This window comes from Thalassophryne amazonica, chromosome 2, assembly GCF_902500255.1.
Source record: "Thalassophryne amazonica chromosome 2, fThaAma1.1, whole genome shotgun sequence".
NCBI lineage: Eukaryota > Metazoa > Chordata > Actinopteri > Batrachoidiformes > Batrachoididae > Thalassophryne > Thalassophryne amazonica.
In genome coordinates, this window is record NC_047104.1 from 11822376 (window position 1) to 11894464 (window position 72089).

The 72089-nt window shown below is 42.5% G+C and overlaps 1 long non-coding RNA gene across 1 annotated transcript; it reads left to right on the forward strand.

Moving 5' to 3' along the window:
* Positions 1-15600: 15600 nt before the first annotated feature.
* LOC117501774 lies at positions 15601-33214 on the forward strand. Its single transcript, XR_004558083.1, has 3 exons — positions 15601-15611; positions 28246-28248; positions 33108-33214. It is a non-coding gene; the product is annotated as an uncharacterized LOC117501774 (long non-coding RNA).
* Positions 33215-72089: the final 38875 nt, after the last annotated feature.

A 72089-nucleotide genomic window follows, 5' to 3' on the forward strand; every position in this document is an offset into this window, starting at 1 on the left:
TTCCCAAACACTTATTGAGTGTTGTCAGAAAGAAAGGTGATGTAACATAGTGACAAACATACCACTGTCCCAGCTTTTTTGAAATGTGTTGCAGGCATCCATTTCAAAATGAGCAAACTGATAAACAATAAACTTTATCAGTTTGATCATTAAATATCTTGTCTTTGTGGGGTATTCAATTGACTATAGGTTGAAAAGGATTTGCAGATCATTGTATCTGTTTTTATTTACATTTTACACAACGTCCCAACTTCATTGGAATTGGGTTGTAAACAAATATAAAAAATCTAATCAAAATGTAATTTATTAATTTAAATAGTGCCAATTCACGACGGGGTGGCCCCAAGGTGCTTCACACAATACAACTTGAAAAACAGAACAAATTGAATTAAAAGATTAAAAAGCACAATAAAGAATAAAAACATTAAAATAAAAAGAATAAAAACCGCACAATAACATAAAATACTAATGATAAAACAGGGAAAAATAGATGGGTCTTTAATCTAGAATTAAAAATATCCACAGAGTCCGACTGTCGTATCTGCGATGGGAGGTCATTCCACAGAGCCGGGGCATGATAAGAAAAGGCTCTGTGACCCGTGGACTTTTAATTCACCGTAGGAGCACAGAGCAGTCCTACACCCTGTGAACACAAAGCCCGTGCCGGTACATAAGGCTCAACCAGTTCAGCCAGGTACGGCGTTGCCAGTCCATGAACAATTTTATAGGCCAGTAACAGCACCTTAAAATCTGATCTCAGAGAGACAGGAAGCCAATGAAGCGATCCCAGAACAGATGTAATGTGGTCATACCTTCTGTTTCATGTCAAAAAGTCTGGCAGCAGCATTTTGAACCAATTGAAGACCCTAATGCTGGGCTGCGGTAAACCAGAAAATACAGCATTGTAATAGTCCAATCTAGAAGAGATAAATGCATGTCTCAGCATCAGCCATAGGGCCCAGTCCCACTGGTGTTTTGGAGGATTTGCGTATGGATTGCACACAAAATTGGCTGATATTCGCTTAACATCCGCAATATGTGTGAAACATGCTTGTATGAGTCGGCCAACACCCGCACACTTCAGCAATATCTGCAGAGGCACGTTTTTTCCGTTACCAGGATTTTTGAGCAGCACAAAATTTTGGCTTGGCTACAGATGACATCAGCCTTACATACTCAATACATACTCAATACCTACACAATACATATTCAATTCTATGTGCTGTATATTCGCCGTCATCTGCTGATATCCGCAAGTGACAGGGATTTGTGGCTTGGCAGCAGACTGGGACAGTGTGTAAAATGAATATTTTGCGTGTCCATCATGTCCACATCACGGACTAAAATAAGTTATAGCGACTGCATACAGATTGGCCACGAATAAAGCGTTTTTATTTCATCTGCTTTGCATCTGATTTGCGGAGGATGCAAATCAGATGCGCTGTGTTCACAGCTGGACGCCGTTCTTTGTTCTACCGGCTGCCACGCACTCTGCGTTGGATGCTGCCTATATAAAATTATTATTTTGTGGTGGATTAATAATTTTATTCTGCAAATTGGCTGTTGAAAACGGCTCTAATCACCTCCTGAATCACAGAGAAAGCTGCAGCTGGGCCGTTTGTTAACAAGCTGCAGAAAGCATTTTGAGCCATCTAAAAAGGTAATTATTGACTTGTTTACATTGTCAAGGCTTGATAAAACATCCAATCCATCCATTTTTCTTCGCTTTATGCGGAGTCGAGTCGCGGGGGCAGCAGCTCAAGCAAAGCCGCCCAGACCTCCTGATCCACGCACACCTCCCCCAGCTCCTCTGGGGGAACCCCAAGGCATTCCCAAGCCAGCTGAGAGATGTAGTCCCTCCAGCGTGTCTTGGGTCTTCCCCGGGGCCTCCTCCCAATGGGACATACCCGGAACACCTCTCCAGCGAGGCGTCCAAAGGACATCTGGAAAAGATGCCAGAGCCACCTCAACTGACTCCTTTCAACGTGGAGGAGCAGCGGCTCAACTCCGAGCTCCTCCCGAGTGAACGAGCACCTCACCCTATCTCTAAGGGAGCGCCCAGCCACCCTGCGGAGGAAACTCATCTCGGCCCGCTTGTACTCGCGATCTCATTCTTTCGGTCATGAGCCAAATCTCATGACCATAGGTGAGGATCGGAACGTAGATCGATCGGTAAATCGAGAGCTTTGCCCCCCTACTCAGCTCTCTCTTCACCACGACGGTCCGATACAGCGACCGCATCACTGCAGATGCTGCACCGATCCGTCTATTGATATCACGCTCCATCCGTCCCTCACTCGTGAACAGACCCCGAGATACTTAAACTCCTCCACTTGAGGCAAGGACACTTCACCGACCTGAAAAGGGCAAAGCACCTTTTTCTGGTCGAGACCATGGCCTCGGATTTGGAGGTGCTGATTTTCATCCCGGACGCTTCACACCCGGCTGCAAACTGCCCCAGTGCACGCTGAAGGTCCTGATTTGACGAAGCCAACAGAACCACATCGTCCATAAAACAGCAGAGACGAGATTCTGTGGTTCCCAAACCAGACCCCCTCTACACCCTGGCTGCGCCTAGAAATTCTGTCCATAAAAATAATGAACAGAACCGGTGACAAAGGGCAGCCCTGGCGGAGGCCAACGTGCACTGGGAAACAGGTTTGACTTTCTACCGGCAATGTGAACCAAGCTCCTGCTGTGGTCGTACAGGGACTGGATAGCCCTTAGTAAAGGACCCCGGACCCCGGACTCCCGGAGCACCCCCACAGTGTGCCCTGAGGGACACGGTCGAACGCCTTCTCCAGATCCACAAAACGCATGTGGACTGGTTGGGCGAACTCCCATAAACCCTCGAGCACCCAATGGAGCTTGTAGAGCTGGTCCAGTGTGCCACGACCAGGACGAAAACCACACTGCTCCTCCTGAATCCAAGGTTCGACCATCGGTCGAATTCTCCTCTCCAGTACTCTGGAATAGACTTTACCGGGGAGGCTGAGGAGTGTGATCCCCCTATAGTGGAACCACACCCTCTGGTCCCCTTCTTAAACAGAGGGACCACCACCCCAGAGGCACTGTCCCCGATCGCCACGCGATGTAGCAGAGGCGTGTCAGCCAAGACAGTCCCACAACATCCAGAAACTTAAGGTACTCAGGACAGATTTCATGCACCCCAGGAGCCCTGCCACCGAGGATCTTTCTAACCACCTCGGTGATTTCGGCCTGGGTAATGGATGAGTCCGCCTCTGAGTCCCCAGTCTCTGCTTCCTCTTCGGAAGACGTGACGATGGGATTGAAGAGATCCTCAAAGTATTCCTTCCACCACCCGACAACATCCCAGTCAGGGTCAACTCCTCCCACCCGCAGGGTAAACAGTGCTGGTGGAGAGCTGCTTCCGCCTCCTGAGTCGTCAGATGGTTTGCCAGAATCTCTTCGAGGCTGACCGATAGTCCTCCTCCATGGCCTCCCCGAACTCCTCCCAGACCTGAGTTTTTGCCTCTATGACCGCACGGGCTGCGGCACGCTTGGCTTGCCAGAACCTGTCAGCTGCCTCTGGGGTCCCACCTACCAACAAGGATAAGTAGGACTCCTTCTTCAGCTTGACGGCATCCCTTACTTCCGGCGTCCACCACCGGGTTTGGCGATTGCCGCCGTGACAGGCAACCAGAGACCCTTGCGACCACATCTACAAGCAGCCGCATCGACAATGGAGGTGGAGAACATGGTCCACTCGGGACTCCATGTCTCCAACCTCCCCCGGGATCTGGGATAAGCTCTCCCGGAGGTGGGAGTTGAAGACCTCGCTGACAGAGGGTTCCGCCAGTCCGTTCAAAGCAGACCCTCATGATACGTTTGGGCCTGCCAGGTCTGACCGGCTTCCTCCCCTCCCAGCGGATCCAACTCACCACAGGTGGTGATCGGTCGACAGCTCTGCCCCTCTCTTCACTTGAGTGTCCAAGACACATGGCCGAACATCAGATGATTCGACTACAAAGTCAATCATCGACCTCCGGCTCAGAGTGTCCTGGTGCCATGTGCACTTATGGACACCCTTGTGCTTGAATATGGTGTTCGTGATGGACAAACTGTGACTAGCACAGAAGTCCAACAGCTGAACACCACTCGGTTTCAGATCGGGGAGGCCGTGCTTCCCGATCACCCCCTCCAGGTCTCACTGTCGCCGCCCACGTGGGCATTGAAATCCCCCAGGAGAAACAATAGAGTCCCAGTCTGAGCGCTATCTAGTACCCCTCCCAGGGACTCCAAGAAGGTTGGGTACCTCTACACTGCCGCTCAGCCCATAGGCCGAGACAACGGTGAGAGACACCTGTCCCGACCTGAAGGCATTAGGGACGCGACCCCTCTCATTCATGGAGTGAACTCCAACCACATGGCGACTGAGCTGGGGAGCAATAAGCAATGTGACCCCAGCTCTCCGCCTCTCCCTGTGGCAACGCCAGAAAAATGAAGCGTCCAGCCCTCTCCAGGAGTTGGGTACCAGAGCCCAAGCTGTGCGTGGAGGTGAGCTGACTATCTCTAGTCGGTATCTCTCAACCTCCCGCACAAGTTCAGGCTCCTTCCCCCCCAGTGAGGTGACATTCCGCATCCCAACAGCCAGGGGCTGTAAGCATTGGACCAGGCCGCCGGGCCACCCGCCCTTGACCGCCATCCAATCCTCTCTGCACCCGACCCCCATGTCCCCTCTGCAGGTGGTGAACCCCACAGGAAGAGGCGGGCCCACGTCGCTCCTTTCGGGCTGAGCCCGGACGGGCCACCATGGGCTAAGGCCCGACCACCAGGCGCTCGTGCGCGATTCCAATCCAGGCCTGGCTCCAGGGTGGGGCCCGGCTCCGTCATACCGGGCAACGTCTCGGTCCTTGATTTTTTTTACTGGTCTTGGAGGTTCTGAATGCCCTTAGTCTGACCCGTCACCTAGGACCTGTTTGCCTTGGGAAATCCTACAAGAGGCACAAAGCCCCCGACAACATAGCTCATAGGATCATCCGGGTACGCAAACTCCCCCACCACGATAACGGTGGCAGCTTGAGGGGGAGCTTGATAAAAACAGTTGCGGTGTTTTTCCTTCTTGTCCACAGCTGTTACAGTATTTATTCCTATGTTTAGTAACTGTTCATCATATATTCGCTATATATTATTAATATATCAGTAATTCATAGTGGGACATTTTGCTATTTTTAGCAATTTTTGTTGCGGACGACAACAAATGCCCATAATTTGTATACTCAATTCACGCGCAATTAATACTCTCCCCAGTGGGACAGGGCCCATAGACAGGAATTGGGACGAATCTTTGCTATATTTCACAGATGGAAGAAAGCAGTCCTCGTAATGTCTCTAATGTGGAGGTTCAAAGGACAACGTAGGATCAAAAATTACCCCCAAGGTTCCTCCTGTGTCCGTATGTGGTATAACACACAAAACTACACTAAGTGCTAACTGGTCAAATTCATGTCAGTGTCTCACTGGACCAAGAACCATCATTTCAGTCTTATCAGAGTTTAAAAGTAGGAAGTTACTAGACATCCACCTTCTCACTGCTGCAAGGCAATTTTCTAAAGATTTTTTTTGTGAGTGAGATTACCAGCAATTATCGCATGTACAACTGAGTATCATCAGCGTAACAATGAAAGTCAATTCCAACACGCACAGTATATATATGCCCAAGGGGTGCTACTAAAGGGAGGCCTAAAACAGATCCCTGTGGAACCCTGAAGTTCATGTCACCAACCCACCTCATTCACACCCACAATCACACCTTCAGACAATTTAAAGTTACTTAACCTACCCTTACCTAACCTGCATGTCTTTGAATGTGGGAGGAAGCCGGGAGCACCCAGAGGGAACCCCCACAAATGCAGGGAGAACATGCAAACTCCCCACAGAAAGGCCACAGGTGGGAATCAAACCTATGACATTCTTGTTGTGAGGCAACAGTGCTAAACACTAAGCCATCATGTTGCCCTTCACTGTTCCATAAATGTGTGTGTGTGTGTGTGTGTGTGTATATATATATATATATATATATAATATATCTATATAATATATATATATAATATATATATATATATATATATATATATATATATATATATATTTACACACATTTAATCATTTAATGCATCATCAATGTATTAAAAATTCTGACAACATGATAAATACTCATAACTAAATTAGATGTGATGAATTTCAGCTTTGATGAGAAATGATTTACATCTGATTTTTTTTTTTTTTTTTTTTTTTTTTTTTTTTTGGTATTTAAGTTGCACCCATAGTAAAAAGCCACCAGGATCTCAAAATTATTGTAAGGATAATGCAACTTAAATTTGCACTGTGTTGCTGTGTAATATTCTTATTTAATTTAATTTAATTTAATTATCTATAATGCGCCAAATCACAGCAAAAGCTGTCTCAAGGCGCCTTAAATAAAACAAGCCAACATAAAATTGAATAAATAATTAAAATGAATAAAAAAAATCCAAATACATAAATAAAAACAGAAGTAAAAGAATATAAACAAATAAAAATAAAAACTATCCATAAGAAGAGAATAAAATAGGTTTTGAGTCTTGACTTAAAATGTCCACCGACTCAGACTGCCTCCGGTCGCAGGAAGACTGTTCCACAGGGTGGGTGCACGATGACCCTAGCAGCATTCTACTGGTCAGTACACTTTTAAAAAAAAACAATATTATATCATTATTATTGTTGTTGTTTTTATTATTATTGTTATTATGGAATAAAAATATAGCTCACATATTCATATTCACATATCTGTATACAAACCTAACAAGTTACAAATACAGGTTTTTAGCTCCACTTAATTACTTATGTAGGGCCATAAAGTAATGTTTCATGCACTTTACCCAGCCCCCAGGCTGCCAGTTGACAACCATACATTCAGCCTTTTTCCAGCATGAAGTACATGCAAGAATTCACACTGCAAGAAACACAGATAACCACACAGAAAACAGAAGAAAAAAAAAAAACTTGGCATACTGACGGCATCCATGTATGAACAATTCAAAGTCACTGCTTTTAAGTGTCAAGCTGCTGCAAAAGTTATTTCCATATGACGTGAATGTAACAATGCAGTCATTCTTCTTATGAAATAAAAAGCAAAGACAGGACAATGACATTTCCAGAAGAGGACGTGGGAATGGTGTATGTGGCTCGTTGTTCTCACAGAGTGGAGAAAAGGTCATGGCGGGGACTGTCACAGCCCAAGGTCAAAATCTGTGCTTATCAATTTACTCACATCGCATTTCACATCCAAGGTCAAGTGCATAATTAATGATGTCGCTCTGAGGCACCAAACTCATTTTCAGCTGTGAAAACATAAAGGAAGTGTTTTATACCCAAATGAGATATCCGCGTTTTGAAAAATGTGACACCTTCAAAAATGATGGCATTAATGGAGAACTCCAAATAGTGTGTGAACGCTGCTTAAAGCATCTGCTCACAAATGCAAGAGAGAAATAAACCATTTTTCCCCATAAACCCTGTTCTTTTTTAACTTCCACAAATATTAACTTCATTATATTTTTTCATGATGATTTCAGTTGTTCACACGCTTGCCTGCCAAAGCAGATTTTGCCTGGAAAGAGACCAAAGTTGAAATGCACGGCTTTGGTGGATTTCTATCGAACACGGTCCCATCTGATGGAGACCCAGGTGGAGGAGCAGGTGTCCTCACTCTGTGACAATCCCAGCTATTAACGGACCAATTACGCTTCAGGTAGATGAGAAAGCAGCTGCACCAGAGCCCATCTTCAGCATACTTATGAAATGTAGCGACTTTGATTTTAAAATGATGGCATATTAGCAGATATTACCGAAGCCCGGATTTGGGAATCCAATCCAAAATCGAATCATTTCCAAACTATTTGTTTGTTGTACTTAACATTGCAAAGAAAAGGAAAGCCTCATTGGATGAATTCATTCAATTTGGGGTAGAATTTCCATCCAGTGAATATATATAGCTCCAACTAATTAAATCTGATTTTATTGTGTGGCTGTACTTTGAGTTTGGGCTACATATATTTATTGGATGCAAAATCCTGCCAGAAATTGAATTGAGTTCATCCACTGAGTCATTTTTGTGATTGAGTGCAGCATTTTTTTTTAACAGTTGTAAGCTGACAGAGTGTTAATGACAGACTTCTTCATAATATTTAACATTTATTCATATGAAAACGTTGCACTGACTGTGTAAACATAACAGTAAAAATATTCCAAAATCACCATTACAAAATAAATAAATAAATACAATTTTAAATAAGTTCAGTGTTGTTAGATTACATCAAAATCAATGACATAATTCTAAAGTATGAAGAAATTAATGATTCTTATTCAATGTCTTGACAGTATAAGTGTTATAATCGCAAAGGTCCGAGTTCTTATTATTATTATTATTATTATTATTCTTAAACTTATTCTTATTATTAATAGCTTATCTTTAGCCATTCTTCTGTTTTGTTGCTTTTTTAAGTCAGATTTTTGGATCTTTTTGTATTTTCGGATCTTTTCCCGTTCACTATTATCTGTTGCGTTATTCTCAGGATATCCTTTCAAAAAAGGGGCTTTAAAGCACAAGTTAATTTTCTTATATCCACAGTTGTATTCAAACTTTGGTCCACATGCAGCGACCACTCACACTAACAGCTTTGATCATAAAGGGCCTGAATGAGTGACTTAAAGCCCTGGTCACACGGCACTAACGACGGACAACGAAGCCCAAATGAAACAACAAATCTATCTTTTGTTGACTTTCAGAGGCTCGTTTGGGCCCTTTAACACATAGTACGAATGTGGTCGAATTGCGCATGAATTGCACATAAAGCAGCAATCGTATGCAATACATGTAAAATCAGAGCTGCCTCCAATGCCTCGTACACCTGTTGCTACAGGTGAAAGACAGAGTGTGCCCTGTGAAAGCCCACTGAACCTTCTCGCGGTAGGTGTCGGCCAAATTCCAAGGTGACGCACATGAATATCCAACACCGCTCGCTCAGCACTTAGAAATGTGTGGCATTTGCACTATTACACAAAACAGTCAGCAGACAATCACTTTCGAGCTGGATGTGAAATTTTGTCTAAGTGCCCCCATGACTTTGAAGTTGCTGAGTACAGATGTGGCGTGCCAGAGTGTTGGCTCCCCCTGCAAGACGTGTGCGTGTGTTTCGCGAGCTCACCACCAACACTGGTGTGCGTGTGGTTCGTGACACCCCCCCCACAGATGAGCGCCTCTTATCTGATCTGGTCTGAGTGATGAATGGACAGGGGGCGTGGCTGAATTTTTAAATTGTTGAAACATTTGAACAAATGTCACTGGAAACCTAAATTTGTCCATATTTTGTTTTGCTTTTGTTCTTGATGGTATCTTATTGTTTGCTTAGTTTTTGTAAAGTTAGCACTTCATTTGACTTTTGTTTGACTTCGTTCAACCTCCTGAGTCTGACGTATTGAACGAAGGTTAACAAACGCAACGATATCTGAATGAATCTATATAAAGCTTTGACGAGCTGAATGAAACATCCTTGTATCAGCAATGATCATTCATTTTTGAGACAAAAGCAAACGTTTTCATACAGAAGCTATAGGGTTAAGAATGTTTTATCAACTACTTTAACTATTTACACATGCGTGTCTTCAGGAGTAACCTTCGTCTGACAGGGATGGTTCCCTATGGCTGATGCCATGGGCTCATCAAAGGTACGCATCAGGTCAAGTACTATCACAGATGAAAGTGTACAACAAGGTACAGACATACCGCGAGAACTCAAGGTGAAGCAAACAAAACTTGTGACAGACAAACAAAATCTCTCACCTGCAAGTGCTGTGGAAATGAGGACAAGGCTGGCTGCGCTCGGTTTTATACCTGCTTTCGTTCACGTCATCGTGAATGTTTCTTTATGATGTTGTTTAAAGCATCAAGGCCAACGTCGCTTCATTTTTCTTTTGTTAGTTTCATTTTTTTTTATTCCTTTTGATCAATCCTTCATTGAAATCTTGCAGATGCTGTCAAGAAGTTCATTTTGCTTGATTCGTAGGCTTTCAGTGATGGAAAAGTGCAAGATCTTCGTCCACCTTCTCTGATTTCATCTTCTATGATTATTGACTTTTTGACTTTTCATCTTTCATTCAGCTATCACCATTGCCGTATAACCTAGGCATAATATGGCCATCGGATATTGCAAGAAGTTTGCATCCAACTGTCCAACCGTCTGTCCGTCCATCTGTCTATGCTCAGCATACATCCAGTCCTATTACTGCCAGAATCTTCACATTCACAGGGAACATTCTTGGGACACAAAACTTGGACAAGTTCAAAGATGGCAAACTTTGACCTATTTTAAGAGGTTAAAAAGTCACATTCTGTTTCATTCTGTTCATTATAACCTCTTTTTCATATATTATGTCAAAGCTAGCGAGAAATAAACACTTCTAAAACTGAAAGGTCTGTTTTTGTAACCTGATAACACCTCTGGAATGATTTTAAAGATATTTTGCGGACATCAGTTTGCACGCTAACTTCTGATAACTCAAAGCTATCTTAAAGCTAACTTCCGCTCTTGTCAAAAGCTCATGTATGCGCACGTCTACCTGCAGACTGCCGTTAAAATGCAAATATTGTTTATGATTGATTGATTGATTGATAGAGGGGCTTAACTGAACTTGTACAAACTGAATGTAAGACAATAATAATTTATGTAAATAACAATAAATACTGTGTGTATATATAGATATATATATATATATATATATATATACGAGGTCTGTCCCATAAAGTATCGTACCTTTTTATTTTTTTTCAAAAACTATATGGATTTCATTCATATGTTTTTACGTCAGACATGCTTCAAACCCTCGTGCGCATGCGTGAGTTTTTCCACGCCTGTCAGTGACGTCATTCGCCTGTGAGCACGCCTTGTGGAAGGAGTGGTCCCGCCCCCTCGTCGGATTTTCATTGTCTGGAAATGGCGGAATGAAAAGGACTTTTTTTTCCATCAGAATTTTTTCAGAAGCTGTTAGAGACTGGCACCTGGAAACCATTCTAACAGGTGAATGACATCACTGACAGGCGTGGAAAAACTCACGCATGCGCACGAGGGTTCAAGCATGTCTGACGTAAAAACATATGAATGAAATCCATATAGTTTTTTGAAAAAATAAAAAGGTACGATACTTTATGGACAGACCTCGTATATATATATATATATATATATATATATATATATAATATGATATATATTATATATATATATATATATATATATATATATATATATATATATATATATAATATATTATATATATATATATATGGCTACTTTTGTCTTTCTGTCTGTCCGGAATATTCTGAACCACCATGACATGGGCTACAACCTGGTACTATTTTCAAACAAAAAAAATTTAATATTAAGACAACAATATTAACAATAATCTGATACATACAGTTGAACCATATGTACCTCAGTGGCAGCTGTACTCCAGCACAAATCTCTCAGCTTTAATAGCTGGATGCTGGCCCTATGCATATATGCAGGAGCTCAGTATCCTGCCTACTGCTATAAACAGAGCCCAGACTCCTGGGCTATCTGCTGCTGGCTGCTGGCTAGCACACATAGTGTGGGTTTGCATGCCAGCTTGGTTGTACAACCAAGCAGATTCAAATATCCCCTTGACATGAAATGCATCCTTTCTCTGCACATGCTGCACATGGGTGCTACAAACCTGTTTGACTCCCTTGAAAAGATTTGAACAACTCTAAACACTTTAGTGTTTTCAAACCTGTTTATAGCAAAAACAAATGTGAGTATTCTGTCATTTACTGACTAATCATATACTGAACATTTGGTTGTAAGAATATAAATACACAATTCAATACAAAGTAACTTTCTTCCATGTTCTTTGTTATCCCATACTCCCCTCTACCAATATTACACCCATGATATTGACACCATGTGTCAATGAGTAGATATGCCATCCTAATTAAAAAATAGTCCTTAATCTGGTTTAATCATTATGGCAATATGCAACCCTCAAACTGAGATTTTTTGTACCTAATGGCCAATACTGCGTTATGTTTATCAACTTCAAAATAAATACAGGGTAACTCTTCATATGCTGTCCCCAGAACAAGGATTTAGACGTACAGATAAGGTGCCAGCTCAGAGATGTAGATGGGTTCTCACCATGCCAGGCATTGGTGGCTGAGAAGGTGTGTGTGTGTGTGTGTGGGGGGGGGGGGGGGGGGGGGTGTCAGTCCACATGAATTTTGATAAAACTTACACACAATCACTATGATATAATACTTATCAGAATACAGCCTATTCCTTCTTGGAATGAAGGTTTTCACTCTTAGCAAAGAGCTTTCAACCACAGGCTGTAAATTAAACTTTAAAAGTTTACTGGATAAAATATCAAGCTTTGTCTTTTCTTGCAATGTGTACATGTATTTCTAAACATTTGCACATTTTCTAAAAATAAAGGTGTAGAGTGGTACATGATGTGTATCACTTGCCTAGCGTTGATCATAATGTATCAGGCAAACACATGTTTTCTGTATCACAATGGCACTCTGCAGATCATTTGAAAAAGTGAATGTTCTAACTGCTGATGGGGCAGCACCCTTTCAATCAGCCAGTAAGCGGGCATAGAGCCTGTGTTCTCCAATGGCGCGTTGTATATAGGCTGCTCATTATGATGTAAATATCATAAATTAAATTTTGTTATTTATCACTCTTCACAACCTGCTGTCCTATTATAATAGTGCACTAGCTTTGGGGTTGATCTAATAGTTTGGTATGTTGATGTTTCATGGGCTCAAACTGTTTTTAGTGGTCAACCTCTTTTTTTACAATTGAAAGATTGTTTTTTCTCTAAATATACCAATGAATGCATAACTTTAAGAAATATGCAAGGCAACATTTACACCATTTAAAGATGGAATGCCTCAAAGTGTGCAAAAAGAAACCACTACTTTTGCTGATAATGTGGCTGGCCTGAATATGGCAGAACCTGCGATCTTCCACAGTTAGTTACTCAGATGCTCCAGAGTTGGTAACCCCAGTCAGCTGTATATCCACTTTCCTGACAGAAGGACGAGGAACATTGTCTACCAAGAGGCTCTTCACAACTATTGGTCAGTAAAAGCTACATTTAAATATATATTCAACATCTCAATCCAAAATTAAAATTTTATTTTGTACATTCTTATAAATAAGATTTGCATGTATCAACAATTATAAATGTCATTCATGCTTTCAATCAGCTCCAGACTTGATTATTGTAATGCACTTTATTCGGGCATTAATCAGTCGTCTCTTGCACATCTCCAATTGGTGCAGAATGCTGCTGCTCTTCTTTTAAACAAACACTTTTAGACGTCAGCAATGGATCCACCCTCTGTGGGTTGAAACGGTGTCAAACACACTCATTTTGTCCCTATTCCCAGGATTTAGCATTTCCCTTAATGCCAACTTTTTTGATAGAGTTTGCTTTGTTTATATTTCACTCATCGTGAACACATGCTGAGTTTTCATAGTGAAGCAGAATGCAGAATTTACACATGGAAATTTGAACAATTATCTGGATTTTTTGAACAACTGAACAATTATCAGGCATCAGAAATTTAAGTGAAAACAATGTTACATGAGGTCCACTGGTAGCAGTCATGCGTCTATATGGTTTACTTTTCTTTTTCTTTCTTTTCTTTTTTACTGTTAATATTTGTGTCAGATATCCTTTTCCACAAATTGCTGAAAATAAATAAAATAGCCTTTACTGTCATTGTATAACATTACACAAGGGAACTGGTGAACATCTGCCATATTACACAAAAATGAAATATAAGAGGATGTAGGCAGTTGTAGTCGAGTTCCAAAAATGTCAAATCAGGTTTATTCAAGCTTTAAATTTGCATCGTGTAATGATTGACACATTCTTACATTTTATAACTAAAGATGCCTTGACACTTGCACGCATTTTGGCTCCGCACTCCCGCGCACTTCATCGTGACAATGCCACCCGCTGTGTTCCAGCTCGATGCCATGCTTTGTTCCGCTGGAGCAGCGCTTTGTGCCACTGGACGCTGCATAAAATAAAATAATTATTTTGTAGTGGATTAATCATTTCTCTCAGAGTTTGGCTGTTGAAACACCTCGAATGGTTCAGGAATCACAGAGGACTCTCTCGTACACTTCAGGAGGTGGAGAACATATTAGGAAGTTTACAAATTTAAGTTTATAACTGAGTCATATTTTGTCAGTATTATAAATGTATTAGGGGTCTCTCTGGGCCCTTGGCAATCATGGGCCCCTAGAAATCTTCTCCTTAAAGTGCCCTGACACTCATTTTGGCTCCATACTCTCGCGCACTTCCTCATGACGATCCCACCCGTTGTGTTCCCAGCTGGATGCCGTGCTTTGTTCCGCTGGATGCAGCCCTTTGTGCGCTGGACGCTGCATATATAAAATAATTACTATGTAGTGGATTAATCATTTTAATCAGTTTGGCTGTTGAAAACACCTCATAATCGCTTCTGGAATCACAGAGGACCATTCCAGCTGCCGCTTTTTTTGTCTCTCTCTCATGTGCTTCATGAGGTGGACAACGTATGTGGAACAATCTAAAAGGTCATTATTTGTAATGTTTATATTGTAATAGCTTGGAAAAACAATTGCATGTTCATTCCTTCTTATGAGCAGCTGTAAAAGTATGTTTGTGAGGGATTTAACATCTCGTTATAATCAATCAGATGAGCTGGCACTCAGTGGCACTCAGTGTTTTTGTTGCACATTGTTCATGTGTTCACATAATTTATGCATGACAGAGATTTTTAACATTTCAAAATTTTCTTTATGCACTTGCATGAAGCTGCAGACAGTTTACAGTGGTTTACAAGTTTACGCTCCTGCATGGCAGATTGCATGCAAGTGCAGGAGAGTACATTAGAAATATTGCGAGGGACTGCTTTCTTCACCTGCGAAATATAGAGAAGATTTGTCCCATCCTGTCTATGGATGATGCTGAGGACCATGATTTATGCGTTTGTCTCTTCTAGATTGGACTACCGCTATTTTCTGGTTTACCGCAGTCCTGCATTAGAGGTCTCCAATTGTTACAAAACGCTGCAGCCAGACTTTTGACACGAAGCAGAAAGTTTGATCACATTACACCCATTTTGGTGTCTCTTCACTGGCTTCCTGTCCCTGTGAGATCAGATTTTAAGGTTCTGCTACTAGTCTGAATGGGACTGGCACCATCCCTACATAGCTGACCTAATTAAACCTTACATACCGTCCCGGGCTTTGCATTCTCAGGGTGCAGAACTACTTGAATAAGAAGGGTGAATAAGAAGTCTGTGGGTCATAGAGCTTTTACCGTATCATGCCCCTGTTCTGTGGAATGATCTCCCTGCATCAATAAACAGTCGGATTCTGTGGAGATTTTCAAGTCCAGACTTAAGACACACTTATTTTCCCTGGCATACTGGCATAGTATAGTTCTATGCTTTTTACTCTTTTAATTCATGTTATTAGTAATTGGAGCGAGACACGGCCTCAACTTTAACCTAAATTGTGGGTCTTTTAGTGAAGCTTAGGCTAGTGGCCAGCAATCACCTTAGTATTTCTTGTTTTTCTTGTTGTTTAATGCTGGCAAATTATACTGTATTTCTTGTCATTCTGATGCCTGATTCTGTTTTTTTCTCCCTGTTTAAGGTGCAGCTCCATCCAGAGATGGGAGTGGTATTTGTGTTGGAGACCCTCCTGTCCTGTGCACCAACAGTATTTCCTGTATATTCGTTTTGTGAATTCTTCTGTAATTTATGTCTGTAGCATGGCCCAACAGAGGGTCACCCCTTTGAGTCTGGTCTGCTTGAGATTTCTTCCTTAGAGGGAGTTTTTCTTTACCACTGTTGCACTGGGGGTTAGTAGGTTAGACCTTACTTGTGTGAAGCGCCTTGAGGCAACTCTGTTATGATTTGGTGCTATATAAAGGAAAATAAATTGAAATTGAAAAAAAAAAGTGCACAGATCAAATTCGTGCAAGTGTCAAGGCACATTAGATTTCAAACTACTTTGGGACCATTTGCCTACTGGTGGCAATTGCAATGCAAATGTCCACTGACAATTCAATCTTAATTGTCGTATGTTCACTAAAATTTTAAAACAAATGCTGTATGTAGTTTGATCAGATAACTGGGCTTGGTATCTGTGTTACTTTAAAGTAGACCTGCATTGAAATAAATGCAGTCAGATCTTTGGACCAAAAAATGACTTATATTTACACATAAGATCTTTCTGAATCAATCAATCAATCAATTTTTTTATATAGCGCCAAATCACAACAAACAGTTGCCCCAAGGCGCTTTATATTGTAAGGCAAGGCCATACAATAATTATGTAAAACCCCAACGGTCAAAACGACCCCTGTGAGCAAGCACTTGGCTACAGTGGGAAGGAACGTCCGGGACGTTGCCAAGACGTTAGAGAGAAGACCCTATCCCAGCATGCATTGCGTGCGCCAACTGTAATTTTGTGGATTATGTCAGTTTGCATCTCTTACAAAAGCAAACTTCATATTGTCTTGCGGAACATTTGGTGAGTACACATTTCTTTTATTTTCCCTGAAAATTATTTTGGGGACTTTTTCATACGCCCATTTGATTGAGTGGTGTCGCATTGAAAATTTACTGTCTTTAGGCCTCCGGTGTACCATTGCGGGGTACTGATGCGGGACCCGCAAGAATCCAAGTCATTAAAAAGATACAAACCTCTCTCAGTGGCACAGAGCTCTGCGGCTGCCGTTACCGAGACCGTGCGGCGCTGCGGATTTTTCCACAAGAAGTCTGTCCTTGCAGGCTGCCAGAGTGCTCCGCATCAAAACAGCGAGCGTAGTCTCTGGACTTGTTTCCAAGTTGGCCGCACCTCCATTCAGTAGACAGGGATGTGGTGCCGGAGTTGCTGCAGCTCTGCACAGCAGACACGGGGGTGGTGTGTGGCCCACTGCGGCATTTACCGAGCCCGCAGACTCGGTAAGCACATCGGAGGCAGTGAGAGCAAGGCTTCGGGGAAGAACATCGCCCGCTGTCGATGTCACCACTGATCTGAGCATGCAGAGCTGTATCTCGCATTCATTGCAGCTTACTTTTGGATGTTGAAACCAGGATGTGTATACAGTAACATTACTAACAGATACATCAATTTCAATTGCGAAATAGCTAGTATTGCATTCACTCAACGCGCGGGAACGGACTGAAGGCGCTAGCGCTCTGTCTTCCTCCCTCATGTCACGGCATGTCCCGGATGTACAAACAGTTTTCGTGAGGGCCCAATTTTAGCTGCAAATTTGTCATTTTTAAACAAAGATTTCTCCGCTGAATTACAAATTTGGGCTTGCAGATTTACTTTAACTGCATTCATAAGGGTCTTATAAATACATATCAGCTATTTCTTCTGAGATCTGACCACATTTATTTCAGTGCAGGTCTACTTTAATACATTAATTTGGGTTTATACTTTGTTTGCTGCAAAATCCCATCTTATCTTAGGGACCTCGTAGTACCATATCACCCCAATAGAGCGCTTCGCTCTCAGACTGCAGCTTACTTGTAGTTCCTAGGGTTTGTAAGAGTAGAATGGGAGGCAGAGCCTTCAGCTTTCAGGCTCCTCTCCTGTGGAACCAGCTCCCAATTCAGATCAGGGAGACAGACACCACAGGGGGTCGTTTTGACCGTTGGGGTTTTACGTAATTATTGTATGGCCTTGCCTTACAATATAAAGCGCCTTGGGGCAACTGTTTGTTGTGATTTGGCACTATATAAAAAAATTGATTGATTGATTGATTGAAAAAACCCGCAGGAAAAATACCGACCCGAGCTGATTCCTGTGGTTGCCTCCTTGTTGCCTTGCATTTCCTAAACTGAATTTGCAAGAAAGGACTTTGCAAAAAAAAACAGTCATCACTCAGAGGCTCACGCAGTCCTATCCTTTAAGATAATAAAAGTTCCATTTAGCCCTGTCCCCACTTTCCCTGTGCATGTGAACAACGCACGCATGGTTCACCTGCACAAAACCCCCATTCACATTTAGACTCTTACTGCAAATAAACATGCAATCAGAGCTGGTTACCTGAGCTTCACTGTGAATGACAAGATTGATTCTTGGGCACTAAGTTCATTTGCATATTTTTCCCTTTCTTTCCAGCATCAGCACATGTCTGATTTTGTTTTTCCTTACAAATGTTCCATCGATGTGTGTGCATCTGGTGTTGTGTGTGGTGTGTCATAGTGTGGTATTATAGGGAGGGGGGGGCGGGGAGTGGGAGCTTGTCTTTTTCAAGGAAACACCCCCAGAACTAATGTTCCACACCTGTGCAGCAAGCGCGGCCCTCTTTATCGAGCATCACAGGTGCACTGCATTAATTGTTGGAGAACCATTTCATTGGCGGGGGTGGGACGCTGAGGTAGCGGCGGCGGCGGCAGTAGTGGCAGTTTGGGGGGTCCTCCACCTCCTCTTCCTCCTCCTCTTCCCTGGCATGCATTCAATCACTCAATATTCACATCTGAATTGCTTTAGCTTGAGGGCCTGAAGGTTTCCAAGCATCCTGCACAGATGATATCAGAAAAAGAGCACCACCTTATTTTTAAGTAGTGATTTTTTTTTTTTATTGGCACGAATCCCCAGAGTGCGTTTGTATGATTGTGCACATGTTTTTTCTTCATATGTGCATGCAACGTGCCAACGCTGGCCTTGATGCTGTGCTTCATAAAAGATGTGAGAATCGTGCCAAATGCAATGCAATGTTTCATTGAGGTGAGTGGAGCAGACAGTAATAAATAAGACGGTACATGCAAAACACCTGCAGGACCCACAGGTCAAACGGTAAGACTGCCCCTTCTGGTGATGCAATCATCTGTGGTGTGAATACTTTCCCACGTTCCGTCTCTGCACTCTTGTCCTGCTTCCTCTGCTGTTTTCTTCACACTTGGTCAGGCTGTTGTTCTGAATGCTCCCCGATCTCAGTGTGCCAAAAACCGCGGGGCGGGGAAAAGCAAAATGTGACATCTATTATAATATTATATGATTAACAGGTGCATTAAAACTGAAAGCAGGTTATGGAAAGTGTGTGGGGGGTTCTGAATCATTTCCTGCTTCCAAAGGTGGATGCAATGAAATAAAATTTGGAATTATTGTTCGACTCCATTCCTTCTGTCTTACTTGTCAAACATTTAATTTCATCCATCCTTTATGCATTCACCGGTGGCACTGGTCACCACCACTGACAGCCGTGGTGACCAGTGCCACCGATCTCGAGTTCTGTAGTACAGTAATGTTCAGAATAATAGTAGTGCTATGTGACTAAAACGATTAATCCAGGTTTTGAGTATATTTCTTATTGTTACATGGGAAACAAGGTACCAGTAGATTCAGTAGATTCTCACAAATCTAACAAGACCAAGCATTCATGATATGCACACTCTTAAGGCTATGAAACTGGGCTATTAGTAAAAAAAAAAAGTAGAAAAGGGGGTGTTCACAATAATAGTAGCATCTGCTGTTGACGCTACAAACTCAAAACTATTATATTCAAACTGCTTTTTAGCAATCCTGTGAATCACTAAACTAGTATTTAGTTGTATAACCAGAGTTTTTCATGATTTCTTCACATCTGGCGAGGCATTAATTTTGTTTGTTTGGAACCAGATTTTGCTCGGTTATTAGTGTGCTTGGGGTCATTGTCTTGTTGAAACACCCATTTCAAGGGCATGTCCTCTTCAGCATAAGGCAACATGACCTCTTCAAGTATTCATATCCAAACTGATCCATGATACCTGCTATGCAATATATAGCCCAACACAAGTAGGAGAAACATGCCCATATCATGATGCTTGCACCACCATGCTTCACTGTCTTCACTGTGAACTGGTGGCTTGAATTCAGAGTTTGGGGGTCGTCCTCACAAACTGTCTGTGGCCCTTGGACCCAAAAATAACAATTTTACTCTCATCGTCCACACAATATTCCTCCATTCTCTTTAGGCCAGTTGATGTGTTCTTGGCAAAATTGTAACCTCTTCTGCACATGTCTTTTATTTAACAGAGGGACTTTGCGGGGGATTCTTGCAAATAAATTAGCTTCACATAGGCGTCTTCTAACTGTCACAGCACTTACAGGTAACACCAGACTGGTGATCATCCTGTAGCTGATCAATGGGTGAGCCTTTGCCATTCTTGTATTCTTCTATCCATTTTTGATGGTTGTTTTCCGTTTTCTCCAACACATCTCTGTTTGTTTTTGGTTTTTTTTTGTCATTTTAAAGCATTAGAGATCATTGTAGATGAACAGCCTATAATGTTTTGCACCGCGTATAAGTTTTCCCCTCTCCAATCAACTTTTAATCAAACTACGCTGTTCTTCTGAACAATGTCTTGAACGTCCCATTTCCCTCAGGCTTTCAAAGAGAAAAGCATGTTCACAGGTGCTGGCTTCATCCTTAAATAGGGGACACCTGAATCACACCTGTTTGTTCCACAAAATTGACAAACTCACTGACTAAATGCCACACTACTATTATTGTGAACACCACCTTTTCTACTTTTTTTGTTTTACTATAGCCCAATTTCATAGCCTTAAGAGTGTGCATATCATGAATGCTTGGTCTTGTTGGATTTGTGAGAATCTACTGAATCTACTGGTACCTTGTTTCCCATGTAACAGTAAGAATATACTCAAAACCTGGATTAATCTTTTAGTCACATAGCACTACTACAACCCCTGGCAAAAAATTATGGAATTACCGGCCTCGGAGGAATGTTCATTCAGTTGTTTAATTTTGTAAGAAAAAGCAGGATCACAGACATGACACAAAACTAAAGTCATTTCAAATGGCAAGTTTCTGGCTTTAAGAAACACTATAAGAAATCAGGAAAAAAAATTGTGGCAGTCAGTAGCGGTTACTTTTTTAGACCAAGCAGAGGGAAAAAAATATGGAATCACTCAATTCTGAGGAATAAATTATGGAATCACCCTGTGAATTTTCCCCCCCAAATTAACACCTGCATCAAATCAGATCTGGTCGTTAGTCTGCATCTAAAAAGGAGGTGATCACACCTTGGACAGCTGTTGCAAACCAAGTGGACTGACATGAATCATGGCTCCAACACGAGAGATGTCAATTGAAACAAAGGAGAGGATTATCAAACTCTTAAAAGAGGGTAAAATCAGCACGCAATGTTGCAAAGATGTTGATTGTTCACAGTCAGCTGTGTCTAAACTCTGGACCAAATACAACAACATTGGAAGGTTGTTAAAGGCAAACATACTGGTAGACCAAGGAAGACATCAAAGCGTCAAGACAGAAAACTTAAAGCAATATGTCTCAAAAATCAAAAATCACAACAAAACAAATGAGGAACGAATGGAGGAAATGAGAATCTACTGAATCTACTGGTACCTTGTTTCCCATGTAACAATAAGAAATATACTCAAAACCTGGATTAATCTTTTAGTCACATAGCCACTACTATTATTCTGAACACGACTGTACGAACTGAAAATGTTCATTAATTTAATCCAGGTTTTCAATCAGTAACCACGTTAGTCAACCAACAGATGTGGGAGACACCATAACCTCCTTGCTGAAGGTAATATTTCACCCTGCATTCTAAGTTGGATAGCCCATCGATAAAATCCTGGAACCGCCCCTGTCTGCACCGCCTCCTCCAGCACCATCCTTTCTTGTTTCTCCTGTTCATGCTTTCATGTGGAGAAGATTATGACTGTCAGTCAGGCAGTCATGCCATTTAACATCTGCTCTGGGTAAGGCGAGGCAGACAATAACACATTACGGTCACTGAGCTGCATATCCCTAAAGATTTCTGCTTGTTTTTCCCCCTTTACATTTTTCCTCTCTCTTCTTTCCATCTTTATTTCCTTTTTTTTCCTTCTTCTTAAGGTCCAGTAATGAGTGAACAAAAGGTCATTGGAGCATTGCAGCTGCTCATACCACTCGTGCTGTAATCCACGGCACTCATGCCTGATTACCCTCCAATGGTCAAGGTAGGGGAGGAGTAAAAACAATGGGTGCGAGGCATCACGCTTCCTCCAAGAAATATGGGCCAGGGGTGTTATTTTGGGACGGCGCCAGTCAGAGAGAAATAACTCAGAGCAGATCCATTTATTCTTTTAAATCAAAACGCTTCAGTAGCAGCATGCACCGAGAGGGGGGAAAACATGACACATTCTCTCCCTTCCCCTCCATCAACGGCCATTTTTGATCTCTGCAGTTGACCTTCCATGGCATCATTTACAATGAGTCACATGGCAACCGCAGAGTGCTAAAGCAGCTCCTCGGACGTGCACACCTAACATTATCACATGCACACTTGTGGACATAATAGCTTTAACGAGACCAAATTGTCCGCCCTTCATTTGTATGTCTACGGCGACTTGCTTCCCTCCGTGTCTCGCCCTTTGACAAAGCGGGTCATTCCCCCAGCGGAGAAAATGAAGCCCAGTAGATATTGTTTGATTGGATTTTGCCTTTTCAAGGTTTCAGGATCATTACAGGAATTCATTTCAAGTGTTGCTGAAAATGAAAGTGCGACCCTCTTTCTCGCCTTTAATTATTCTATATCACTTTCTCTTTTTTGCACTCTTCTCCCCATCCTTTTTTTTCTGTCCATTTGCGAGTTTGCCATTGAAGAAATTAAAATCATCATGCTAGCCTTAACATGAGAGCAGGGTGGAGCAATTTTCACCCAAGAATGCATTTTGTTTCTCATTTTGCTGCTTATTTTTCAACCCCCCGGCACCTCATATCCACTCCACGTCCTCTTCCTCACTTTCAGTGTTTCCATCATTTTCGTGTCTCATCCCAACATTTTTAAACACAAGCCAGCGTGTATTTAGTTCCAAACGAAATGTGTTCATTCCAACATTTCGATAAATTGAGTAGGGGAGGCATTAATGTTAATCACAGCGACCACATTGTGCTTGAGACACGTCGGTGGGATTATGGATTACTATTAGCTGGATGGAAACCGATTCTTTCATTTGAATTCTAACTTCCTCGTCTTGCTAAAATTAAAAAGAGAACTAATACTTCACAGACAATAATACTTCTTCTTGGACAGGACTTTGCTTTGCTCACCCTCCCCGTCTTGCTTTTCTCTCTCCCTGATCTGCAGGAACACCCAAAGAGCAGAAGACCGACAGTTTACGTCCGCCACAAGAGCCTTTTGGTTTCACTTAGTCACTGATATGATGCTTCTGGAGCTGATAATAATGATGGTTTCTCTTCCTGCAGATGATTACCAGTCTGCATTACGAAATAGTCCCAGAAGTACCAGATTACAAAGGGGGGCCACATAGTTACCCTCAATTTATACTTTAAGAATTAATCAAATGAGATAAGTAACAGTTCAGAATTGTTTCCTGATGCTTCTTATTGCAGGTAATGATGTTAAATACTCTCCATGACATAACAGGAACCAGAAGAGAACATGCACCTCCACCAAGGCCAATAGTCCAGTCTTTTAATGTGTGCATTTCTAGCCCTATTTATTACCGTACAGTGATTGAAATTCAAACCAGTAAATGCTAGAAATCCTCTTCATAGTTATGAGCACTAATATCCGACCATTTCTATACCCGCTTACTCCAATTAAGGGTCATGGGGAGCGGGAACCTTTCCCAGCAGTTATCGGACACCAGGTGGGGTACAACCCTATATCAGGGGTTGGCAACTTGTTCCAGAAAGGGCCAAGAGGGTGCAGGTTTTCTTTGCAGCCACTGATTCCACCAGGTGATTTCACTGGTTAATTCACTTTGAGCAAATGGTATCAGTTAATCAATGAAATCACCTGGTGGAATCAGTGGCTGCAATGAAAACCTGCACCCTCTTGGCCCTTTCTGGAACACGTTGCCTAGCACCCCCCTGTAGTAATATGTCTGAAATTTTTCATAATGCCAGATTCAGAGCTCATAAAATCTTTATCAACAGCTGTAATTTTCTAAGAGTCATTTTACATTGATGTTATTGTGTAAATGCACTTTTGAATGAAACCTGATGTACCAGGTGAAATGTTAACAGCAGTGTGTGAATTGTTTTGGGGAGATAGTAATTTACACACTGCTGGAAATGTTTGTTGAGGTTCTCTTCCAAAATGTTTACTACAATGGTGTCTTACTTAAGTGATTTTTTTTTTCCTCACCAACCATGCAATTTGGAAACATGCTCTAATTTTGGGTGAGCTTCAGTGTTTTGAACCACCAAAAGTCCATAGTTTGTATTCAGTTTTAAAATTTGAAACATTCTGTAAAGAAGAATTGATTCAGATTCCGTAGAGACATTCAATTCCAGACTAAACACGAATCTCTTCTCCCTCTTGTATGGTTAGCATACTGACATAGTATGCTACTATATTTCCTGTGCCTTTAATTCATCTTACTAGCAACAGAACAGGTCTCGACCTCACGTCATCTAAATTCTGGGTCTGTTACTGAAGCTCAGGGCTAGCGGCCGGAGATCACTTTAGTATTTTCTCTGCTTCCCTGTTGATTTACTGCTGGTGAACTCATACCTGAGGTGCAATTATTTCCAGCTGACTGATTCTGCTCTTTTTCTCTCTCTCCGAGGCACTGAGGGGAGGTGATGGTCTAGTACTTAGGTGTTGGGCTTGAGACCAGAGGATTCTCGGTTCAAATCCCAGCCTGACCGGAAAATCACTAAGGGCCCTTGGGCAAGGTCCTTAATCCCTAGTTACTCCTTGTGTGTAGTGGGTATCTTGCATGGCAGCAGCCTGACACTGGAGTAAATGTGAGGCATTGATGTGTAAAGCGCTTTGAGCATCTGATCCAGTTGGAAAAGCACTATATAAATGCAGTCCATTTACTGAAGAGACCACTTGAGGCTGATGGCTGCACACCACAGGGTGCTGGATTGACCATGAGATGCCCTGGCTGAAGCTGAAGCGTAGCGGCTCATGGACCGCCTTGCTGAGGGTGACCTTTCCGAGCCACTGGAGTCTGCTTTTCGAATACAGTCTTCCATGAAAACAGCTTTTATGAAATTAACGAAGTGATGAAGGACACTGGCTCTGCACAACTGGGTGCCAGACCTATCTAACGATGCCTGCCCGTGGTTCCAATGACTGCATGTTCACCTCAATAATGTATTTTGGGGTTTTTATGCTATTGTGGTTTTTCTGTTTGCTGTTTCTTCAGCTTGGTAAAACTTTGTAAAAACCTTGTAAATGTAAGAATGGCCTAAGCAGTGGGTCACCCTCTCTGAGTCTGATCTGCTTGAGGTTTCTTCCTCAAATCATCAGAGAGTGGTTTTCCTTACCACTGTCACCTGTGTACTTACTCAAGGGGGTTTGGTAAGGTTAGACCATACTCGTATGAAGCGCCTTGAGGCAGCTTTGTTGTGATTTGTTTTCAATGCCGAGGGACTGGATCCCTGGTAAATATACAATCCAACAAATGGTAATGAAAACATAGCCTCCTTGGTGGATGCAATTAAGAGATAATAAAGGGATTACCTTATACATCTTGAGTTGCTTAATCCTAAATACTCCATCATGAAATGAAAAGACACTGCTCTTTGTCCCCCACACACACATGCTACTTCTATGGTAGAAAGAAGTGGTGTGTGAGGGCTCCATATCTGGACTTTTGAAATCTACAGACACAGAACTAAGGGTAAAGTTATTGATCATATTTATGATTGTATGCTGACAACGTTTCCTTTCACACTATCATTAAACCAAAAACAGGTTAATTTCAAGATGTTACTCAAACATAGTCAGTTGTTGCAGGCGTGTGTTATCTGAAATATTTGATTGTAATTCTAGTGATATTTGCCATCAATATTTTAGTTGTTTTAACTTTGATTAATCATTCAATTTGTATTTTGACTTCATTACGTCCATCACTTTGGTTATGTTTTCATTATTGCTTGTTTGCTAGTTTGACGGTAAGATATCACAAAACAGCATGAATAAATGTCAGTGAAATTCTGTGGAGAGACAGGACTTGGGAGAAGGAAGAGATGTTTACACTATGTGAACCCATAATTATCTTTCATTAAGAATGTTAATGAATAGATCAAAGGGTATAATGCCTTGCAAAAGAAAAATAAATTTATAAAAACAATGCATCAGATTAGGTCATAAGGCAAAAATGGTAGAAAGCATTGGGGCCCTGAGTGCCAGTGGTACCAGGGGTTACTTCTGGGTTCTGTAGCCTGAAGTGTTGAAAGTCCACTACTCCCCCAAATGGATTCCCGGTCCTTCTCAGGTTACTTTCTCAGCAAAGGCCAGCACCTATTTACAGCTAGGTGGACTGAGACGATGCAGATGAAATGTCATGGCCGAGGATATAGACAGGTAGCGTGAATGGGAATCAAAACCAGGTCTATGAATTGGTGGCCCAACTCCGTATCCCACTGATCCACCTGCTCTGCTAAGATGAAGAAATCACAGGACCCTTGCTCAATAACAAAGAAATAAATAAAAAAATTGTTAGGTTTATGAATACTGTGTGTTTAGATGAACAAAAACCTGCACTTGTATTTCAACAATTTTCAACAAAAATTGTGCATGGTAGAACATGCATATGAAGGCCGGCACTGCAGGAGATAAGTTGTGCAAACTGTATCTGGTCATGCTGTCTACATGTGAAACAGATGGTCTGAGTTATTAGTCCATGGACCAAGCAGGTTTTCGGTACCACTTAAGGGGAATAAACAACACTACAAATCCAGCCTCAGTGTATCATGGCCTACACAAAAATGTATGATAGCCATCCCAGGGTGGTAGCTGTAGCCAGGTAGGGGTCAGTGAAGAATTGCATAAATGGTGACAAAGGTCAGTTTCAGTTTGTACAGGGGTCAAAAGTTAAAGTTGCTCCAATTTCAGTACAAATGATGCAAATTATTGGTTGAAATAAAGGATTAATAAATGGAATAGTTTTGACTGTGTTGAATGTTTGGTCTCCAAGGTAAAGGTCAAACAAGGTCAACATCTATTGGATTCTATGACGTGACATATATTGCCCTGTAACATGATAACTAAGCATGACAGATGGAGCAAACTATTCCTTATTAGAATCCTATTAACCCAAACAACAATTTGCATCATTTTTTTACTGAATTATAGCAACTTTAACTTTTGACCCCTGTACAAACATTTTGCTGTTTTTACCCCATAACTCCAGACCATTCCATCACAGATAGACCAAACTATACCTTTTTGGAATTGTTATGATCAGACAAGTAATGTGATATAGTTTCCAGCATGACCGGAGCATTTTTTAAAGATTGACCTTTGTGTAATTCTTCATTGACCCCTACCTGGTTACAGCTACCACCCTAGGATGGCTATCATACATTTTTGTGTAGGCCATGGTACACTGAGGCTGGATTCAAAGTGTTGTTTATTCCCCTTAAGTGGTACTGATTTTCGTCAAAATTGATGACTGGCTCATGGACTATATGGTGTCTATATCTTTTTTTTTTTTCTTTTTTTTAACTACTTGCCTTTTCCTTCCTGTGCCATGGAAGTGTATATCCGGACTGTTAATTGCTTTGGAGGCTATTTTGAGAAGGTTGAGTAGTTTTTGCATTTCACACAATCTTTTTGTGGTCTGTTATTTAGATTTTTTTTTTTTTTTTTTTTTTTTTGTACAAAGGAAGCAGTTTTGGATGAGATGAGGAATCTCAGTCTCATCCTTTACACATTAACTTTTGCTGAGTAAAATTACTCTGCTGGGATAACATTTGGTCCCAGTCCAAATAGAGTTAAATATACTCTATCACACTGCTAAATCAACTCTATGACAGTGTAAAATCAACTCTTATTGGAGTAGAAACACTTGACTGACAAGACGGTAGAGCTGATTTTACTCTATAATACAGTGTATTTTACTCTATTAACACTCGGACCAAATGTTATCTCAGCTGAGTATATTTTAGTCAGGAAAATTTAATGTGTAGCGTTCACGTTTCTATCAACAAAATTTAAACTCACAGTGCACAAATTGACATAAAACACCCATCACATATCACAGTGAGCTGTCTGCAAAATCAGGAGAATATTACGGGGCCATGAGTCTGCAGGATCTACAAGTATTTCTTGTAGATATTTCTATTTGCCTTTGGTACTCTATATGTCTACTTGAGGGGAAATGTTCAAATTCTCTCTCTATATATATAATAAAGGGTGTGTAACGGTACTGTATTTGTAGTGAACTGTTTCGGTATGGGACGTTCAGTTCGGTACAGGGCTGTGCAGGGGTGAGTTGAGTTGCGTGTGTTTACGTTCAGTGTTGGCAACTTTCTTGCTAAATCTGGCGACTTTTCAAACCCTCTTAACGATAAATCTAGCTACTTTTCCTGGCATTACTGGAGACTTTTCTGATGTTTGCTGACTGAAAGTGAAAGACTCTGTTGTCATCGAGTGGCAGCGGGTCTCCCCCTCCTCTGCTGCAGCAGCCTGTAAAGCACTGACCGGAGGGATATCTACAGTCCTCTTCACTTGAACTCGCTCAGCCTACTCACCTTGTTTGCTGTGCTGTGATTAAATAGTCCCCAGACTTTGAGAAGCCCTGGCCTTGAGAAGTTATTTTATTTTAATAAGTGATGGCGAATTTTCATGGCAAATCAAATCAAATCAATTTTATTTATATAGCGCCAAATCACAACAAACAGTTGCCCCAAGGCACTTTATATTGTAAGGCAAAGCCATACAATAATTACGGAAAAACCCCAACGGTCAAAACGACCCCTTGTGAGCAAGCACTTGCCGACAGTGGGAAGGAAAAACTCCCTTTAACAGGAAGAAACCTCCAGCAGAACCAGGCTCAGGGAGGGGCAGTCTTCTGCTGGGACTGGTTGGGGCTGAGGGAGGGAACCAGGAAAAAGACATGCTGTGGAAGAGAGCAGAGATCAATCACTAATGATTAAATGCAGAGTGATGCATACAGAGCAAAAAGAGAAAGAAACACTCAGTGCATCATGGGAACCCCCCAGCAGTCTAAGTCTATAGCAGCATAACTAAGGGATGGTTCAGGGTCACCTGATCCAGCCCTAACTATAAGCTTTAGCAAAAAGGAAAGTTTTAAGCCTAATCTTAAAAGTAGAGAGGGTGTCTGTCTCCCTGATCTGAATTGGGAGCTGGTTCCACAGGAGAGGAGCCTGAAAGCTGAAGGCTCTGCCTCCCATTCTACTCTTACAAACCCTAGGAACTACAAGTAAGCCTGCAGTCTGAGAGCGAAGCGCTCTATTGGGTGATATGGTACTATGAGGTCCCTAAGATAAGATGGGACCATGATTATTCAAAACCTTATAAGTAAGAAGAAGAATTTTAAATTCTATTCTAGAATTAACAGGAAGCCAATGAAGAGAGGCCAATATGGTGAGATATGCTCTCTCCTTCTAGTCCCTGCCAGTACTCTAGCTGCAGCACTTTGAACTAACTGAAGGCTTTTCAGGGAACTTTAGGACAACCTGATAATAATGAATTACAATAGTCCAGCCTAGAGGAAATAAATGCATGAATTAGTTTTTCAGCATCACTCTGAGACAAGACCTTTCTAATTTTAGAGATATTGCGCAAATGCAAAAAGCAGTCCTACATATTTGTTTAATATGAGCATTGAAGGACATATCCTGATCAAAAATGACAGTATTACTAGAGGTCAGGGTAATGCCATCCAGAGTAAGGATCTGGTTAGACACCATGTTTCTAAGATTTGTGGGGCCAAGTACAATAACTTCAGTTTTATCTGAGTTTAAAAGCAGGAAATTAGAGGTCATCCATGTCTCTATGTCTGTAAGACAATCCTGCAGTTTAGCTAATTGGTGTGTGTCCTCTGGCTTTATGGATAGATAAAGCTGGGTATCATCTGCGTAACAATGAAAATTTAAGCAATGTTGTCTAATAATACTGCCTAAGGGAAGCATGTATAAGTGAATAAAAATTGGTCCTAGCACAGAACCTTGTGGAACTCCATAATTACCTTAGTCTGTGAGCAAGATTCCCCATGTACATGAACAAATTGTAATCTATTAGATAAATATGATTCAAACCACCGCAGCACAGTGCCTTTAATACCTATGGCATGCTCTAATCTCTGTAATAAAATGTTATGGTCAACAGTATCAAAAGCAGCACTGAGGTCTAACAGAACAAGCACAGAGATGAGTCCACTGTCTGAGGCCATAAGAAGATCATTTGTAACCTTCACTAATGCTGTTTCTGTACTATGATGAATTCTAAACCCTGACTGAAACTCTTCAAATAGACCATTCCTCTGCAGATGATCAGTTAGCTGTTTTACAACTACCCTTTCAAGAATTTTTGAGAGAAAAGGAAGGTTGGAGATTGGCCTATAATTAGCTAAGATAGCTGGGTCAAGTGATGGCATTTTATGTAATGGTTTAATTACTGCCACCTTAAAAGCCTGTGGTACATAGCCAACTAATAAAGATAGATTGATCATATTTAAGATCAAAGCATTAATTAATGGTAGGGCTTCCTTGAGCAGCCTGGTAGGAATGGGGTGTAATAGACATGTTGATGGTTTGGAGGAAGTAACTAATGAAAATAACTCAGACAGAAACAATCAGAGAGAAATAGTCTAACCAAATACCGGCATCACTGAAAGCAGCCAAAGAGAACAATATGTCTTTGGGATGGTTATGAGTAATTTTTTCTCTAATAGTTAAAATTTTATTAGCAAAGAAAGTCATGAAGTCATTACTAGTTAAAGTTAAAGGACTACTCGGCTCAATAGAGCTCTGACTCTTTGTCAGCCTGGCTACAGTGCTGAAAGAAACCTGGGGTTGTTCTTATTTTCTTCAATTAGTGATGAGTAGTAAGATGTCCTAGCTTTATGGAGGGCTTTTTTATAGAGCAACAGACTCTTTTTCCAGGCTAAGTGAAGATCTTCTAAATTAGTGAGACACCATTTCCTCTCCAACTTACGGGTTATCTGCTTTAAGCTGTGAGTTTGTGAGTTATACCACAGAGTCAGGCACTTCTGTTTTAAGACTCTCTTTTTCAGAGGAGCTACAGCATCCAAAGTTGTCCTCAATGAGGATATAAACTATTGACGAGATAATCTATCTCACTCACAGAGTTTAGGTAGCTACTCTGCCCTGTGTTGGTATATGCATTGGAGAACATAAAGAAGGAATCATATCCTTAAACCTAGTTACAGCGCTTTCTGAAAGACTTCTACTGTAATGAAACTTATTCCCCACTGCTGGGTAGTCCATCAGAGTAAATGTAAATGTTATTAAGAATGATCAGACAGAAGGGGGTTTTCAGGGAATACTGTTAAGTCTTCAATTTCCATACCATAAGTCAGAACAAGATCTAAGGTATGATTAAGTGGTGGTGGACTCATTTACATTTTGAGCAAAGCCAATCGAGTCTAACAATAGTTTAAATGCAGTGTTGAGGCTGTCATGCTCAGCATCTGTGTGGATGTTAAAATCGCCCACTATAATTATCTTATCTGAGCTAAGCACTAAGTCAGACAAAGGTCCGAAAATTCACAGAGAAACTCACAGTAACGACCAGGTGGATGATAGATAACAACAAATAAAACTGGTTTTTGGGACTTCCAATTTGGATGGACAAGACTAAGAGTCAAGCTTTCAAATGAATTAAAGCTCTGTCTGGGTTTTTGATTAATTAATAAGCTGGAGTGGAAGATTGCTGCTTATCCTCCTCTTCGACCCGTGCTACGAGCATTCTGGCAGTTAGTATAATAAATAATAAAAAAAATCAATAAATCAATATGTTGATCAATTATTATATCATTTACTAACAGGGACTTAGAAGAGAGAGACCTAATGTTTAATAGACCACATTTAACTGTTTTAGTCTGTGGTGCAGTTGAAGGTGCTATATTGTATGAACGGTCTGTATGCACGGTCTGTGTGAATACAGACCCTGAAAGCACACGGAGCCTCACGATCCTTTTGATTTTTTTGGGTTTGAACCAGGCGGTGTCAGAAAAGTTTCCACGGGATAACTGGCTTGTGGCGGACAAGTGTTCATAGTGACGTCACTTTCTGATCCTGTGATGTCGACTTTTCCTAGCATTGTGATGCAGAATTCACCAAGTTGGATTGTTCACCCACTAATAGGGAACGTGAGCTGGGTTTAGACCGTCGTGAGACAGGTTAGTTTTACCCTACTGATGATGTGTTGTTTCAATAGTAATCCGGCTCAGTACGAAAGGAACCGCAGATTCAGACATTCGGTGTATGTGCTTGGCTGAGGAGGCAATGGTGCGAAGCTACCATCTGTGGGATTATGACTGAACGCCTCTAAGTCAGAATCCTGCCTAGACGAAGCGATACCGAAGCGCCGTGGATTTTCGGTTGGCCCCTGATAGCTGGGCCTCCCCCCGGGGGAGGCAGAGCCGCTCGTGACTGGACTGGGGCGCGGCCGGATATGCGGCCGCCCTCTCCTCCCACGCAACTCATGTTTGTGGAGAACCTGGTGCTAAATCACTTGCAGACGACTTGAGGTGCAGGTACAGGTGCAAATAAATATACAAACCAAGAAGCAAGTTTATTTGTGGTTCTAATATTTTTAAAGTGGGTTTCTTCTCAGTTTTTTGCCTCTCCCACAATGTTTTTGTTTTCAAAACTTTATTTAAAAGATATATAAACAAACATTAAACAAATAGTTAATAGAAAGAGATAGAAAATAAAATAAATTGTACAAAAGTAAAGAGATTCTTTAACATTAATTCTCTTTAAAAAAAAAACTTCCTTATAGAGTGTGACAGTTTTGGACAAGTTAATTTTTCTGGCAAAAAAATATGAAGGTTGAATCAAATTGAACAGGGCTTCATGCTGGAACCGTTGTGCTGCTCTTTACTTTTGGAAAGATTTTGTTGAAACCTGTTTACTAGGAATTTATTTTATAATATTTCATACATTTGTTGTTTATTTAGAACATTTTATTTAACTTCTTACTGGCAACACTTTGCCATTATTTTATTTTCCTGTTTGTATAATGTTACAATAAACTGTTGGTTTTAAACAACAAGCAAATTAAGTTTGCATTTTGTTCCCATACTGTACCGAAAATGAACCAAACCGTGACCTAAAAACCGAGGTATGTACAGAATTGTAATTTTTGTGTATCGTTACACCCCTAATATATATATATATATATATATATATTGCCCATGCCACCCCAAATACACACACGCAAACATGCACATTCTGCCTGTGGGGCATGTTTTTTCTCATTAGTTTAATAATGTCACCAGAAATATGTTATAAGTAATAATAACATCCATGAATGTAGTAATAACTGCACTATGCAGTTTTAAGGTTTCTTCCCACACCCTTTTGGTCACATGGGTTCACTGTTAAAATGTCCTATTGTTGAGTCTGTGTGCTGAATAAATTCATTCGTTCATTTATACAAAAGGGTCCAAAAATTTGGTTTGGAGTTAGAGTTTTCCAGTGCACTTTTTTTTCCTATGATGGCTGTTCTTTTGTACATCACTACTGTCAGAGATGAGTAGAGCAAACAAACGATGCTATTTGCCATTGTGTTCCAATTCTGCCTTGTGTTGAAAGCAGTCAGTACTCAACTACCCAAAGTATTTCAATAAATTTTATTTTCACTACCTTGGAGAGTTCACATGTCCAAAGCATGAGCTTTACCAGAACACATTTCCAGAAGTACATGCTGTTGTGAACTAAAGATGTTTTGTGGCAGAAGAAACATTTTTGTGTTTTCCTCCTCGGGGCTTATCGGGTATAGACTGTGGAATTATCTGAAGGGATAGTGTGATAATCTGTGGATTGAATCCCTCTTGATTGATTATCATGTGTCTGCACACGACATATTTTTATACGGTGTACCTGTATGTGTGCCTGTGTCCCTGACGCTGCTGTCACCAGTAGATGGTATATGTCAGCCTTGACTACATGCTGGCTCAACTTCATCACCAGCTGCAGCCCAGATCAGCTCCAGAAAAACTGGCAAACTGTTTGTCTGCCTGCCTGCCTGACACACAATAAAACTGTGTCTCCATTAGACAGGCCTCTGCAGACCCGACACACAAATACACATTTAGGCACGTGCACACACAGGCACACTCCGGTGAACGTACACGTGCACACAAGCACTGTGGAAAGTATATAATGTAGTCCTGCGTGCATGTGTGCATCCATGTGTGTGTGCATGTGTGTGTCCTTTGTAGCTTTTCTAGAGACAACAGCAGTCTGTGCCAGATACCATCATAATGTTGGACAGGTGTACAACATAGTAATCAGGGATTTACGAGCACACTGTGTGTGTGTGTGTGTGTGTGTGTGTGTGTGTGTGTGTGTGTGTGTGTGTGTGTGTGTGTGTGTGTGTGTGTGTGTGTGTGTGTGTGTGTGTGTGCGCACAGACACGTGCAAAAAAATAAAAGACTGTGGAGATGAAAAAAACCAGAGTGAAAAGCAGAGAGAGGTGGCAACATAAATCAGTTTTCTGCGCTTCTCTCCTGTGCCCAGAATCCTGTATCTACCCAAAACACGTCATCCCCACTGCTGGCTGTGGGTTTATGGTTATGCATCCACCTTCTTTCTGGCCTCACCCACTTACCCATCATGCATTACAGAAGATGGGGCCTTTGTTACTTCGCCCAAGCAGGTAATGTTTTCACTGGCGCTTGTCTGTCTGTTTGTTTGACTCCTAGCTGGATAACTCAAAAAGTAAAAAATGCATTTCAGTGGTAATGTTGTGGGAAAACTTCACTTAACTTGAAGAGTATTTTCAATGTAAAAAAAAGTAAGGTTTTTGAATGTTCACATTTTAGTAAATTGATGGCTTACAAAAAGTTGGTAGCACTCTGGCTTCCTCTCACTGCCAAAGACACGTAGGTGAGATGAAGTTGTGTTCTTTAAATTGACCCGTAGATGTGGATGTTTGTTTGTCTATATGTGGCCTTGTGATCGACTGGCGGCCTGTCCAGGGCGGACCTCACCTCTCGCCCCGTGATCACTGGCATAAGCCCCAGAACCGAATTACCCTTAATTACCAAAAGCAGGTAGAGAAAAACAATTCATTAATTCTGGCTTACTGTATTTTCCAGAGTTTAAGTCGCACCTGTTCAAAAAAAATGCCTCTTGAAGAGGGAAAAACCCAAAAATGTCTCACTGGAGTAAAAGTTGCTTCTTTTTTCTGTATTTGCAGCTTTATAATTTGGAATTTTCCCCCATTGTTGGAGTGCATGCTTTATTATTGACAGTTATTATGTCGCGGACATGAACAAGAAAAGCTCGTCAGCATCTCACCATGTCATCTAGGTTCTTCAGACTTTATTTTGAGTAATGCTTCAGGGGAGCATTAGCATGGCAAAAAACTTTCTGCTCCACAACCCAGACCCCCCCCCCCCCCCCCCCCAGCCTTTTTAAGCAGTTTCCTTATTTTGCCTTTCAGCTTCTGGAGGGCTCTGCCCCCCATACTCTCCACCTTTTTAAGCATTTTTCTTTGTTTTTTGTATTTCAGCTGACCCCCGTAATCTACAGCCCTCTACAGCCCTGCCACTTTAAGCATTTTTTTTTTTTAATGTAGATGTAAATTAATATTCAAAGTTTTCAGCAAGTTGATAGTAGGGCTGTACAATATGGCCAAATTATCATATCTCAATATTGTCATATAAATTGTCATGTAAATGTCACTTATATACATGCTGTCCATATTCTTGAGCCACTTAGGTGAGTAGGGAGAGTTCCTATGGTATAAAAAAGCTTTTCAACCTACTATTCCTGGTTCTCAAGACCAGGCACCTAAGTGGCTCTACTCTTTTTTATTTTTTTTTTTAAAGATAGTTTAAACACCCCCTTTTCTACTTTTTTTTTTACTAATAGCCCAATTTCATATACTTAAGAGTGTGCATATCATGAATGCTTGGTCTTGTTGGATTTGTGAGAATCTACTGAATCTACTGGTACCTTGTTTCCCATGTAACAATAAGAAATATACTCAAAACCTGGATTAATCTTTTTAGTCACACAGCACTACTATTATTCTGAACACTACTGTATGTATTACAAGTAAGTCCCTTCAGCTGCTCTCTTGTTTGCACTCGGGGTCGCCACAGCAAATCCAAGGTGGATCTGCATGTTGAATTGGCACAGGTTTTACGCCGGATGCCCTTCCTGACGCAACTCCACATTACATGGAGAAATGTGGCAGGGGTGGGATTTGAACCCGGAGCCTTCTGAACTGAAACCAAGCACATTAACCACTTGGCCACCACCCCCTACTGTATGTATTACAAGTATGGTATCAAAATTGATTACTTTCCTACGTATTGTAGTGAGTTTGAAATTCTCGTATTGTGACAGTGTTGTGGATGTGGTAATGCGCGATGGCAGCATATGCTCCCATACCTGACTTGACACAAACATCAAGGATTAATCTGATGTTTTAATGTGACTAAGACAAAAAAAAAAGTGTTTTCCTTAAATTAATGGTCCAGCAGCCACTTCCTGTTGGCACGTGTGCACAGACAGCTCGACTTTTCCTTATCGGCGACACCGTGCCACTTTAACCCCAGAAGAGAAAAATTGCCAAATGATTGGTTGAAATCGGTGCGAGTGGTAAAGGGGCTGCAGTCACTCTCGTCCTCTCAGTGAAATGTTTAATCCTCTCGGCGTGTCGATTTCCTCCCTCCCTCCCTGTTATTTGCCACTTTTCTCTGGCTGTGGAGCTTCAATGACAGGCTGTCAGAGGACACCGAGTGCTCAGACCTGGTTAGTTAATGTATTAGTTCCAGACACACCTGTCGCTGAAAGCACTATCATGGACGGGATCCCGATCAATGAGGACAGCTCAAGTCGATCAATCAATCAATCAGTCAACAAAGTCATGAAATTAATACTTTGTGATCAGAGTGCCTCCTTTATTTTTTCCTATTTATGTCTCTATCCACCATTACCCTGGATATTGCACTGCCCTCGTAGATGCACACACATTAGCACATAGCGCTGTCAACCTAAATGATACTTTTCACCATCTTTCCATTTGCACCTCCTCCTCCTCCTCTCGCCTTCCTGTGCCTTAAATTATTCAGATCTCTCTACATTTGATTTAGCATGCCTCCTGTCTGCCATTTCCCCCTCTTTTTTATACATTTCATTATGTTGTATGACTTTAGAGCCACTGGCTGGAAAATGACAATTATTTTGCTCCAGCAGCCAGCTATTAACAGAGCTGAAGAATACATGCAGTGGTTGGCGCGGACGAGACTGCACGGTAATATGAACCTACGTCGCTGCATACACACGCAAACACAACCGTGCACGGAGAATAAATATCCACAAGCCTTTAAATGACCATACATGCCATTTTATGTTTTAATTGGCTGCATACGTGTTACTGGCAATCACTATAAAATATAATTAGAAGAGTGTAGTTAAAAACATATGTTCCGCCTTCTCCTCAGTGCCCTACAGCTGCCTTCCCATATATGTAAGTAATATATGTGATACACCCTCTAGTGTTCAATGCAAAGAAATGCATTTCTTTGCTGGGACCACAGCAGTCACGTTAGTTATCTTTTTAACTGTACAATTACACAGTTTGACGATATCAATGTATCAACCAAGCGACTGAATATGTTGCATACTGCTTAGATTTCTGATTAAAGCCAAGACACTTATTTAGCTTCAGATAGCTTTAGCTATTTTATTTAGCTTCAATCAAGGCGGTACAGCTGTAATTGTAAGTCATTCATAATATGCTAACTTGCTAAATGGCTTTATTTTTGCTAATACATCTACACAATTTGACCACCGACAATCAAGCAGGTGAACTAAAAGAGCTAGCTTATTAACTTTCCAAAGATTGCTTCCTGGCATACCGCACATATGGTGTCTTTAAAGTCCACAGCAAAATTTAAGGTTTTGCAATGCACTCGAGCAAGGATTTGGGTTTGGGGGTTAACAAACCGAGAAGGATGTACGCAAAAAGGCTACACACAATATTTAAAAAGCACAAAAATTGCTTTTAATTGGGAGGAGGAGCTTCACACATACATCTGATAGACTGAGGTTCCCATACAAATGGATAGGTAAATGGTCTTGGAAGTCTCACAGGACATGTTGGGGCATGTCAGCTGTTACACAATTTCTCGGATACTGAAAGCCATTGAAAGCCGTCTGAATCTTCTGAATGTTTCCAACACGGAGGTGTTTTTTGCTGCGCGTCCTGAGCTGCTTCGTGCCGACTCGCGAAATCCTCCGCACGTCTTTCATTACAAAATCTCCTGTAACAGTGGAATGTGCCGCAAAAGTGCTATGTCCAGCTCTCTTGCCATTTCTGTGGTAGTCACACGATGTCCCAGATCACACAGCATTCAGTTTAGAAATGATCTGGTCGATCCAGCCTGTCGAATGGCCGCTCGGTGCGCCGCGCACCCTCCGCCGCTGTGGGCCGTCTTTAAAAAGATTTTAACAGTCCATAATCCGTGTGACGCCAACAGAATCTTCACCGATATCCAACTGAATCTATTGAATGGTTTCCAACTGCTTGTCTCTAACAGTTTCTGAAAAAATTCATGGAGCAAGTGGCAGCCTCTCAGCAAGTTCCTCAGACAAAGAATCCGACGGGAGGGGTGGACCAGTGCTCACTCAAAGCCTGCCCACAGGCGAATGACGCAACCGACAGGCGTGGAAAACTCACGCATGCGCACGAAGGTTCAGCTTGGCTGATGCAATCACACGTGATTCAAATCCATATAGTTTTGAAAAAAATTAAAAGGTCCGTTACTTTTTGGGACAGACCTCGTACACATTTTATAGCCTTTTCAAACATTTAAACATGTTTTAATGAACTTTCTATTCCTTCACACATTTAAACCCTTTTCAAACATTTAAACATGTGTTTTAAAAGAACTTTCTATTCTTCTATTTTACTTTTTGTCATATTTAAACATCTTTTTTAAAACATGTAAACATCTCTGTGTTTTTAAATGTCTTTGGCATAACTAACACATTTTAACATGAATAATAATTCAACTTCAGGAATGGGTATTTAAGATTACCAATATCAATGCCATCAATTCCACTTATCGATCCGATTCTTTATCATTTCCCTTATCAAGACCTCCTGTGAATTTTCTGTGTACTAAAAATAGGCTTTACAGGTTTTTCTATGCCAATAAGATTTTATTGAATTTTAAAGTAAATATGAAATTGGTCACTGGATCCTTGATTTCCTGGACATAAATAAAAGTAAACAAAATCTGTAGTTTTTGTCAAAAGCTTTCATTCAGACATTCATTCCGGACAGTTTTGCAAAAATAACTCTGAAATTTTGCCACATTTTGCGGGATTTGAAACCTCACACACAAATTACAGTTGGTCTGCTTACACTCCCATTCAGTAGATGGCAGTGTTCTCTGCATTTTGACGGTGGCGGGGGGGGGTGGTTGAAGTGATGAGAGCAAGTCATCATCCCATAATGCATTTCGGCACGTGTCTGTTTAATGTCAAACCTTCAGAAATTGTGCATTAAATGGTAAATGGTAATGGACTGCATTTATATATTGCTTTTCCATCTGTATCAGACGCTCAAAGCACTTTACAATTATGCCTCACATTCACCCCGAGGTGAGGGTGCTGCCATACAAGGCATCACTACAATAGGGGATTAAAGGCCTTGCCCAAGGGCCATAGTGATTTTCCAGTCAGGTGGGGATTTGAACCCATGATATTCTGGACTCAAGCCCGACATCTTAACCACTAGACCATCACCTCCCCATTACTTTAAAACTAAACATATAGCTGATATTTTCACTTTGTAAAATTCGACAGAGGTGACGTTAATTTTGATAATTTGTCCGGAATTAGTTTGTTTAAAATTTTAACCATAGGTGAAAACTGCATTGCTGTGCATGACTTCTTGTGACCATCTGCAAGGCTGTATTGTTGTGAAAATAAATAATCTTTTTCTCATTCTTTCTTCTCTCTGGTCACCAGGTTTCTTTGCTGAGAGAAGGCTGATCTTAGACAGAAGTGCTGGCCCGCTGTTGTTTGTGATTGCTTTCCAGTTACTCAGAAGCATCAAGTAGCTGCCAGTGTACTGGAGTCAACACTAAAGTTATCGGTTTAGCTTTTAGCTGTAGCTTCCGCTGAATTTTTTAGGGTTTATCGCTTTAGCTTTATAAATGTTAACTTTTCAGTTAACGGATCAACTGTTATTGAAGATAACTTTTTGGTTAGCTATGCCCATCACTGTGCTGCAGGGTCTGCAATCAACATAAAGAAATGATCATTTTCCTGATAAAACACCCTTAAAAACAACGGCCGCTCTGAAGGACCGATAAGGGAATTGTTAGGCTATTGATGTCGGTGGATCGAATCATTTCTTAATCATAATTTCTTTTGATTCCTGCAAAGTACCGTTTCTCGGTACTCACTCCTTGTGCCCCTCAAAGGACTCTAGCACCCCCCGGGGGGGGGGGGCCTCACAGTTTGAAAACCACTGGTCTAAAGCACATAGCGCTAGTACATTTAGGGCATGTCCAGCTCTATTTTGCTATTTACCCAACATATAATCTGTGCACAAAAGGGTTGTATTTACAATATTTTCCAAAGTATAATTCACTTTGTTTTTTCCTAGTTTGGGAGGGCATGCGACTTATACTCCGATGTAACTTATATATGGGTTTTTCCTCTTCAGGAGGCATTTTTAATAGGTGCAATTTATATTCCGGAAAATATGGTAGTCACTTATTTAATCACAGGTGTGGTTTGGATATAACATGAAAAAGAAATCAGATCGTCTTCTGTCATAACCTTTCACACTGGAACCCGTCACACTGCTTTGTAGATAGTGGAATCAGTTGGAGGCAGAAGTGAGTGTTTTTCTGGCAAAGAAGGAAGTCTACCAATGAGTGAGGTCAACAATCAAACCAAATATACTCACAGGAGTGGCACCCACCAGAGGTCAATCAGGTGAATCGGTATTCCTGTGAAGTCCCCGACCCCTCCACTTTCGATTGCCCAATCACCTCCGTATTGTTTCAGCTGCAGACAGCTCCTGTCACGGTCAGCTGTGCATCATAAAAATATGACACTAGGTATTTGCTATTGGATGGATAAAAAAATGCCTGGTACAGTTCTTTAGAAGCATCTCATTTTTGTTTATCGTTTGCTGTTTTCTTTCAGGTGCACTTCCTGTTGTATTAAGCAACAAACACAGGTACTCCATGAGGAACGATCGGATGCAAAGAGGCAAACAAAGAGAAAGATCAAACCAATGCTTTTTAAATATGCCTTTAGTGCGGCCGGCTAGTGTATTCAACTCATATCTAATGGCAGCTTGTTTGGCCTTTTCATCAGTTCTGCATAAATATATATGAGCCACAGGAAAACATGCAAGAGGCCTAATAGAAATGAATGAACTACTCAGCCATATATTTGCAGTGAGAGATATGCAGCTTGTGATTGGAAAGGGCAGCCGCTATCTGCAATATTGATAATACTTTTCAAATTTCATCTGCTTTTGTTTGCGTTCTGCGGCCGCCTGTTTAAACATGGTGAGAATTATAATGAGGCCAAACATTATCTCCAGCAGTTGTTCGAGGCTGAACATATAACTTTATCACTGAAATGATTCCCGTACTTTGGCTGCATTGTAGCATTTCCATTAGAGCTTGGCTATCTGACAGAACGCCGACCAATCGCCAGCCAGTCCGGTCCATGTCTGGTGGCCAAGCGACGCCTGACATTGTGCTGGGTGTGTATACGTGTGTGTGTGATGTGCCAGGATGTTTAATTGTAATCATCTCTGATCAAATATGCTCGAGGACAATGTGAACTCTATTTTACTCACTACGGCATTTAATAGTCATCACAAATATCGCTGTGTTTCTATGCTTTATTTTTTTTAAGATCCTGATCAAACACCAATATACGATCAATTGCCTGTCTCCATTTAACGGTCATTTTTAATGTTCCACCAATTTCCCCCAGAATGCAGATCACTTCTGGACAATGCAGACATATGATCACAGTGTGACCAATAACGAAGGTTTTCACGGATCTGGCTGTATCCGCTGTGGCAACCCTAAACAAAAAAACGGAAGCAGCCGGATGGACAACAACAACCAGACATGGAGCATACTGCTATTTATGACACTGTTACACTGACATGGTGCGCTTGACTAATAACAGACTAAGTGGCAATTGGACTGTATTTCTAGAAGATGCTCAAAGTGCTTTACAATAATGCTTCACATTCACCCATTCACACACACACACCAGTGTCAGCACTCAACTACATATTGTGGACAACTTGGGAATTATGGACCTTGAGTAAGGGATTTTCCTATCTGAAGGGGAATAAAGGCTCCACTGATCACAATCCCACCTCCACAACCTTCAGACCATCACCTTCTCAGATATACTAATATATGACCTTCAAATAGACCGTAGCTCCATTCCATCATACCCACCAACTTCAGCAGTGCTGCAACCCCCTTGGAGACTCTAATCTGTTACAAAGTTGCAGACAACCTACCACCGCCCCCTGAAGACCCTCTAGCGATTCCACTGATGCTGCCTGAGGAGTATGCTCCACATCAGGTGGGAAGACTACAGTACCAATATCAACATCCTGGCTGAAGCCAAGCTCCGGAGCATAGAGTGTGTCATCATCAAGAACCAGCTTCAGTGGGTGGGTCACATCGTTAGGATGGATGACAGCTAACTTCCTTAGCAGAAGTTCTATTCCGAGCTACGTGAATTAAAATGACCCAGAGGAGGGCTGAAGAAATATGACGATGACCTTCTGAAGCGCAACCTCAAGAACTGCTCCACTGACTGGATCTACACAGGAGAGGAAGTCTTTGAAAAATGCAGACAAACAACACAGAGGAGGAGAGGAGAAAAAGGAAGGAAAGAGAACAAGGCCCTAGCCAGCAGAAGAGGGTGGCAGCAACCATGTCAGTAAGATACAGCGTGGATAAAGTCTGGGGCTGTTCAGTCATCTCCACATCCACATCACATCCGGGCATCAATCAAGAGATCAAGCGATGATCTTTCTCACCACAGAAGGGTTGCCATGATGACCACAAGGGTGCAGGCACACAGAGAACCCCCCACTAAATCAACAAGGGGCATAAACTCTATTGACACCACCCCAGACACTGCCCAAGCTCATAACTGACTTTAGGTTTTATATTATATGATCCCAAAAGCAGTTTGCAATTTGTGGTCTTTCCCAGCAAGCCAGCAGATATTTCCTTGGAGTCCTTAAATGCATGAATACAGTAGAGGTGGATGGATCGATCCTAATATCGATAAAATTGATTCCAATGCTGGTATTGATATTGAACGATCCTTGTGTAAAAAGATCGATACTCAAGCTTTTTGTCTCTCCCGCACGCACTGACTGCTGCGCACGCAGATTCATCAAAGTCTCCTCTCTGTCTGTAAAAGCAGTGCTGTGCTGTGTCACACAACACGGAGCAGCGCACCCTTGTATTGTGGTTCGTCAGCCCTCGACCTCAGGAGATTTTGTTTTAAGTTGTGTTGAGTGATATTTTTTAAACAAAAATGTTGATTGTGGTAATAAAGTATTTTGTTGTCACGTACAATGTTTGGTGAAATTCTGTCCTAGGTCTTTTGGATCCTTTAGATCTATGAAGCTTAAATATAGAAAAGTATCTGTATCGATATCGGACATACTGGGCCTGTATTTACTTGGTATCGGATCAATACCAAAATTCCCGGCATCACACACCTCTAGAATACAGTGGTGCCCTGAAAGTTTTAGAACCCTTAAGGGCCCCTTCACACATACAGTTGTATGTAAAAGTTTGGGCACCCCTGATAATTTTCATGATTTTCCTTTATAAATCATTGGTTGTCTGGATCAGAAATTTCAGTTAAATATATCATATATCAGATGAACACACTGACATTTGAGATTTGAATACATGTAGCACTAATTATTGGAACACAAAGTTGGTTTGGTAAGCTCATTGACCCTTGACTTCCTTACACGGGTGAATCCAATCATGAGAAAGGGTATTTAAGGTGGCCATTTGTAAATGTTTCCCCTTTTTGCATCCCTTCTAATGAGTGGCAACACGGGAGCCTCTAAACAACTCTCAAATGACCTGAAAACAAAGATTGTTCAACATCATGGTTTAGGGGAAGGATACAAAAAAGCTATCTCAAAGATTTCAACTGTCAATTTCCACTGTGAGGAATATAGTGAGGAAATGGAAGACCACAGGCACAGTACTAGTTAAGGCCCAAAGTGGCAGGCCAAGAAAAATCTCGGATAAGCTGAAGCGAAGGATGGTGAAAACAGTCATAGTCAACCCACAGACCTGCTCCAAAGACCTACAACATGATCTTGCTGCAGATAGTGTCTCTGTGCATCGTTCAGCTATGCAGCGCACTTTGCACAAGGAGATGCTGTAAATGCAGAGGAAGCCTTTTCTGCGTACATGCCGCAGACAGAGTTGCTTGAAGTATGCTAAAGTACATTTGGACAAGCCAGCTTCATTTTGGAATAAGGTGTTGTGGACTGATGAAACTAAAATTGAGTTATTTGGACATAACAAGGGGCGGTATGCATGGCAGAAAAAGAACACAGCATTCCTAGAAAAACACTTGCTACCTACACTAAAATTTGGAAGTGGTTCCATCATGCTGTGGGGCTGTGTGGCCAGTGCATGTACTGGGAATCTTGTTAAAGTTGAGGGACACATGGATTCCAGTCAATATCAGCAGATTCTTAAGAACAATGTTCAAGAATCAGTGACACAGTTGAAGCTGCTGGGGCTGGATCTTTCAACAAGACAACGACCCTAAACACTGCCCAAAATCTACTAAGGCATTCATGCAGAAGAACAAGTACAAGACCTGAATATTATTGAAAATCTGTGGTGTGATTTTAAGTGGGCTGTCCATGCTCAGAAACTAACAAACCTGAGATGTTTTGTGAAGAAGACTGGTCCAAAATACCTTCAACCAGAATCCAGACTCTCATTGGAAGCTATAGCAAACGTTTAGAGGCTGTTATTTCTGCAAAAGGACGATCTACTAAATATTGATTTTTTTTTTTCTGTTGAGGTACCCAAATATATGCACCTGCCTAATTTTGTTTAAGTAATTATTGCACACTTTCTGTCAATCCTATAAACTTCATTTCACTTCTCAGATATCACTGTTTGTCTGCTATATGTTATATTTAACTGAAATTTCTGATCCAAACAACCAATGATTTATAAAGGAAAATCATGAAAATTATCAGGGGTGCCGAAACTTTTGCATACAATTGTAGCACAAAAGACGCAGAAACTGGAAGAAAATCCGTGAACCAAACACGCAATGGGGAACCATAAACACAGTGAGCTGGGACGTGGTGCACCACATCGCGCCGATGATGTGGAGAAAAATAAAATAAAAACCAGCTGTATAATTAGTGAATATAACTTTGTTGATCTAAATAATAAATAAAAAGGGACGTAACACAGAACCCTGTGCTTAAATAACCGTGGTTAAATAAAAAAAATAAATACCACTCACAGGACTTGAACTTGCAATTAAAAAAAAGCTCCAATTACCAGATGGAAACTTTGCCACTGCGCTACAAGTGTAAAATGGCTAAAATCAACAAGGAGATAAGCATATTTTTTTTTAAAAAGAGAAAAAAGCGCCATGATAACTGACCAAACTGTGTTTGTTACGGCGTATTTCTGCTGATACGTGACTGAAAGTGGCATATCTGTCACACTGTTGGCTTGTCCTGTGGTGCGCTGCTCACAGGACACACGTGTCAGGCCAGGCCCATGTCCTGTCAGACAGACATGACATTCAAATCATCTGCTGCATGTCCACATGAACTGATCGTTTCAGCTGGGACAGCCTGTCAGTGTGCGCGCTGTGCGCCCTCTCCAGCCTGTCGCAAAAGTGATATATGTTTTTATGTATTTCCATGTGAGGACAGCAAGGAGACACACGTGCACCACGGTGGACAGTTGTAAAGGTCCTGTCAATCAATTTCATAGCCAGCTCGAAAGTGATCGCCTGCTCAATATTTTGAGCAGTATTAGATGTTTGTGTGTCACCTGGAATTTGGTCAACACCTGCCGCTAGAGCAATCGTGTGGGCTCTTACAGGCCACTCTCTGTCTTTCAGCCACTTGTGTGCGCAAATAGTTGTAGCGACATGTTTACGAGGCCTTCGAGGCAGCTCCCATTTTTGATGAATGGCGTGCAATTCCTCCTTCGTGTGCTTCGTGTTATGTGTGAAGGGGCCCTAAGATATTACACTTTTACATCAAATAAATTTAAACTCAGTGAAAACTAATCTCTAAAACATGACGTAAATAAAATAAACATATAAAAGTCTAAATGATGGGTTGCATTAAGTAAATACACCCTTTAGTGCAGCACAAGTAACTCATCACATTTACAGCCAGTTTTCTTCAGACAAGTCAGGGATGTATACGTGAACATTTCCAAGAAACTTCATATGCGGTACAGATTTCTGGAGGATGCAGTTCTCAATAATTGAGTCAGTGTACAAGGAAACCAATGAGAAAAGCCACTAAGACATCCAGACAACTCTGAAAGCTTTACAGGCTTCTGTTGCAGCATCTGGAGTAACTGTGCACAGTGCAAGTTTCGCACTTTGCATCATCAAGGTACAGAGGAGGATTTTGTGAAAAAAGAGGAGATGAAAGTTCAGCTACAATTTGCCAGAGGGCACATGGGAGATGCATGCCTAAATTTGATCTGTTAAATGAAAATCTTTCTCTGCTCCACTATGAAGGTGTGAGGTTCATAGTGGAGCAGAGCCAGTCAGCGTGAATATTGATCATGTGATGCTTTGGAACCAATGGGTGACAAGGAAAACTATAGCATTTATATTCATATATTTTATAGAAATAATTAAATTTAAGATTCAAGGTTATGAATATTAGAGATTATTAGGTTGTACTTTCATTGTGCTTGCACTTTTCTGGGTTATCTGCAGGTGTTTTGTTTTGTCTTTTGATGGGAAAATTGTAAATTCTTTTTTTTAAAGTAATAAAATGCTGGTCATAGTGGACACTGTGGGTCTTTGATTTAATGTTTTCAATGTTTAAAAATAAGGTAATGTAGTTTCAACCATCAGGAATTTTTAAAAATTGTTTCGATTTCTGAAGCATAGTTTTACTTAGTTTTATGTGGGATTTGTTTTGAAAATCCACTTTTTTGTTATTTAAGATAAAATATAATTTCATTGCACTTTTCAGAAGAGGATATACAATAGTGTGCAAATGTTTTAGGCATGCTTAACGCATAAAGCATTAAAACGTAAAGCATTAATTATTATGAAAACCTGAAAAATATTTATGAAAAAATTACTTGTAATGAATTCCAACATTAATGAGAATTGACATGAAAATTTGATTCTTTTTATTTGTGATTTTTTTGTACATAAGTCGTACCACAGTTTCAGTCACAGGACCTCAAATGTATTTTAAGAAAAATGCAACTTAAAGTATGAGAAATATCAGGCTGGATGGTCAGGAATTGTTGGACACAAATGCACGGCTCAAACAGCTCTGGTTGTAAAAAGGCTTTACTCGGGTGGATAGCAGAGGTCAGTACACAAGTAGGCAGCAGTACAAAATTCATCAGGCTTAAGGGGTGGTCAAAGCAACAGGCTGGAGGTCAGGAACACACAAGGAGGCAGGCAGGACTATGGAACACAGCTGGAAAGTGGCACAAGGCCCAACAAACTGGTGATGAGCTAACACACCCAGTGAGCTTATATAACTGCAGGTGATGAGCAGCAAACCAAGAACAGGCAGTGGTGGGCACAGTTCTGCTAATCTACTAACTGCTAATTATTGAAGATAATGTTTTCATTACCGGATTAGCTTTTCAGATAGCTTTGAAAACCATCATCGGACCAATTATCTTCCAATATGTTTTGGTCCAATAATTTTTAGACCGCTAACATTTTTACAGATGCAGCTTTTTGTAGTAGATGCGCAGTTCTCTCCTCTACAAACAGAGAAGCGCTGGTTCTAGAAGAAAACACTCTATCCTCTGCAGGCAAAGGAGAACTGGTCACAGAAAAGAAAAAAGCTGATTTCTTTTGACCCCAAACTAATACACAGGCAATACCACTCAAGTCATCCAGAGGCTTATAGTTTTAACTTATGGTTAAAATTTAAACCAAACTAATTTCGGACAAGTTATTTAAATTAACGTCACATCAGATGTTTTATAAAGTGAAAAAATCTGATATATGTTTTAGTTTTAAAGTAATGCACTAATTTTGAAGGTTTTAGTGTGGACATGCTGTGCCCAGTGCATTATGGGTATTCACGACAGAAGTGTGTTACTGTGTATGTGCTTGCTCAGTGGGTGGGTAATGTTAACCTGATCTTATTTAAAGGGCCTTATGGGACTTACGTTGTGAATTGCCATAATACAAGTAAATTGAATTGAACTGAGTTGGTCCTGGGACACCTAGTGGTTAAATTATGCCTAAGTGTAAGTAGCAAGAGTTAATTACAGAATTTAAACTTCCCTACACAGATCAATAAGGTACATCGTACCTCAACATGTCAGTGCTCAATTCAAATTCAAGCCTGAATAAACAGAGAGGTGATGATAACGTTACTATCACTGGCCTGTGAGACTAAGGTTTGCTTTTAGTCTCAAGGCTAGACTTTTGTAAGATCCCCAAAACTGCTCAACCTTGTGGCACACATTAATCCCAAGTGACCATCAAATAGGTTTTGACAGTAGAAGACCACCCTAAAGAGCATCTGGCTGTAGAACCTTTGCCAGAACCATAAACGGTGATCTTGATTTCTCCATCAACTTCTTCCAGAAGCAGGAAGATGAGAAGATGGTGACTGGGCAGCAAGTTCAGCCATTTGTCCTCGTCATTGTGATCCATTTTTCCTTGTTGTTGCCTGACATGGATCTGAGTGAGGAAGAATGTGAATAAAGCTCTACACAGGCCTGAAAGAAACCACTCGAGTCTTTTTGTCATCTTTCAGCTCTTTTTGACAATCCAAACCGGCTGTCGGCGCTGCGGCCTTAACAGATGAACAGCAACTCTTGCAGTGCACACTTTCATTTTGTTCTGCTTGATTTTTTTTTTCCTTTTTCTTTTCTATCAAACATTATTCTCCAGCAGTGGGTGGCTCAACTTTTGAAAAGGTTCTTGGCAGCAGAAGTATGCAGAGGTGAACTGTATTATGTATCCTCTTAAGAAAGCACAGGAATCAGTCTCGCATGATTGCTCCTCACAGTGCCTCTGAGAGACGGTGAGAGAGCAGGTTATCCATGTAGAAATTGCATTGCAGATATCATACACCGAGCTCCGTCATGCACAAAGACGCTGGAAGAAGTAGCGGAGTCGTGGAAATCCCCGACACACATACACCATCGGCGGAGCGGCTCAGCCACTGCTCAGGGACTGAGGGTTATTTGAACTAAAGCTTTGTATGGGGTTACAGGCAGCATTCAGGCTCTAAGACCGGGGCTTGGTCTGATGCCTACCGTGGACTTATGTTGATCTTGGTGACTTGGCCAAAACTTGCAGCCCAGATCGAGCTGCGCCACCAGGGACAGACATATCAGAGGAGCTCAGCAAAGCTGGCAGATCATGATAGTCATCTTAGGGAGAAGGGTCCCAGTGATTAAATCCAGGCTGTTGGATCCCACCCTCTGGCACTTGACCACACACATGCACACGCACACTCACATATAAACACATGCACACACAAAGATGCATGCGTGTCCAGAGTCCCAAACCAAGGATCATTAATATTTGCACATTATAACCCTCCTCTTTTCTCACACTGCTGCCACCAGATATACCAGCTGGGCCCGCCTATCCATTACCATAATGCCATCAGAGTGTGTGTGTGTGTGTGTGTGTGTGTGTGTGTGTGTGTGTGTGTGTGTGTGTGTGTGTGTGTGTGTGTGTGTGTGTGTGTGTGTGTGTGTGTGTGTGTGTGTGTGTGTGTGTGTGTGTGTGTGTGTGTGTGTGTGTGTCTGTGTTTGTGCCTACATATACAATGGTAGTTTTCTGTGTACCATACGTGTTGTGTTTGGACATTTATAATATATTTGTGTATGTGATATTCATGCGCTTGCCTGTTACAGTGGGTGCGCATATTCAAAATGGATTTAAGGGCTAAATTGCATAATGATTTCTGGGAAAACAATAAATTGAGGTTCCAAATAAAGGCCATTATGAAAATGAGATTAGGGAGCAATTGAATTAGGCTGTAATCACCATTTCTATATGTCATTACAATGCAACTTTATATGGCATTACTCAGTGCCGAGGGCTATAAATGACAAACACTGTTTCTTTGAGGGGTATTTCAGTAAATCCTCAAGGGGAAGGCTTAATTCAGATTCACTAAGAAACAGCTCCACCTCCGCTGCTTTATTTGTGAATTCACATTATTCATTATTCCCATCAGGTTGCACAATAAAAATACATGTTTATTTTCCAGTCCGCAGACTAACTAAGGCGGAAGAGGCAGAATGTTCTCAAGAAACAGCAGACAAGTGAGTGATCTTCTTGAAGCATTAAACGCTTTCTGTGAATAGAGAAATGGTGTAATAGTACGTTGGTAAATCCTCGGGACAAATGTTTTGAGCAGGTTGCCGACTTAATGCACCAGGTTCTTTCTGTTTTGGTGCTCCTGCCATGAAACAGAAATAGAAATTCATGTTTTTCTCTCCATAATATCACATGATGACCTGTTATGGCTTCACTTTAAGGCACGTTCCCACATACATGATTTTGACAGCCGCAGCACACTGCACCAAGGCTGTTATGGGGAATCTTGACCATGTCCTGTACACTCAGAAGACATCGTCATTGTCAACACAGGGACCTTATTTCAACATAGAAGATGAGTCATCAAGACTGAACCAAGGTTCAATCTTGTGTGCATGTGTGCATGTGTGAACCAAGGTTCAATCTTGGCCTAAATTGGCCGTAGGGGTGAGTGTGTTTGTCTGTCCATGTGTGGCCCTGCCACACACTGGTGTTCTGTCCAGGGCGTACCCCGCCTCATGTCCTGTGACTGCTGGGATGGGCTTCAATCCCCCTGTGACCCTTGATTGGAGCAAGCGGGTGTAGAAAATGAATGAATGAATGGTGCAATCAAAGTGAACCAACAGCTTATCCTCCATATATGCCCTTTATTTGGTTCCAAGATGATAGTATTTATTGTTTTGGCGTTATCATGATGGACTCATCACATATTCATCCACTCACTACAGGAAAGACCCCAAAGCATGTCCAAAGATCCTGAACAAGAGTGACTCATGAACTGGATTTTGGGTTTGAGTTTCTAGTTTACAGAGAGTTGTGTGGAGTTGGCCGAGGTATGTGCTCTCCGAGTGCCTTTTTAAGATTATTCATTCATTCATTCATCTTCTACTGCTTAGTCCATTTAAGGGTCACGGGGGGCTGGAGCCTGTCCCAGCAGCCATAGAGCGCAAGGCGGGGTACACCCAGGACAGGACGCCAGTCTGTCGCAGGGCCACAAACAAACACAGACACACCCACTCACACACACTACGGACAATTTAAAGAGTCCAATCCACCTAACCCACGCAAATACGGGGAGAACATGCAAGCTCCACACAGAAAAGCCACGGGAATTGAACCCACGACCTTCTCGCTGTGAGTCAACAGTGCTAACCACTAATCCACCGTGCTGCCCCTTTTTAAGATTAATTTTTGAAAAAATGTTCAACACAAAACAAGGAAAATTTCAGAACATTTTCCAGGAAAGCTGGTCCTTTTAATTACTTTTCATAAAAGCAGCTTTAAAATAAAACACATTCATGGCAACGTTTGCATTAGATGTCTTTGATCACAAGCATAAATGTGGAAATTTTTTAATTTTCTTTATGGAACGCTATTAATCGTGTAATCATCACCGCACACACGTGCACGCTTACACACACGTTCCATCATTACCAATGAGAGTCCTCTCCTCCTGTTGTCTGGGGTCTGTGGGGATTTGTCAGCGCTCGTCAACCAACCGTGTCAACCATGACAGTCGTCCAGATGTCTCCTGCTGCCACGGAGATGACAGGAAGGGACAGGAGGGAAGGAGGAGGAGGAGGGGTGGGACGGAGAGAGAACGAGAGGAATATCGCTCATCTGACAAGCACTACAATGGGACATCCGCGAGCAATCACATTCAAAGTGCAAAACTCGCCGTCTTGACGAGCGCTAATAAAGTGGATTCAGCACTTGTCGTACGTCGGGGAAAAGACCGAGTCTGTGAGAGAGGCAGCGGCCTGGTCTCCAGCGTACCTTTTGGAGCATAAACGCACCTTTACGTTTGTCACTGTCTTTTTGACTGTGACCAAAAAGAACTCAGACTTTATGTGTGTCTGTTAAACCGTCAAAAACTGAGTACCCCTTGGTTCACTGTTAGCATGACAGAAATCTAAGTATCAATCTATACTGAGGCTGATTTGGGTATTTTATGGAGGATGGGTATTGCTGTAATAAACCCTGAACCATATGCGAGAATGTGGTCTAATCCAGCCGTCGGCACACACTCTGGTTATTTAAACTGCTGTAACCAACTTAATAACACCTTTAATTATGACAAAACATGTATTTGAGGATCATCTTGGCTGTAAAACTCACAACATAGGAAGCAGCAAAGTCTCTGAGCTTTTTGTGGAAAAAGATCTCCACAAGAAACCTTTGAAAAAGGCTGAGTATGATGACGTTATGCAGATGTTAAACACATGTAACTGTATTGTCTGGAGCAGATGTCACATCAAGTGACACCTGTCAAAAAGTATCAGACCAGAGTAAAAGTCAGATTTTTTTTTTTTTTTTTCTGTATTATCAGCTCTTTAAGATGGATTTTTGTTGAAGAGTACTTTTGAATATTATAGTATGTATTGTTTTATTACTGGAGTTATTATGGGATTTGAATTATAATATGTGTAGTAATAAATGTAGTTATTATAATTCAAATCCGAAGGCTTTTTTTTTTTTCTTTTACCAACTGGAATGGAGATTAAAATCTATATCCATCCCAAAATGGATTTTAGGTGGGGGGGTTCCAGTCAAAATTATGATTTTTACTCCAATTTCCATCCAATAGGAAGATCCTGGAATGCAAGGTCAATATTGGCAAAGACAAATTGGGGTCAAGGTAGAACTTTTCATTTTTCAGTCATATTTGGCACATGTACATAGGTTGGTTCTAGAATTTCCCTGGCAATGCCAAAAGTGGATTATTTGGATCAAGGTCATGTCTGTCTATTTGTTGGCCAACTCTTCCTTTGGTCCTTTGGCTGATTTCCACTAAACTTGGTATGTGGATGAAGGTTGACTCAGACTTGTCTATAATAAATGTATAATTTTTAGCCCTATTTGGACCAAATGTGGGACACGTATGTTGGTGGATTCTGGAATTGCCCTGCTAAAAGCAAGCATTCAGGTCACTGGGGTTAAAGGTCAGATTCCCAACAGCCAGTGAATTATGTTTTATACTAAGAAGTTTCAGCATAAAGAAGGTGACCAATATTTTGTTGATGCTACACGTATCTTACCTATTTGACACAGCAATTAGTAGCTTCATACCTACAGGTAAAGGTAAAGTAGTCCACCCAGACCACCCAGGCCCCACAGACCCACAGGAGCCCTGGAATCTCTGTAGTAAAGGTGCCAACCTGTGACTCCAGGCCCCCCAAGAAGGGCAAAAACCTCGGCCATAAAAATGGGTAAAAGAAAGTGACATTTTGACCTCTTAAAATAAGTCAAGGGTAGCCATCTTTGAACTTGTCCAAGGTCTGTGTCCCAAGAATGTTCCCTGTGAATTTGAAGCCCCTGACAGTAATAGGACTGGATTTATGCTGAGCACAGACAGACAGACATAGAGACACACAGACAGACAGATGGCTGCAAAGCCTCAACAATACCTGATGGCCATATTTTGGCCTTGCTTAAAAAATAAATCAAAGTTGGGAAGCTCAGCTACAGACAGTATAGTTTATGATCAAAGGATCTATATTTGTTTCCATTTATTTTTGTTTATTATGAAAATGATTTGTTTGTCTCTCATTATGACTATAAAGTCTTGATTTTTTTTTTTTTTTTGTCAATGATAAATTGTCACTGATTGTGAAGAAAACGTATCACTCTGTCATTCTGGGGCAGTTTAACCATCTAAGATCCCAGACTCCTGTAACCACATTAAGCTGATATGGAGGACATGGCAGGGCACGGATCCAGCAGGCTGCCGCTTGTGCCAGGAAGTGCTCTGCACAGCGCGTGGTGAGAGCCTGCAGCACCAATCAGCCGGCACTGTGGTCGTCAATGGGCTCATTAGCGCTCATTACAGCGACCTCTTGGGCACCTGGGTGCCCTTCAGGGCAGGAGGTGGGAGCAGACTGTGGGTTGAGCGAGCAGCAAAGAAAAGAGGGAAGAAAGAAATGGGACAAAGACCTATTCTATGTCTTTTGGAGATGAGGGGTGAAAACAGATTTTGGAGCAGGACAAGGTGTGGGAGTGGTGCTGTGTGCTTGATTAGCATGTAGTTATCACTGATTTGGCATTTGACTCCTCCAGTCAAACAAAGTTTGTTATATTCGCCACCATGTCCGCATTCATCGCATCTTCTACCTGTCCATCAATGTCACCGCAACAGTTTATTTTTTAAATAACACACAGAGAGCATGTACCTCCACAAGGGCCCGACAAGATTCTGGTTAGCTTCCATTAACTGAACTCAAATGGCAGATTGCTGTGTTACAAACTAATTTAACCATACGTACCCAACCATGCTCTGCATTCTCGGTTTGCAGGGTTACTGTGTGTTCCAAAGGTAAAGTAGTAGTTAACAGGTCACCAAGCTTTTTCTTAAGGCCCTGTCACACTGCAGGTTATGACCACCCTGCCACGGGTTCAAGGTAAAATGGCCTCATATTCCCTCAACTTGCACAGAAAATATGGTTGTCAGCAATGTGTCATGGGCTGAAAATCATTCGCAGAGCGTATCCTGTATTCTAATCCAATTACATTTTTTCCACAAATGTGATTGGTTAATCATGTGAGATTTCAGACCGTATAATGTCGGGTGTACGGTGGCAAAATAGTCGACCACTTTGTATTTGAAGTATTACTCTGCATCATGAGTGCGCACTCTGCTATGCAGATGTCAATAATGACGTGGTCAGCTGAGAGCGAGAGATGTGGCGTCGCAACAACGATGCCGAAATGGATGAATTTAAGCTGCCATACGAAAGTATTGATGTGGATTCTGATACAGAATTACCGTTTCACATTTAGTGTATTACACGGCGCCCTAACTACTGCTGGAGTGACGGTAAAGACGCTACTGCTAACGATAAGCCTCGCCGACCAAATTACATACAGAAAAATAAAAAGAATTACCTACAGAAAAGTAAACCATGCAAATGATAAAACTAGATTAGAATGGGAATAACCCCCCTGTGTCTGACGATCTGTGCACATTCATGCTGGATTATGGTCGCAAATATACTCCTTTTTACAGGTGCCACTAATGCATCGCCGGTAAAGCTCGATTTTCGACCGTATAACCAGCATGAACATCTGCAAATCGTCACACACAACAGGGTTATTCCCTAAATATGTTCAAAATACAATCTGTGACTCCTGCAAGTCCAAAATGCAAAGACAAGTTTTAAAGAAGTGCGCCACTGTGGTGCCACAGAGGTGCACATGTCATCGAGTGTCGCAGAGATTTTGGAGGAAAAAATTGTTTTATGACATACACATGACAGTCTTTCCACAGTCATGTGATTTTCTGAAACAAGGAAGACAGTCTTATAAATCCATCAGAATCAGAAACAAATTTATTGCCAAGTGAAGTTCTCACATACAAGGAATTTGATCTGGTGTTTTTGGTGCATAAACAAAAATAAAAAAAGAAAAGGAAAAAAATGCTTCTTTAAGAAGTAAAAGTCAAATAGGCAAAACTACGTTCACTGTAAAATAAATAAATATAACATAGTGGAATGGGACTGTGCAAAGCATGTGATTGTTGTGCAGATGTACAGTATGTTTCAGTGCAGAGATGACCAATCTGTGCTTTGTGGAAGTTGGGGGGCAGGGTAAATGGGGTCTCTGGCATTATTTATTAGTCTAGCTTCAGATGGAAGGAAGTTGTTTTTTGTGTCTTGAGGTTTTAGTTCTGATGGACCTCAACCAGGTGACAAAAAGTTTGTGTCCTGGGTGAGAGGGATCGGCCACTATTTTCCTTGCTCACCTTAGGGCCCTGGAGGTGTACAGGTCCTGTAGGGATGGCAAATTGCAGTCGATCACCTTCTCTGCTGCATGGATGCCACATACACATGACTCTCCCACCACAGTGGTGTCACCACAGTGCATATGGTGCGTGTCAGCACCGTTTTGACCATTGCAAAGCAGTGTAGTGCGTCCTGAGTGCGTGCTTTCACTGATTAACATCACTTTGAGCAGGTGGGATGAGTTCATCAGAGAAATCACCTGCCAGAGTCAGTGGCTGCAAAGAAAACCTGCACCATCTTGGCCCTTTCTGGAATAGTTTGGACACCACTGATCTAATCTCTGTGTGACTGGAGCTTTATCATGCACCTTTTCAGTGGAATAGTCTGAATCTGTAGAGTAATTTAAATCCAGATTAAAGAATAATCTGTTACCTCTAAAATCATCCTGACTGAGATTAAGGATGTTCTAGGTTCCTAGCTGGTTAAACCACTCCAGGTTTAGACTGAGGACACCCCATGCAGTGGATGACCCCCTCAGCAACACACCAGCGGCCCTCCTCCAAAGACAACACCCTTGGCACTCTCATGTGGTTTCTTCTTGTCATGAGATGGCACTTCAAACAGCATTCCCCGTCCCGTTCATAGTGCATATTACCCTCTAAAGCAGGGGTGCCAAGTTCGGTCCTCGAGATCTACCTTCCTGACACTCTTAGCTGTCTCCCTGTTCCAACACAACAGAATCCAATGAAAGACTCGTTAGCAGGCTTTTAATGAGCCTTTCATTGGATTCAGGTGTGTTGGAGCAAGTAGACAACAAAGAGTGTCAGGAAGGTAGATCTCAAGGACCGAACTTGGGCACCCCTTCTCTAAAGGAAGGTACAGGGTACTCCCACTGACAGCTGAAAATTTGTTTTTTAGCTTTGCAAGGTGTTTTTATGGCAGCTGAAGTGCTAAACCCTTCGAGAACCCCCCAAAAATTCAATGTATTTATTTAGCACCAAATCACAATAAGGTCACCCCAAAGAGCTTCACATGAGTAAGGTCTAAACTTACCAACCCCCAAAAAGGATTTTTTTGCGGGCTGAAGGGCCATCTACTGATCCAGATGGAGAAACTATGCCCAGGGTACACCCATATGAATTACATGAAATACAGTGCCACATGGCAACAATTTAAAAAATAGATAAAATATTATCACCAAGACTTGAAAAGATATCAGCTTCACCAAACACATCTGTCCAGTGACCTTATGATGCCATATGACTGTCCACAGACCTGTCATGATTTTCATTTGAGAATTGGTTCAATGTTATTTTCCATTTGTTACATATCTATCTCTCCACCATCTTTGCAAAATGCTCAAATGTCGTTATGAGTGTGTCTGAGGAAATTACTTTGGGATGTTGTTGTGTAGCAGTAGGCAGGGTTTAGGCAGGGTCAGTGCTGATATAACTCAGAGGGGGGGGTGACGGGCTGACTCACCAGCCTATATCAGTCACACTTGTGTGAAGAGTGGTGGTGGCTTTGTTGTCGAGAAACAGCAGAACGTGACCACACTAAAGACGTTGCTGCAACACTGTGGGATGAAGAAACTGAGTTTAATACACACCACAATGGACTGTTTTGCATGTGTTTTACACCTTTAAAAAAACCCTGAACTATATACCTCAAAAGCGGGCTGGCCACCAGTTGAAGAAGCTGCTGAGGAGTATGGCCAGATGGGGAGAGGTAGTAGTGGTGACAAGAGGAACATCACCACCAGTAGATAAGTAAAACCCACTCATTCAGGTAAAGAGCAGGGTCCTCATGTACAAAGCGTGCTTATGCACAAAAACGTGGCATTCATCTGTCGCCACACCACCGTTCAGATGTATCAAAAGTGAAATAACCGTGGAAATGTGCGGTGCATCACTCAAAAGTCCTGGCTGGCATACGTACGTTTCTACAGCTATTATTCCACTGTCGACACATAGAGGTGATGCTGGGAACCATTAATAGTGTGAAAACAAGAAGTCATCAGAGTGATGTGCACATCAACGACACAGTGATGAACAATTACCACACCCACGTGTTTGCAATTATATGGATGGATATAAAAGCATGCGCAAACTGATGCGTAAAACGGCACTAACAGTTTCTGCATTAGAGTCATAGGACCTTTCAAATGGTGCAATCCGACATGAGCTTATATTCAGGGAAAGCGAGGATTTACTTGCAAATGACAATAATTCACTCATAAACCGATTTTGATTATCAAGGCCACTGATAGTGGAGTTGTGCACATAAATGCGGCCGGCCCAGAGTGCAATACAATGAGGAGCCAGGCAGTTGTCTGTGCCCACACAGGTGCTGACCACACTGAGCTTCCTGGAAGCAGGGGCATTTCAGCATGAGCTGGCCGATCAGTCAGGAGTGTGCCAGTCAACCTTGAGCCGAGCCATGCCAGCTGTGTGGAACGCAGTCATACAAAAGTCATCCAGATACATCCCATTCTAATATTAAAACACCATTTGCAGTGAGAGCTGGTTTCCATGTAATCGGAGCTATTGACTGCACACATGTTCACATCGTATGTGATGCGCAAATGTGCATCAGACTGGTGTTTGGCACGTTGGTGATGGCAGCTGCTCAATCAATCAAACAACTTTATTCATCCCACAAGGGGCAATTAAGTAGATGCTTGTATGTAAATGGTGTATTTGTGTAACTTATTAAAACGTAAACCAGCGCAGCCACATTTGGGCATGTGTGCATTCAAATGTGTTTACCAGTACTGTTAAGGTTTTTTATTTTTGCTCAATTGCAAGAGCTGCAGTGCTTCTTAACAGGCTTCCTGTGTTCTGTATTTGTCATTAAAAGCATGTGTAAATTGTGAATGTCACAGTGTCAGCAGAGGTGCGCCTCACCTTTTTAACGTCAGCATGCGCATGCTGTTTTGCGTGTCGGCCTCACACACACACACACACACGCTCCATAGCTCCTACAAACATTTTTCCAGTTTCATAATTAATCTGTTTAACAGCGTACTGAATAAACTGAGCTTGCATGTCTCCATGTAATTTCCAGTCATCTATAGTATAGTTTCTTTTCTGTGTTCATGTTGTCTGATGTGACATCGTGGGGAATCACTGCTCAAAGGGCTATTTACATAAAATTGCATGAACCGTGGCCAGGGAGCAGTTTGATTCCACATTCAATTCCACGTTCAGTGGGATGTACAAACGGAACGTGCATGGATTCATGGCTATGCACACCTTGATATATCTGAATATTTTTGTGCTTACGATAGTTTCTGGGTTTTAGCGTACGCCATGTTTAGTTGGAAATCCACACTAGTCTTTGTACATGAGACCACAGGTCACTCTCATGTTAAACCTACATGTAGGGAAAGGCCTTAGGTTATGGCCTGGATAGGCCTAGTAGTGGGTTGGTAAGACCCCCGTCACACATAACACAAATGAGGCCGAATGCGTGTCTGAATGAAGAATCAACTCACATTTGAAAAGTGTGCAGGTGCAGCCTGAAAATGTTGGACAGCAGTCTCAGAGCAGTCGACACGACCGGGCCCATTCGTGCAAGCTGCCTCAAATGTTTCGCACATGTCCAAAACACTTGTTGCACAGTTGAGGTGGGATATCTATGGAATGACAGTCTTTTTGCAGCCTGCGTACGATCTCACTCTTCATATTCATACAGCGTCATAACAGCATTCGGAACACTCTGATCATAGTTGGGGAACCCCGAAATGGATTGGGCACATCAGATCCTGCTGGCATGTCCCACACATACATGCACCTCTACTGGATCCTCCACTGGCACAAAGGAAATGTTAATATGCAACATGTCGATATGCATCCATCATGTGAAGTGGATGTGAACATTGTGCAATCAAACCGAAAGCACCGCCTGTCACTGCGAGTCAATGAGTCATTGTGCACGTCAGACATTCAGCGCGGCACCTGCAATGCAGTTAAACGGGATGTCACCCCTGTAGTACACATATTATGACATGTTCACCATCAAACTCTGTCAGATGAATGATGGTGGAACTGTTTCACCAGCCCATGACACCATAAATACCAAAAGAGCCCCACTAGTTTCCACAAAACATTCATCAGGATGACACAGAACACGACAGACCTCCACCAAAACAACACAAGAGCTACACCACACCTCTATCACACCCCCAGAGCTCCACAAAGCTCCACCAGAACTACAAAGGTTCCACCACAGCTCAAACAGTTGTTCCATTAATGTTCCACCAGAACTAAACAACACCTCCATCAAAGCTCCACAAGTTCCATCAGTACTTCACAAGAGCTTCACCAGAATGCCAAAAGAGCTCCACCTGAGCTCTGTAGATGCCAGAGTTTTCATGTCTACATGCAACAAATGAATCATCATTTATAATAGGTTTCTGAAAACACACTCAAAAAGTGAAATCAGTCAGAGATGGTCTTATCTCATTCTCTCTGGTTTCTCTTTCAATGTGAGAGCTTTGACATGACTGTGTTTAGGTGACAGCTTTTCTTTGTGCTGCTCTGGCTTTGACAATCATGCGCTTACTTGAAGCAAATCACTTTCTATTAAGTCTAGAACTATTTTACGTTAAGCTTTCAGTGTGTTGACGCACTAAAAATACTATCAGTTCTGCACAGTGTCAATAGAGTAACACTTGTGCTTTTTCACATGTATGAAATCAAACACTAAAGTGAAGACGGCACCCACATAACGAGAAACCCGAGGTGCCTCTTTTAACTTGTTCAGACGACGCAGCAGAGTCAAGGAACACAGTTCATTCAATGGAGGAGCGTTCCTTTTTCTTCTCCAGTAACAGTAGTGAGACTGTCAGGTAACAGCACAGAGTTTACTCAAAGACAACCCTGTCAAAATATATTTTAAGCAATCCAGACGACTGAATATCATATTAATATAACTTCTACAAGTTAAGAATAAACAGCCTACATAACAGCTGCAACTAGTTTCTTCATACAGGAAGCATCTTGAAGCGGTCATTACCAACAAGGGCTTTTGCACAAAGTATTAAATAGATTTTAGTAAGAGTGTTCAACATACAAATAATGAATGTTTATGAGTTCAGTGGTACAAATATTTCATGAGGTGAAAGATGGAACATAACATTCATTCAACAAGGCAAAGCCGGGTTGAATGAATGGTTCGTTCCATCTTTCATTCAAATTAATATTTGTACCATTGAAAGAATGGAAAAAACATTAATTATTTGTTATATACAATGGCAAAAACAGATCCTTGTCATTTGATATTTTATTAATTTGTAAAGAACAGAAAAGGGACTTACATTTTGGTGTTCCTCACTGGTGCCTAACAGTCCAACATGAACTTTAAATAGGAGTCCAAAATTGTTCTCAGTAGTCCGCCCATGATGCCATCCACTGATTTTGTGTACAGACTGCTGTCTGCTTTCCTCACTCTATTGAAAAATTGCACCAGAAATTTGCCCAGCTTTTCATCCTAACAGCTCTTCATGCCTCCAGACAGTTTATGGCATAGTGGATTTTTTTTTCGTGTGTGTGTGTGTGTGTGTGTGTGTATGTGTGTGCAAACAAAGTGAGCAACTCGACTGCAGATGCTCGAACTCTAATCATGTGGTCTCATTTGGCAACCAAAGCCAGGTAGCATAATTATGCGAGTGTAGCTTTAAACGGTGTTTAAGCTTTAAGTTCAGGTGAAGTGTAAACATGACAGGTGCGCACTGCACTATTCTTGACTGTGCAAATAGTAATTATAGACTTGAGAGGTGGCGCAAAAGCCAGTGTAATCTTCATTATTGTGAGCACAATAGGGCTGTTCATGTTATACATAGTGAAAAAAAAAGTTGTGAGAGACTTCGGGCCACATGTTGATTTTGTTCCACTTGGGATTTTATAGGTGCAGACCAAATCTGAACTCAATCAGATAAGAGTTAGAGGTGCCCCAGAGTGACACATTTTCCTCTCCATCTGCTGGCAAGGCAACGTCACCCTAATGGGAGAAGACTCTGATGCCATTGTTTTCTTTTACAAGTACATGTGATGACTTCTAATCACAAAAAGTGATGGTTGATAGGTCACCCAGAGGAGAACATTACTGGAAGGCTCGAAAGGCCAAGTGCTCCAAAGGTTCTACTTCCACCACAGTGTGAAAAGAAAACACAAAGGCAGAGACTGCGAAGGAGACTGTGGAGGGAGTCCTGGTAATTTTGGAGAAGGCAAGTCTCCCTACCTCCACACTCCATGACAGCAAGGCTAAGCTGCTTAAGTTAGTGGAGGCCTACGAGAGTCTTCAGAAGCACAAGAAAAGAGCTTTGGAAACAGCAAGGAAGAAGGAGGAGATTTCTCAAGGGGACCTTGATGACTTGTTTGATGTGGTGCACAGAGATGCACTTGAGAGGATTGCAAACGAGGAGGACAGGGCCTTCCTCATCAGCCAAAGAGAGGCTCGATCGGCTTCCTCCATGACTGGACTGGACACTGTGTCAGTGATGCGCCAAGAAAAAAGTGCATGTGGAAAGAAGCAAGGGAGAAGTGGAAGCAGGCTGCGGAATTGGAAAAAAAGATTGCCTCAAGTGTTGTACCTTCATGCCAGGTAGCCTCATCAGCTTCATCCTACGATGGGGAAATGGATGGAAGTGATGCTGAGTACAAGTGCCCATGTCCCCCCAAGAGAAGAGCCAGAAAGAAGTCTACCACCAAACTGGACTGCTTCAAGGTCTCTGATCCAGCTGCGATGGCAGTGGTAGGAACCGTGGCCAAAGCAATAGGTCAGAACATTGAAAACATCACACTCTCTACAAGCTCCATCCACCAACATTGGAGAAATAACAGTAAGGAAGTGGCTGCTGGAGAGAAGATTGAATTCCCAGAGAGATGTCTGGTGCTACTTCACTGGGATGCCAAGCAGCTCCCTGACATTGCTGAGGGATGTAAATGTGCTGAGAGGCTCACCATTCACAACACAGGTGTGGACAAGGAAAAATTCTTGGAAGCAGCCGAGTTCCCCCAAGGCACTGGGCATCACATGGCAGAGGCTGTCCTCAAGGCAGTATCCCATGCTGGACTAGAAGAGCGCATTCAAGGAATTGTGTTTGACACAACTGCCTCAAACACAGGTCTCAATACTGGAAGCTGCATTAGAATTCAGTAGGGTCTGGGAAGGGATATCCTGTGGTTTGCATGCAGGCACCACATCCCAGAAGTGATTCTTGGGGATGTTTTCAAACATAGTCATGGACCATCTGGCGGACCTAATGTCCCTCTCTTCACCCGGTTCGGGGACAAGTGGTCCCAGAAACATGTCACTGAACATGTCCAAACATCAAATCAAATCAAATCAATTTTATTTATATAGCGCCAAATCACAACACAGTTGCCCCAAGGCACTTTATATTGCAAGGCAAAAGCCATACAATAATTACAGAAAAACCCCAACGGTCAAACGACCCCCTGTGAGCAAGCACTTGGCGACAGTGGGAAGGAAAAACTCCCTTTTAACAGGAAGAAACCTCCAGCAGAACCAGGCACAGGGAGGGGCAGTCTTCTGCTGGGACTGATTGGGGCTGAGGGGAGAGAATCAGGAAAAAGACATGCTGTGGAAGAGAGCAGAGATCAGTTACTAATGATTAAATGCAGAGTGGTGCATACAGAGCAAAAAGAGAAAGAAACACTCAGTGCATCATGGGAACCGCCCAGCAGTCTAAGTCTGTAGCAGCATAATTAAGGGATGGATAAGGGTCACCTGATCCAGCCCTAACTATAAGCTTTAGCAAAAAGGAAAGTTTTAAGCCTAATCTTAAAAGTAGAGAGGGTGTCTGTCTCTCTGATCCGAATTGGGAGCTGGTTCCACAGGAGAGGAGCCTGAAAGCTGAAGGCTCTGCCTCCCATTCTACTCTTAAAAACCCTAGGAACTACAAGTAAGCCTGCAGTCTGACAGCGAAGTGCTCTATTGGGGTGATATGGTACTAAGAGGTCCCTAAGATAAGATGGGACCTGATTATTCAAAACCTTATAAGTAAGAAGAAGAATTTTGAATTCTATTCTAGAATTAACAGGAAGCCAATGAAGAGAGGCCAATATGGGTGAAATATGCTCTCTCCTTCTAGTCCCCGTCAGTACTCTAGCTGCAGCATTTTGAATTAAGTGACTTTTCAGGGAACTTTTAGGACAACCTGATAATAATGAATTACAGTAGTCCAGCCTAGAGGAAATAAATGCATGAATTAGTTTTTCAGCATCACTCTGAGACAAGACCTTTCTAATTTTAGAGATATTGCGCAAATGTAAAAAAGCAGTCCTACATATTTGCTTAATATGCGCATTGAAGGACATACCCTGATCAAAAATGACTCCAAGATTTCTCACAGTATTACTAGAGGTCAGGGTAATGCCATCCAGAGTAAGGATCTGGTTAGACACCATGTTTCTAAGATTTGTGGGGCCAAGTACAATAACTTCAGTTTTATCTGAATTTAAAAGCAGGAAATTAGAAGTCATCCATGTCTTTATGTCTGTAAGACATTCCTGCAGTTTAACTAATTGGTGTGTGTCCTCTGGCTTCATGGATAGATAAAGCTGGGTATCATCTGCGTAACAATGGAAATTTAAGCAATGCTTTCTAATATAACTGCCTAAGGGAAATACGTATAAAGTGAATAAAATTGGTCCGAGCACAGAACCTTGTGGAACTCCATAATTAACCTTAGTCTGTGAAGAAGACTCCCCATTTATATGAACAAATTGTAATCTATTAGATAAATATGATTCAAACCACCGCAGCGCAGTGCCTTTAATACCTATGACATGCTCTAATCTCTGTAATAAAATTTTATGGTCAACAGTATCAAAAGCAGCACTGAGGTCTAACAGGACAAGCACAGAGATGAGTCCACTGTCTGAGGCCATAAGAAGATCATTTGTAACCTTCACTAATGCTGTTTCTGTACTATGATGAATTCTGAAACCTGACTGAAACTCTTCAAATAGACCATTCCTCTGCAGATGATCAGTTAGCTGTTTTACAACTACCTTTTCAGGAATTTTTGAGAGAAAAGGAAGGTTGGAGATTGGCCTATAATTAGCTAAGATAGCTGGGACAAGTGATGGCTTTTTAAGTAATGGTTTAATTACTGCCACCTTAAAAGCCTGTGGTACATAGCCAACTAATAAAAATAGATTGATCATATTTAAGATCGAAGCATTAATTAATGGTAGGGCTTCCTTGAGCAGCCTGGTAGGAATGGGGTCTAATAGACATGTTGATGGTTTGGAGGAAGTAACTAATGAAAATAACTCAGACAGAACAATCGGAGAGAAAGAGTCTAACCAAATACCAGCATTACTGAAAGCAGCGAAAGATAACGATATGTCTTTGGGATGGTTATGAGTAATTTTTTCTCTAATAGTTAAAATTTTATTAGCAAAGAAAGTCATGAAGTCATTACTAGTAAACGTTAAAGGAATACTCGGCTCAATAGAGCTCTGACTCTTTGTCAGCCTGGCTACAGTGCTGAAAAGAAACCTGGGGTTGGTCTTATTTTCTTCAATTAGTGATGAGTAGTAAGATGTCCTAGCTTTACGGAGGGCTTTCTTATAGAGCAACAGACTCTTTTTCCAGGCTAAGTGAAGCTCTTCTAAATTAGTGATTCGCCATTTCCTCTCCAACTTACGGGTTATCTGCTTTAAGCTGCAAGTTTGTGAGTTATACCACGGAGTCAGGCACTTCTGATTTAAGGCTCTCTTTTTCAGAGGAGCTACAGCATCCAAAGTTGTGCTCAATGAGGATGTAAAACTATTGACGAGATAATCTATCTCACTCACAGAGTTTAGGTAGTTACTCTGCACTGTGTTGGTATATGGCATTGGAGAACATAACAAAGAAGGAATCATATCCTTAAACCTAGTTACAGCGCTTTCCGAAAGACTTCTACTGTAATGAAACGTATTCCCCACTGCTGGGTAGTCCATTAAAGTAAATGTAAATGTTATTAAGAAATGATCAGACAGAAGGGGGTTTTCAGGGAATACTGTTAAGTCTTCAATTTCCATACCAAAAGTCAAAACAAGATCTAAAGTATGATTAAAGTGGTGGGTGGACTCATGAACATTTTGAGTGAAGCCAATAGAGTCTAATAATAGATTAAATGCAGTGTTGAGGCTGTCATTCTCAGCATCTATGTGGATGTTAAAATCGGCCACTATAATTATCTTATCTACCTTCCCACTGTCGCCAAGTGCTTGCTCACAGGGGGTCGTTTTGACCGTTGGGGTTTTTCCGTAATTATTGTATGGCTTTGCCTTACAATATAAAGCGCCTTGGGGCAACTGTTTGTTGTGATTTGGTGCTATATAAATATAATTGATTTATCTGAGCTAAGCACTAAGTCAGAAAATAGGTCTGAAAATTCACAGAGAAACTCACAGTAACGACCAGGTGGACGATAGATAACAACAAATAAAACTGGTTTTTGGGACTTCCAATTTGGATGGACAAGACTAAGAGTCAAGCTTTCAAATGAATTAAAGCTCTGTCTGCGTTTTTGATTAATTAATAATGTTATGTTTCGGACGCGGTCGGAGCACCGACCCAGCATTTGAAAGGACCCAGCATAAAATAAGCAGAGCACGGTTCAAAGGATAACAGAATTTAATAAACATAACAGTGAGATGCAGTGCTAAACAACTAAAAAGTCAGCGGTCTGGTGAGGTGGAAACACCGCACGCTCTCAACAGCGCAAACGGTCCGGAGCCACAGCAGTTCAGACCCAGGGACCCCGCCGACACCCCCCAGGTGGCCGCGACAAACCAAGTCTGTGAAGAAAGAAAACATGAGGTGAGTCCAACTCCATACAGAGAGACACAACTCTAAGGTGCACGCAATCAGCAAACACTTCCTGGCTTAAATCTATACATCAGCTTCTTACCCTGCAGGCACGGAACAATTCAGTTCAAATCTCCACTGCAGCAGAAGCTGATTAGACAATTAGCATAACGTGACAGCTCAATACAACAAGGTGTGAGGGACACCAAATCCACTGTCATTACTTCATAAAAGTCACCAAAACCAAATTACCTCAGGAAGTGTGCTGAAGAGCGTGAGACCTCACCCAATCCTCCTTCACAGACTGTGGCATCAAACCTGGAGCGGTCTCTGCATCTGTGATGGTGAGATTGTTCTCCTGACGTCGATCTCACACGTCTGCTCACAAGGTCGAGTCTCTGTCAATCACACACTGTGCATTCAAGGTTTAAATGCAGCAATCTCTGATCAAGACAAAATACACCACAGCTGTGAGTCCTGATGACCTGCATGTGAAAACAAGCCTCAGGTGTTCAGGGTGAGGTCCTAATGCTCAGCCACTCAGTCCTGAATGCATACCACCCGGAGGGAGAAACAGAAAACAAAAACCAAGCCAGCCAAACACCCCAGCCCACAACAAATAAGCTGGAGTGGAAGATTGCTGCTAATCCTCCCCCTCTGCCCGTGCTACGAGCATTCTGACAGTTAGTGTGACTCGGGGGTGTTGACTCATTTAAACTAACATATTCATCCTGCTGTAACCAGGTTTCTGTAAGGCAGAATAAATCAATATGTTAATCAATTATTATATCATTTACTAACAGGGACTTAGAAGAGAGAGACCTTGTTGTGTGGGCCGCTGAAGAGGAGGTACTGCTGGCCCACCACCACTAGAGGGCGCCCTGCGTGGAGTGCGGGCTCCAGGCACCGGAGGGCGCTGCCGCCTTACAGGAACAGCCAGGATGACAGCTGTCACCCATCACTGGAGACAGCTGATCCCAATCAACAAGGAGGTATATCAGCAGGACGGCATCTCCACCTCATTTGCCGAGATATCGCCTTACCAAAGAGGTAACAATCTCCGCCTACACATACGTGTGACTATAATTGTATTCTTGTTGATTATTTGTAGGACAGCTGACTACCGGACAGCATTTGGATAAGTACTCACCTTCCTACACTTCTTGATTGTTGTTGACGAGAGGTGGAGGTGGACTCTCCACCCTCCGTGTTGCTGGGTGCAGCCGCACCCACACCTGACTGTTTCTGTTTCTTGCCAGCAGTACCGGATCCGACGAGCGGAGGCAGTGGCCACCTGGGAATTCGGGACTTGGCGGCTCCAGTATTCCCGGGGTTCGGTGGCAGAGGAAATCGGGTTGGTTCCGGTTCGACTTGGACAGACGTCTCCTATCGTCAAGCCTGCCCACACGACACCGTTGTAATTGAACTCAGTTTCACTATTGTAATCGGTTGTATTTGTTGTGCCTGTTTCACAACAGTAAAAACAGTGTTATTTGACTCCTCCATTGTCCGTTCATTTGCGCCCCCTGTTGTGGGTCCGTGTTCCTACACTTTCACAACAGGATATCTCGGCCAACGTCATGGATCCCGAGGGGCGTCAACCGGCTGTTGAACGGCCAATGGAAGACCAGGACGCGCAGGCGTCCTCGGGGAGGGGTGATCGGTGAGTTGCGGTGGATCCTCGCCGCTTTCACAACTCGGATGGGATTTAATGACCGAGCAGAACGTCCTCCTGAACCGCAGGGTGGAGGCTCTCGCCGCACAAGTGGAAGCGCGCCCCCTGGGCGCCGCTGCGGCTTTCCCTCCCGTCGACCCTGTGCGTAACAGCGATGTTCCACTGGTCGTCCAACGACCCCCCCCCACCTTCCCCTGAAGCTTACATAAGCCCCCCAGAGCCGTACGGAGGCTGTGTGGAGATGTACGCAGATTTTCTTATGCAGTGCTCGCTCGTCTTCGCACAGCGTCCAGTCATGTACACGACCGATGCTAGCAAGGTAGCTTATGTAATAAACCTGCTTCGTGGTGAGGCACGCGCTTGGGCTACAGCGCTCTGGGAGCAGAATTCATGGCTCCTTCTGACATATGATGGGTTTGTAAGGGAGCTCAGAACCGTGTTCGATCACCCTAATAGAGGCGAAACCGCTTCAACCGTGCTACTGTCAATGAGACAGGGGCGTCGGAGCGCAGCTGCCTATGCAGTCGACTTCCGCATCGCGGCTGCGAGGTCCGGCTGGAATAGCACTGCGCTCCGCGCCGCCTTTGTAAACGGACTGTCGTTGGTTCTTAAGGCACCTGGTGGCTAAGGACGAACCGCGGGATTTAGATGGGCTCATCAATCTTGTCATACGGTTAGACAACCGGTTAGAAGAACGTCGGCGGGAACGAGACGAAGGGCGTGGCCGGGCACGCGCCATCCCTCTCCCTTCCGGTTCCGACCGCGCTCCGCCTTCCCCACGCTCCACGGCCCCTGCGCTCCATGGGACCACAGCTCCCCCTACTGACGACGCCATGGACACGAGTAGGGCAACATTTAGGGCACCGGATGCACAGAGGAGACGGGCCCACGGAGCTTGTTTTGTTTGTGGTGCCATAGAGCACCATATGAGAGACTGCCCCGAGCGGTTAAACTCCAACGCCAGCCCCTAGAGACTGGGCTAGGGGTGGGCCGAGACATTCACGTGGGACACACCCACATTGCCACACGACTCCCAGTCACGATCCTTGATGAGGACTCAACCCTGAAGGCCCCAGCACTGGTGGACACGGGCTCTGAGGGGAATCTGTTGGACAGCAGATGGGCCAGGGAGATAGGGCTCCCTCTGGTGGCGCTTACCTCGCCTGTTCAGGTTCGGGCACTAGATGGCTCCCTACTCCCTCCGATCACGCATAAGACACCTCCTGTAACTCTGGTGGTGTCAGGAAATCACCGGGAGGTGATCGAGTGTTTTGTGACCCAGGCCACCTCCCGTGTGGTTTTAGGATTTCCCTGGATGTTGAAGCACAATCCCCGGATTGATTGGCCGTCCGGGGTAGTGGTGCAGTGGAGCGAGACCTGCCATCGGGTGTGTCTAGGTTCCTCGGTTCCTCCCGGCTCCCAAGCTAAGGAGGAGGTCAGAGTCCCGCCCAGTCTGGGGACGGTGCCGGTGGAGTACCACGACCTTGTTGACGTGTTCAGCAAGGATCTGGCTCTCTCTCTCCCCCCCCACCGTCCGTATGATTGTGCCATCAATTTGGTTCCGGGCAGTGAGTTCCCGTCCAGTAGGCTGTACAACCTCTCACGGCCTGAGCGCGAATCAATGGAGACCTACATCCGGGACTCGTTAGCTGCCGGGTTGATCCGGAATTCCACCTGCCCGATGGGTGCAGGTTTCTTTTTTGTGGGCAAGAAAGACGGCGGACTTCGTCCATGCATTGATTATAGGGGGCTGAACGAGATCACGGTTCGCAACCGATACCCGTTACCCCTGTTGGATTCAGTGTTCACACCCCTGCATGGAGCCCAAATTTTCACCAAGCTTGATCTTAGAAATGCGTATCACCTGGTTCGGATCCGGAAGGGAGACGAGTGGAAGACGGCATTCAACACCCCCTTAGGTCACTTTGAGTACCTGGTCATGCCGTTCGGTCTCACAAACGCTCCCGCAACATTCCAAGTGTTGGTTAATGATGTCTTGCGGGATTTCCTGCACCGGTTCGTCTTCGTATATCTAGACGATATACTCATCTTTTCTCCGGACCCTGAGACCCATGTCCAGCATGTACGTCAGGTCCTGCAGCGGTTGTTGGAGAACCGGCTGTTTGTGAAGGGCGAGAAGTGTGAGTTCCACCGCACGTCTTTGTCCTTCTTGGGGTTCATTATCTCCTCCAACTCCGTCGCTCCTGATCCGGCCAAGGTTACGGCGGTGAGAGACTGGCCCCAACCCACAAGCCGTAGGAAGTTGCAAGATACTCAAGGTCATCAATCCCGCCACAGTGAGGCTCCAGCTTCCGGCCTCACTGCGGATTCATCCAGTATTCCACGTCTCTAGGATTAAACCTCATCACACCTCACCCCTCTGCACATCGACTGAGAGCCGGCTTGGACCGTGCGCCGGCTCCTCGACGTCCGACGGATGGGCCGGGGTTTTCAGTATCTGGTGGACTGGGAGGGGTACGGCCCTGAAGAACGCTCCTGGGTGAAGAAGGGCTTCATCCTGGACCCGGCCCTCCTGGCCGACTTCTACCGTCGCCACCCTGACAAACCCGGTCGTGCGCCAGGAGGCGCCCGTTGAGGGGGGGGTCCTGTTGTGTGGGCCGCTGAAGAGGAGGTACTGCTGGCCCACCACCACTAGAGGGCGCCCTGCCTGGAGTGCGGGCTCCAGGCACCGGAGGGCGCTGCCGCCTTACAGGAACAGCCAGGATGACAGCTGTCACCCATCACTGGAGACAGCTGATCCCAATCAACAAAGACGTATATCAGCAGGACGGCATCTCCACCTCATTTGCCGAGATATCGCCTTACCAAAGAGGTAACAATCTCCGCCTACACATACGTGTGACTATAATTGTATTCTTGTTGATTATTTGTAGGACAGCTGACTACCGGACAGCATTTGGATAAGTACTCACCTTCCTACACTTCTTGATTGTTGTTGACGAGAGGTGGAGGTGGACTCTCCACCCTCCGTGTTGCTGGGTGCAGCCACAACCACACCTGACTGTTTCTGTTTCTTGCCAGCAGTACCGGATCCGACGAGCGGAGGCAGTGGCCACCTGGGAATTCGGGACTTGGCGGCTCCAGTATTCCCGGGGTTCGGTGGCAGAGGAAATCGGGTTGGTTCCGGTTCGACTTGGACAGACATCTCCTATCGTCGAGCCTGCCCACACGACACCGTTGTAATTGAACTCAGTTTCACTATTGTAATCGGTTGTATTTGTTGTGCCTGT